This window comes from Macaca nemestrina, chromosome 16, assembly GCF_043159975.1.
Source record: "Macaca nemestrina isolate mMacNem1 chromosome 16, mMacNem.hap1, whole genome shotgun sequence".
NCBI lineage: Eukaryota > Metazoa > Chordata > Mammalia > Primates > Cercopithecidae > Macaca > Macaca nemestrina.
This window is the reverse complement of record NC_092140.1, coordinates 71,957,116-72,029,204: the sequence shown is the minus strand read 5'-3', so window position 1 is coordinate 72,029,204 and position 72,089 is coordinate 71,957,116. Positions and strand designations below refer to the sequence as shown.

General features: G+C 36.8%; 1 long non-coding RNA gene across 3 annotated transcripts; it reads left to right on the top strand.

Annotated features, from left to right (window-relative positions):
- Positions 1-39,917: 39,917 nt before the first annotated feature.
- LOC105485595 (uncharacterized) lies at positions 39,918-47,168 on the top strand. 3 transcript variants are annotated; one of them, XR_989711.2, is made up of 4 exons: positions 39,918-40,055; positions 41,851-42,013; positions 44,418-44,512; positions 46,471-47,168. It is a non-coding gene; the product is annotated as an uncharacterized lncRNA (long non-coding RNA). The 3 variants fall into 3 exon arrangements; XR_011615158.1 differs by having other exon boundaries at positions 41,117-42,013; XR_011615157.1 differs by lacking the exon at positions 44,418-44,512.
- Positions 47,169-72,089: the final 24,921 nt, after the last annotated feature.

Below are 72,089 nucleotides of genomic sequence, written 5' to 3'. Positions count from 1 at the left end.
TACCTATTTTCAGTGAGAACACTGGGTTACCATAAAGTACTCAGTCATACCTAGAAGTGAAATATTTATTTTAAAAATATGTACATGCATATTTTCCTGATTAATGACAATGTTGAGTACATGTTGAAAGATCATTTGGTTATCTTCTTCAGTGAAATGCTTCTTAAAGTCTTTTCTACTGTGCTGCCATCCTTTTTTTAATTGATTTCCATTAGTTCATTATAGAATCTCTCGTTCTGTGGAGTTTTATAAATAGGTGTTCTAATTTTAATGTCATCAAATTATTTAACTTTTAAGATTAAAATTGTTGTGTTCTCTTCAATAAATGTTTGACTAACACAAAATTATTAGATATCCTCTTGTTTTCTTATAAAAGATTTATTCTTTTCTGTTTCGTATTTATATCTGCAATCTATTTGGAATTGGTTTTGGTATGTAGTGTGAAGTAGGGATTCAAATTTATTTTGTTCCATGTACACCTTTGTGTTTATAATATCTTTCACATGAGATGATTAATAAGTTGAAATAAAAACTAGGCAGAAATATTTGAATAAGAATAGACTAGGACTTTTACTTTATTATTATTATTATTATTATTATTATTATTATTATTATTAGAAACAGAGTCTCACTCTCTTGCCCAGGCTGAGTGCAGTGGTGCAATCATAGCTCACTGCAGCCTGGAACTTCTGAGCACACACTCCTGGACTGCCTGCCTCAGCCTCCCAAGTAGCTGGGACTATAGGCACATGTCACCACTATGGTCTCACTACATTGCCCAGGCTGGTCTTCAACTCCTGGCCTCAAAGGATCCTCCAACCTCAGCCTCTCAAAGTGCTGGGATTACAGGCATGAGCCACTGCACCTAACTAACATTTACATTTTAAAATATAGTTATTGAACTTAAAGTGCAGTGAATAATTTTAAATGTTCTAGAGAGAAATCACAATGGAAGCTAGATCTTAAGAAACTGCATGAATTGGCCAGGCACGGTGGCTCACGCCTGTAATCCCAGCACTTTGGGAGGCTGAGGCGGGTGGATCACAAGGTCAGGAATTTGAGACCAGCCTGACCGACATGGTGAAACCCCCTCTCTACTAAAAATACGAAAATTAGCCAGGCATGGTGGTGTGCACCTGTAATCCCAGCTACTCAGGAGGCTGAGGCAGGAGAATTGCTTGAAACCGGGAGGTGGGTTCTGGCTCTCTCCTGCTAGGACTTCTGCAGTGAGCCGAGATTGCACCACTGCACTCCCTCCTAGGCGACAGAGTGAGACTCCATTTAAAAAATAAATAAATAAATAAATAAAAGAAAAAAGAAATTTCGTGAATACAGCAAAGGAACAACAACAAAAGATACAAAAGAGTGGTTAAAGGACATGGATTAATGAATGAAAAGACCACCAATGTCTGTCATTTCTAAAGGAATCACAAAGAGGCTAATGAGTGAATCGGGAGGAGAAAATACAAAGTGAGGACAATGTTTCAGATCTGACAAAAATAATCAGATTCAGAAAACAAATTACTGCAAGAAGGATGATTGAAACAAGTTTTCACGTAGAGATATCCTAGAGAAACACACTACATAAAAATACAAAAAAATAGATCTTAAGGTAAGCCAGAAAAGAAAAAAAGATGGTAACTTGAAAAGAGAACAGACCTCTCTACAGTAACGATAAAAATCAAAGAAAATGAAACTATAAATTGCAATTATACCCATCATACTATTTATTATTTTCTAATTTGCCTAAACCATCAATATGGTATTGATCTTTAATAAGGTCTTCTTAAAATATTTACTGACATTGGACACCATTATTACATTATTTAAGTCCCATGTGTTTCCCTGTGCTTCTGCAAGAAGAGCGAATGGGGAGCTACAGGGATGGTAGCTGCCTCTGCCTCTAAAGGGATAACAATCACAATTCTTTGTTTTTTCGTTTGTTTGTTTGAGGGCGGACAGAGTCTCTCTGTCGCTCAGGCTGGAGTGCACTGGCGTGATCTCGGCTCACTGCAAGCTCCGCCTCCTGGGTTCAAGCCGTTCTCCTTCCTCAGCCTCCGGAGTAGCTGGGACTACAGGCGCCCGCCACCACGCCCGGCTATTTTTTTTTTTTTTTTTTTTTAGTAGAGACGGGGTTTCATGTGTAAGCCAGGATAGTCTCCATCTCCTGACCTCGTGATCCGCCTGCCTTGGCCTCTCAAAGTGCTGGGATTACAGGTGTGAGCCACCGCGCCGGGCCGACAATCACTATTCTAACAGAGACCACATACATCCATGACACACTAGGGCACAGCACCAAACCACAGTACAAAAGCTGAGACAGAATGGGTATCTTCTTTAAGACAAAATAAAATGGAAAGTTTAATGAAATGCAATGGAATTTAGCACCATGATGATTCTACAGTTATTATGTTTATGACAATAACCCTAAAAGACTAAGAAGTCTCACATATCTTCTAAATATTAAAAGACATTAGAAAACAATTTAATTATAATATTTAGTGCTTTGAAATATTTAAATGTTTTGTCTAGAAATGTTGTCATATAAAATATTTGACTCACAGCGTCCTATTTATTCTCTTACCAAGGTTGACAACAGAGTGGAAAAGGAAAAGGAAAAAAAAATGAGAATATGAGAGACATCAATTTGACTCTATTTTTCCAAGCTGGCTCTATGCTTCAGGATAATTTGCTGTAACTGTTTTTCTATTCTCATGAACCGTACTAGTGTTACAACTACATATAGTCAAGTTCATTTAAATTACTTGGTTAGGAAAACTTTTGTTCCTTTACTTATTTTTCCACCTGGTAAAATCATTTTGGAAACATGCTTAAAATTTCTTTCTAAATGTTTTTGTTTACACCTTTTACTGCACAAACACACACACACGTACACACACACACACGTGTGTCTTCAACGATGATAAGAAAGTACTCTGCTCTGCGGGTAAATTTTTAAGACTTGTATTTTGTTTAGAGTGGCTCAACAGACTTGAACACGTTCCACTCTTCCTTTGACAACGAAATGGCACACTAATTAGAAATACAGAATAAAAAAGGCATTCACTCTTTATATTGCTCTTTTCTATTGAAACAAGCAAGATGTGCTTTTTCCAGCACACTCTTCGATGTGGCATCTGGGTGGTTAAGTAATCAGTGGTCTTCGTTTTGTATTTTTTGACAGCAAAGCATTATATGGAGAGATATACTAAGTTCTAATTACTTACCCTTTTTCCAAGTTTTATAACTAAATAACCTTTTTAAATAAAATATTGCAACAGTCCTGCATTTGAGGATGAAAGTGCTGTTTTCTAAAAGGTCAATTCAATCTGGGAAATGTTTTCGGTTTAGACAATACATTATAAACTGTAGAAACCCATGGCAATTTTCAGCACCACTAACAATGTGAAGTAAATTTCAGTCATTCGCAGTAAGATGGCAATGTGGTGACATTTGAAGCCTGGACGTGAGCTCTTACATTCATTGTAGGTGACTGTTGTGCAGCAGGGGCCTGCTTCCAACTGCCAGATGAATTTTAGATATAAATGAAAGAGATGATGAGAATGCTTTACAAAATGAGTGAGACCCCATCATTTGAGTGACAATAGTCTTCTTTTACGGCAGGCAAGGATTAAAATACGTCAAATTAATAAATCCCTAGGAAACCAATAATCTCACATTTGCTGAACAATTGTATCTTCTGGTAGTTATTATCTTTGAATTACAGTGAGCCACTATCGTTGTTTCATTTTCCAGATATATGTCCTTGTCCATCAAAAACTATGGCAGTTGCACTACACAGTCAAGCAATAAATTTACAAAACATCTCTCTGAAGTGTATGCTTGTTTCATAATCCTGATTCCATATCTTTATTTACTTCAAAATATATGGTACTGTCAGCCCGGGGGTCAGAAGATTACAGTACCTTCTTTGTTTCTTTGCTAGTGTTTTTATTTAACTTGAAAAATAAACTGCAGCACCAAGGGAGTGATGAAATAAAAGATATATGGAGTCACAATGACATAAAAATGGTAAACACGCAACTACAGCTCTACCATAAGAAAGACTGTCATATCAAAGCATAAAAAAGTTTACTTCAGTAACTCACATAGATAACTCACATACCATCTTTATTAAGACTACTAAAAAATACAAAAAAAATTATAAGAGTTTCAAAATGAACAGAGAAATCTCTGAAATTTTTATGCTATCATCTGGCTTTGACCTTAAGACACTGTTTACTGTGAGTGTGATTCTCTGTTACTGTTGGTAATGGACTCATTAAGCATTTTTAATCTACTTGTGCTGAAAAACAGTAAACTTCATAGAATAGCATATCCTGTAGAAGGCTGATATTTAGCTGGAAAAGCTATAAATAAATAACTTGAGTGTATTAAATTTAAGAGAAACATCTCATGAAAACCAACACAAGGAATATAAAAGTGAGTATCAGAAATACTTTAAAGTGTTCCGACTTGGAACTACTTACAGTTTTAGAGTTCAAAATATCCTTTAATTGCATTTACTAAGGTAGTAGTAATTTTAAAAATGTCCTCTCTATTAAACATGAATTAAATATGTTGAAATTATTTTATATTACATAATTAATTAAATATGTTGAAATTATTTTAATTACATATTAGATTTCAAAAGATTATGGAAATATCAACTCCCTGTTTCTATGATTAATTTTTATGATTATGTCCTGTAAAAACTTTTGGGAAGCATTGGGAGAGAATTGGGAGTATTTGTTTATTTGTTTAATTGGGAGTATTTGTTTATTATTTGATTTTTGAAATATTTCTGTCATTATTCACATTTTACAAATGTAGAATTATAGCATCTGATATTTTGTTACAGGTATAAATCACTATAATAGTTCTGCCAATCTTTTACTCATCTCTACACTTTTTAAAAGATGGCTTTAAAGATTTACCAAGGATTTCCATAACAACAATTAATAAGTATACTAGGCACAGTTCAGTGGCTCACGCCTGTAATCCCAGTACTTTGGAAAGTCACGGCAGGCAGATTGCTTGAGTCTGTGAGTTTGAGAATAAAAATACAAGAACATTAGCCAGCTATTGTGGTACATGCTTGTAGTCCCAGCTCCTTGGGAGGCTGGAGTGGGAGGATCACCTGAGTCTGCAAAGTTGAAGTTGCAGTGAGATGTGGTCGTGCCACTGAACTCCAGCCTGGATGAGGAGAGTGAGACCTCGTCTCAAAAGAAAGAAAGAAAGAAAAATAATAGATATAGTAATATGTTCCTTTGGTAATTTAATCAACATTTCTCTAAGACGCAGGAGACTTATTCAATTTCTTGAAGCCTGGTTCACAACCTTATTATCCGGTTACACCACTTATATTGTGTTTCACATCTTTGGAAATGCTATGTTGGTCATTCAATATATCTAGAGTTGAGTACAATTTTCATTCACAAGCAGAGTACAAATATGAAATGCCTTGAGGCTTTTTGTTCTTCATGCTTAGAACTAAGTAAAATGTTCAGAGTCTCATAGGACTTTCAGGTCAAAGCTTCACTGATAAGACTTGCTTAGCAAAATTAAATAGGTGTGGGGCAGCTATCAGCTATCACTGCTCCTAATTAATTACTATCTCTTGCTCCATTTTTATTAACCAGTTATATTGTTCTTTCTTAGGCCTATCATTTTAACACTTCCCGTTGGATAACTAGGCATTGGAGACTTAATATGCATAAAGAAGTAATAACTTATTTCCCCTCTACCACTTCCCATCTTCTATCTCCTGTGAGCTTTGAATATTTCAGTAAGTGGCATCATCATTTTCTCATCAGGCCATCTTTTATTCTGCTTTTCCCCTCCTACTACATATCCAATGCATCATGCTGTCCTACAAAATTTACTTCCAAAATATACCTTGAATTTTATTCTTATCACTGCCTGGCTCAAAACATTACTGTCTCTCTTCTGAATTTCTACCATGGTCAGTTACCTGCTTTCCCTCAGTCCATTCTTGTCCCCAGCTATTCCACATGCCATTTCAAAACATTAAATCCTATCATATCACTACACAGTTAAAAACTCTTCAGCAGATCCTCCTTATATTAAAAATAAAACCCAAAGTTATCCTGTTATATCTATATTTGTTTATATAATATGTATAATTATATTTTTCCTTTGGAAGTATTTTTTCAGTAGCAATATTCTCATTTTCAAAATCTGAGCAAGTTTTAAATAGATAATTGTTTATATAACACTTTTAGGAGTCTACAGTTTATTCTGCTATTGACAATATCTGTTATTTAAATATATATATTGCTACTGAAGGAAATATTTCCAAAGTAAAGTATGATTATTATATAAAGAATACATATTAGATAAAATGTGTTGATGATTTTGTGCCTAAAATCCTTTGGCCTTTCTAATATTATTATAAAACTTTCTTTTTAAATACTGCTGTTTTACTCATGCTGTCGGTCTACATGAAATTGTCATGTGACTCTAAAGCTAATCATATTATTCTGAGGCTTTTATATGATGTAATATGTGAAAATACTTAATATTGATAACACTGTATGTGCACCCTATGTTTATTGCATGTAAATGGTATGTCTATCATGCATTGATCATTACTATGTAGGTAAATAATATGTATAAAATCTTACTACATAGAATAACTAAAAGGAAACATTTTTAAATCTCTATAGTGAAATGAAGCAAGTATTTTAACTTTAACAAAAAGATACTTTAAATTCACAAGTGTTATCTAGAGTTGAGCCTAAAGCATTTTCAGTAGATAACATGTTGAAGAAAATTTTGTATTCTATGCAAGTGCTTGTTGGTATTTGTTCGTCTAAGAGGAGGTAACATATATTAGTGCTCTTTATAAAGTTATCACCATCAACTAAACAATTAAATTCAATAGTATTTTTGTTGTTAAAGATAAATTTCTACTATACAGCATGTTATTATTTAATAGCCATACAAGAAATAGTAATCATAAGCAGTATTTTTTTCACTTTATCTATATTGTTTTTCCTAACCAACCAAACCTAAACTTTTCCTATAAGGTCATTTACAAAATAGAAAAGTTCTTAAATTGTTCAAACTTTGATATGCACTCTGATGTTGGAATTTGAGGCGATGGTGGTCTAGTAGACACAACTATAACACTCATATAGTTCCTAATCATTCATATTCATCAACATGCTAAATCTTGCCATCTGTCTGTCTTCTTCAGAAGCAAAATTCTCAGGGCAGAGGTGTGCCAAGATTTAATTTAGGTGCATGCTGGGAGATCATTTGATGCCATTTACTTTCTTTTGATGTAGTATCAGAAAGGTAGGGATTGAGGGGCAGAACGGATGGAGAGCTAATTTCTCCACACTCCCTTCTGAAAAAATTTCTTCTGCTTGTCATCCCTAAAATTTTTCTCAAATTGCTACCATGAAGTTAACATCTGCTTTAACATATCTGACTTTTGTTCTTATTCAAAAATTGAGTTTTATTTTTTCAACTTTTTACAATATATACATATTTCAAATTCCTAAATTTATCTCAAAACATACGAAATAATATTGATAAGATTCCTTCCACGTCACCTTTCTTTCTAAGTATGTTGATTTAGTTCCAGAAGTGCTAGAATTAGTGCAGTTACTGCAGGTAAACAATGATGATAGATACTTGTAGTATGCACAGAAGACATAATTGCTACCCCTACAAACTATTTTAGCTATCGGTATTTAGCATAGATTTTTCCCCTAAGGAAGCACTGTACCACATTTCCAGAGGGTACCTTGGGACAATCTCAGAGGGCAAGTGATTTAAATATAAGCAAATTATATACAATTGATACATAATTATCTCTATAAGAGCTGAATGTATGACTATTCAGGTCTCTGTATTTCGAGATTCTCTGAACTTCCTTAATTTAAACTTTCTTCTCATGTGAAAACATACGAAGAATAACATGTCACTGGAGAATTACCCATCCTCATGTTTAATTTCTATCATTTTGCTCTGCTATTTGAGAAGTTTCGGCTGCTCCTGATTCTTGATCACATCAGATCCACACATTTTTATTTGGGTTTTAAGATATTTATGGATCTGATCTCAAGCTATCTGTACAACCTGTTTTTCTATTACTCTCCAATATGACTAATATCTTTTCTCTAAAATAATATTTTCATTATCTTTGAATGTACTGTATATATTCTATAATGTTTTTATTCAAGGATATATTAATTATTATACGTTTCCATGCAGTGATAGAAACCTGAAACATATAAAATATAGATGTTTATTTCTTTTTCATGCTGGATTCATCTGTTGGCTTTGTAAATCATGGTATTTCACCACCATATCTACATTCCTGCCAGCACAAAGGGGAAAAAGAGAAGTAAGGGGCATGCATCTTCTCTTTTCGGGCATAATCCAGCAACTACACACATCACCTGTGCTTGCTTCTACCTGGCTAAAGCATAGTAAGATTATAAACGTATATGTAATTTTAAAATGAATTTCCAAACATTATTTTTCAACTTTTGGTTTCACTTGGTAGTCCACCTCTCCAAAGTTCTATAGCGCAAAGCACCTAATTAGCATTGAATTTTCTGTCCCCGCTCACTCCTCAGCTTCAGGGTTCAAATTTTTCCCTCTGCTAGTTATCATGTAACCATTTATTTCTCCAGCTTTTGATATTTTGTAGGAACCTTGAAATCATGTTTTTTCATTTCTCATTTTTCTAATTATCGAAGGTTTAAAATCTTTTAAATCCTTCTAAATTTATTTTGTGGTATTTTGTGAGGTAAAAGGCCATGTATATTAATTGGATTATTAACTAGATAAGAAATCAAATATTCACTGAGCGGTTACTACAGGCAAACTATGTCGACAGATCCTTGCAGTATGCACAGTAGACATAATGGCTGCCCACTACCAGCAAACTATTTTAGATATTGGTATTTAGCACAGATTTTTCCCCTGAGGAAAGACTGTACTACACTTTCAGAGAGAACTTTGGGACAATCTCAGAGGTCAAGTGATTTAAATATAAGCAATGTATAGACTGTACATTTTTAGTTGCAAGTTTTGAGCATTCTGAAATAGAGAAAGAGCCTGCTATTTGGGAAAGTAAATCTCGTTTTTCTTATTTTGTAGAGACATCTTAGTCAAAATAATGAAGGGACTATCAAAACATTGGCACAAAAAATGACATAAACAGGAAAAAAACCCAAAACATCAATTGAATGCATATGCTTTTCTCCTGTGTTCCTAGATTCCTTGTCATGAGTGACTCTCAGTGGTTACTATTTTATTTATTTATTTAGTCTCTTTAAATAAAGGCAAGCAGTGAGGAATATGAAGATGGAGGCCAAGTGTGCATATATTTATTATGCCCTCTGCTTCTCCATAGTCATGTGAGACAATCTGGTATCACCTTTATTAAATAGGTGCTTTATTCATTTTAAAAAAAAATCCTAAAACAAAAAGCTTTTCTAGATATTACCTTTACCTTTCAAAAAAAAAAAAAAAGAGTACTGTAGAGACTGAAGGTCATCTTTCAAATGGAAGGATTTTGTAGTCCCAGTGGAAAGCAAGTCTTCCAGAGAGGCCATTTAAACAAGTAATGGGAAGGACACACTTTCAATTGCATTTCAGAATGGTATTGTTTTTGACCTTTAAGTGATTTTCTTAAGCATTTAACACTTATGAAAAGACATCAAATTGGTAGTTGATTGACAACATAAAAGGGATTAACTGTACCCTAGCCCCTTGGAGTCTGAAGCCAATCAATCAAAAAAAAAAAAAAATTCAGAGTGGGAGGTCATAAATGGAGTGTACTCAGAGTGATAAAAATGAGGTTCATTTTTGTCAAGTTCTGTAATGCTCTCCTGGAAATCAGGATAAATGACAACCAAAGTTTTTACTTAGGCAATCCTAAAACTTCATAAAAACTGTGGAAGTTTCTTACATGCCTATTATAAGAATTCACATCTAAAATTTTATCAGGAATATTGCTGGTATTTGCCTTATAAAATATGAATGGTTCTATGCCCTGTTTGGAGCAAAGTATGCTTGATGCTTGTACTTTTTCTAAACCCTGACACTACAGAAAATAACTTATTTCAGTATAACATGTGCTACACTGTATTAAATTGGGCAATTTTTATTTAAGTGGGTTAACCTTCAGATACCCATTATGAACAAAAATAAATAGAATGTTAAGGCTTCTGTGTTCCTGTATTTTCATATTTTATATGTATTACTAAAATCTTGAAGTGGTGAGGCTCAAATTGCAGTTGTACATATGCATTAAAGGGAAGCAGACATATAGCAAAGAAATCTTTGAGAAATAAATGTGGCTGTCTTTTGTGTCTTGGTTAGCTTTCCCGGAAAATGCATATTTGGTCCAATGTGCCACAATTATGCCTAATGTATTCTATGGCTGGGGTGGCAAATGTTCGACAAGAGTAAGATCAATCAAAATTGTGGCAATGTACTTTACCTCATCTAAATAAACACCATTCACAGAAGCAAGTTTTCCTATAGATCTAAACAATTCACTTCTGCTTGAATTTTCATGCACCACGCTTTCCTACCCTTCTGTTATTTTATATCAAACTCCTGCACATTTGTTTTTTCGGTTTGCCACTCCCTTCTTGCCTGTGAATACCCACTAGAAGTGACCTGATTCCACAGATCTTGTTAAATAAAATTTATAAGAGGCTATGTTTCAGACCTCCTGGACTAGACTCCCATAGACCAGACTAAACTAGAATAACGTCACTCGTGCTAGATGTTTCATAATCAAACTGAACATAAAAACTGGTCAGTTTTCCAAAAAACAAGATATTTACAGTACTCAGTCTAAAGGAGTCCAGTCAACATTAGCTAGCATGGTAAAGAAGTCCCTCTGCTCTGAGTCACATGAGGAAGTAATCTGATGTTAGCCAATCTGCTCTTTGCACTATTCTGTTTTCTTATCACTGCTTAAGCTACCTTACAAAAACTGACAATTCTGTCACACCCATAGGAATTTCTTCTATTTTGTACAGTGGATGCTGTCGGGTCTGTGAATTGCCAATAAAAGTCAATTCAATGTCTAAAATTCAATTTATTAAAGTATTCTTCTTTGACAATGTCAACATGTTTTTGTTTTCAGACATTTCTTCTGTGATTTGGAAACATAAGAATATTGTTGCCCCAATAATCTCATTTCTACACTCCATGATGAACTCAAAATCAGTCATTTGTTTTAGAAAAAATTTAATAAACAAATTTCTGCTGGTTATGAATGCGTTAGAAAAATTAGGATAATGTAAATGAAATAAAGCTGTCAGTGAGGTGAAGTGATATTTATTTTTATATCTCTTCTACTCACATTACTTTTAAGAATCTCAGAACCTGTGTTTTAATTGAAGCATAAATTAATTTCCTTCCATTTAACAGTTAAGATCTCTTCTCAGTATGGCAAAAAGTAAATACTATGAAGATTTTTTGTTGTTGTTACTTTTTTGGATGGAGTCTCACTTTGTCGCCCAGGCTGGATTGCAGTAGCATGATCTTGGCTCACTGCAACCTCCGCCTCCAGGGTTCAAGCGATTCTCCTGCCTAAGCCTCCCATGTATCTAGGAGTACAGGTGCACACCACCATGCTAGGCTAATTTTTGTATTTTTAGTAGAGACGGGGTTTCACCATGTTGGCCAGGCAGGTTTTGAACTCCTAGCCTCAGGTGATTCACCCGCCTCAGCCTCCCAAAGTGCTGGAATTACAGGTGTGAGCCACTGCTCCCGGTCCAATGAAGAGTTTTAATTTCTTGAAATGGCAGAGTCCAAAGGGCAGTAGATTGTCTCCTCCCCCCACCAAAAAAAATAAATAAAACTGGTCAAAATTATCTAAAATAATCATTTTTCAGTTCTAGAAATTCAACAAAAGTAAACAAATTTTGGAAGGTTTATTTTAAAAAATTCAAGTAAGGATAACTGTGGTCTATGGATTTCTTTCCTGAGTCTCCTGAAACTCTACCCCTCACCCACCCCCATCCCCACTCCTGCAATTCTTCAGGTGAATTTGTGAGAACAGCATTTTTTTATCATTCAAGGTTGACTGGGAAAACTAGCAACTTTTCATTCAGAGAAGACAGGCTTGATTTCGGGTAGAGTATAGAAACCTGCTGTCATTGCCATTGTAAGTAGTGAACTTGGTAGCAAACGAACAACAGAACCCCTCAGCTCAGAAAACATATTATTTTGGTCTCAGTTGGGGCAAGCAGTAGACAATGTGAACAATGAATAGGGAGATCATCAATGTGAGATAACAATAGAAGAGCAGAGTAAGCTTCCACATATCCCTATCACACTGGAAAACTATGCACATATGAGGGAAGACCTGAAAAAGCACAGAGAAAAATCAAAGCTGAGATAGACATGTGATGTGGTTTGGGGCCGGGTCCCCACCCACATTTCATCTTGAATTCCTGCATATTGTGGGAGGGACCCAGGGGGAGGTAATTGAATCATGGGGGCAGGTCTTTCCCATGCTGTTCTTGTGGTAGTGAATAAGTCTCACCAGATCTGATGGTTTTGAAAAGAGGAGTTCCCCTGCAGAAGCTCTTTCTTCTCTTGTCTGCCACCATGTGAGACATGCCTTTCACCTTCTGCCATGATTGTGAGGCCTCCCCAGCCACATGAAACAGTAAGTCTATTAAATCTCTTTCTTTTGTAAATTGCCCAGTCTTGGGTATGTCTTTATCAGCAGCATGAAAGTGGATCAGTACAACATGAGAACTGGCAGAACTCTGAATGTGTTCCCCAAACCACACAAGAGATCAGCAGAGAGTGGAGGCCTACCTGGCCTGAGGTATTTGAGTATATAGTCTATGCAAGTCAAGGGGCGACCACCAAGCCATGCAGTATCTGTGGCAACCCTTAGGAAACTAACCTTAAAATAAAAGATAGTTTAAAAAAATTTTAATAAGAAAAATAATTTAAAAAATCAGCAGAATAAACAGCAGCTGTACACCACTGAGAGACAAATTTTATATTTTAAATCTAGGTGTGTTACAAAACATGAGACATCACCTACTGAAAATCTCTAAGTGAAGGGATTAGAATTTGAAGTTGCCATAAAATATTAAAGCCTTACACTTTTTAGAAGATATCAAAAGGCATAAAAATAAAAAAGAATGTGTCAAAGTTACCTTTCACAATGCTTCACCTACCACTTGCAATTCGTCATAATTAACATCAGGCAAAAAACATAGTAATTATGATGCTATTGCAGTTAGACTCAGCACAACATCACTGACCACCAGCAAGTAAGTCTTTACTGCCATCAGATTAGTGGGCAATCTGGACCCACTCTTGTCTTGTGCTAAGTGGGGTCTCTCCTTATAAGTAATAGGTAAGCTTAATAATGGAAGACACAGAATGAGAGCATAATGTGATGAAATGCCAGTTTGTTCTTGTATGTTCATCAGAGCCCTTACAAATGTGACACGTGGATAGTTGAGGCAGAAGAGATGCAAAAGGGGAGCTTGACCCAGTTACCATTTTGAAAACAATATTATCTCATAAGTGAATTTAATGTGACAACTTGAGGGATATTTTATGTACTATAATGCCAACTGAGTAAAAACACATAGAATTTTACATACATGTTATACTTACTGAACACATTAACCACTTTTTTGTTTCCAAAATTACATAATTGTGGCATCATTATCAACACCTTTTTGTAGCCTTATTCTATCATCGAATTAGAAGCATTCTATGACTTAAAATATAATGTAAAATAATTTTTACAGACATAGCAGGGTCAATCAGCTTTTGAAAACTGAGATTTACTGAATTGCTATTGCAAATATTTTGAAACTGAATATAGCTAAAACTTGGAGAAAACCAAATGTAAATTTTATGAAATCATCAATAATATTGGAAGAACTCTACTTCCTCATCTCCAACTTGATCAACTCTTCTTGAGCATGAAAAGAAAAACCACTGCTAGGATGGAGTGAAATTGTGATTTGGTTTGGTTCTGTGTCCCCACCCAAATCTCATCTCTAACTGTGATCCCCATGTGTCAAGGGTGGGACCTGTTGGGAGGTGGTTGGATCATGGCGACAGTTTCCCTCATGCTTTTCTCATAATTGTGAGTGAATTCCCATGAGGTCTAATGGTTTTGTGTCTGGAATTCGTGGGTTCTTGGTCTGGCTGACTTCAAGAATGAAGCCGTGGACCTCGTGGTGAATGTTACAGTTCTTAAAGATGGTGTGTCCGGAGTGTGTTCCTTCAGATGTTCAGATGTGTCCACAGTTTCTTCCTTCTGGTGGTTCGTGGTCTCACTGACTTCAGGAGTGAAGCTGCAGACCTTCACGGTGAGTGTTACAGCTCATAAAGGCAGTGGGGACCCAAAGAGTGAGCACCAGCAAGATTTATTGTAAAGAGCAAAAGGACAAAGCTTCCACAATGTTGAAGGCGACCCTAGCGGGTTGCCACTGCTGGCTCCGCAGCCAGCTTTTATTCCGTTATCTGACCCCACCCACATCCTGCTGATTGGTGCTTTTACAAATCTTTAGCTAGACACAGAGTGCTTATTGGTGTGTTTACAATCCTATAGCTAGACACAGAGTGCTAGACAGAACAGTTCTCCAAGTCCCCACTAGATTAGCTTGACACAGAGTGCTGACCTGTGCATTTACAAACCTTTAGCTAGACACAGAGTGCTGATTGGTCCATTTACAAACCTTGAGCTAGACACAGGGTGCTGATTGGTGTGTTTACAATCCTTTAGCTAGACAGAGTGCTAGACAGAAAAGTTCTCCAAGTCCCCACTACATTAGCTAGATACAGAGTACTGATTGGTATGTTTACAAACCTTGAGCTAGACACAAAGCACTGATTGGTGCATTTACAATCCTTTAGCTAGACATAAAAGTTCTCCAAGTCCCCACCAGATTAGCTAGATACAGAGTGCTGATTGGTGCATATAGAATCCTCCAGCTAGACAAAAAATTCTCCAAGTCCCCACTCGACTCAGGAGCCCAGCTGGCTTTGCCTACTGGATGGGGGCTGGGGCCACAGGTGGAGCTGCCTGCCAATCCCAGGCCACAGGCCTGCACTCCTCAGCCCTTAGGCAGTTGATGGGACCAGGCTCCACGGAGCAGGGGCAGAGCCCGCTGGAGGCTCCGGCCATGCAGAGCTTATGGTGGGGGTGGGGAGGGGGGCTCGGGCATGGCGGGCTGCAGGTCCCAAGCCTGTCCCATGGGGAGGCAGCTGGGGCCTGGCGAGAATTCGAGAGCTGCACAGGGGGGCCTACAGTGCTGGGGGACCTGCGCACCCTCTGCAGCTGCTGGTCTGGGTGTTAAGCCCCTCAGTGCCCAGGACTGTGATGCCAGCCCATGGCTCCGAGTGTGGAGCCGGCTGAGCCGGAGCCCACCCGGAACTCACGCTGGCCCAGGAGCACTGTGTGCAGCCCTAGTTGCCACCCAGGCCTCTCCCTCCACACCTCCCTACAAGCAGTGGGAGCCTGCTCCAGCCTCAGTCAACCCAGAGAGGGGCTCCCACAGTGCAGCGGCAGGCTGAAGGGCTCCTCAAGTGCGGCCAGAGTGGACACCGAGGGCGAGGAGGTGCTGAGACAAGCAAGGGCTGCTAGTACGTTGTCACCTCTCAGTTTTATAAGAAGCTCTTCCCCCTTTGCTCTCTTCTCTCTCTCTCCCACCACCTTGTGAAGAAGGTGCCTGCTTTGCCTTCGCCTCCACCTTCTGCCATGATTGTATGTTTCCTGAGGTCTCCGCAACCATGCGGAAGTGTGAGTCAATTAAACCTCTTTCATTTATAAATTACCCAGTCTCAGGTAGTATCTTTATAGTGGTGTGAAAATGGACTAATACATCATGAGACTATTCAAAGAAGATATGTAGCTAGAATCATCAACATGATTCCACAAGAAAGACATCTAATCAAAGTGGAAAGGCCAAATTTTTAACTTTTATGATAAAAAAGTAGAAGATAGCTGGCTATTGAATCTAGAACTCTAGGGGGCAGAATACCTGAGGATATTGTCTATATGTAGCATGTTCCAGCTGGAGTTAAAAGAGGACATCAATTTCTAGCAACATCTCCAGATTACCAAAATAAGGCGGAAAACAGTTGACAGAGCTTAATAGGGTACCACTTTTTATGTATCTGGGGCCATCTCATGGAGAGTCCTTTCAACTGGAAGTGAGAAACAATGTGTTGTTTTTCCTATTAAATTTAAAATGGCATGAGTCTAGTTGTTCAGAAACTGCAAACTTAAATGAGTGTTTGCCATGAAACAAGACCTGAGATGAAAGGATTTAAATCTTATTAATTGCCAAGAGAGGTCATGAACCACTCACCTGTTCCCACCAATGCCAAGGTAGAGGGTCAGGAAAAGTTATATGGTAGCCTATTGAGAGAGAAAGAACCTTAAATTGACTCAGCTTACCCCAAAAGGTCTAAATGTAAGGCTGAAATATCTACATCAAATCTTCTGTCATCAGGCAGAATAGAAGCTAGAGTTAGAAGCGAAAGTCTATTATAAAGAAACAAAGAAAGCTGAAACTATTTCACACTTGAGTTCATATGAATGTAAAATTTATATTCACTACATTTAGTAAAATGCCAATTATGAAAAAATATGCATATTAAGATATAGGATAAATTACAATTAAAATCAAGAAGTTGTATTTATTTTCCAAAATTTCTAATGCAAATATATTAGTTTCGTTATCAGAGAAAAAGACTTTATAAAGAACTTTCAATGTGATTTTATTATCTTCCTCTGAAATGTTAAAATGCCTGAGGAATTCAAAATGGTTATAGACTTTGTGCTAGTTATTTTGGTGCTCCACAAAATATCTAACATTTGAGGGCACAAATAAGTTTAACCTTACACAATTTCAGAGCATAAAAGTCATGTAAAATTTACTAAGCAAGGCCATGGAAGTCCCCATTAGCATGATGAATTTTATAATGATATAATCCTTAATGAATTATACTTCCATTTAACAAAGTTTTAATAAGAAATTTCTTGTGCCTGCATTGTTATTAATTCTCTCATCTGAATTGCCTTGGGCATGTCTGCCATAAAATTGTTCAACATAATATTTCTTTCTGTGTCAATCTTATAGTACATGCAAATCTCCCGACCATGACTAAGACAAACTTCCTTTTCTTTAAAACCCATAACCAGCTTACAGAAAATATTTAGGTTCAAAATTAGGATGTGGTGAAAGAAAGCTATGACTCATGTTTAGTGGAATAATAGAGCTCTTACCATACTGAACCACACACTTCCTTAATTACACATGTGTTGTGATTTACTTCCACTGTTGTCTTTTTTCTAAATTGCTCTCTTTTTCCTTCTCTGCCCAGCTAACTTGTTGATAACCCAAATGTTCCTTCTACAAATACTTTGGCGCTTATTAAGGGTATTCTTCTAACACCTTTAGTTGCTGTCTTCATCACAGTTATTAAGAAATAAATAGCACCTGGAACCTGCAGGGCAGTTGATAAATAATTTTAAATGAATGATCAGAAATGCAATAGTAGTAACAACAATGGGTATCAGTGAAGAGTTTCTTGGAAAAGTGACCTCTACATTGAGACCTGAGGGTTGAATAGGAATTCATCGGTGGAAAGGAGTGGGACACACAGGAAAAAATTTCAATGAAGAAGCATATTTGAAGGCTTAGGAAAAGACAATAACAACAAATATATGTTCAATAAATTAAAAGAAGATCGATGAGGCCATAACAAAGGAAGCAGGAGGAACACAGACACCAGATAAATCCAGAGATGTAGCAATGCATCAGCTCACACAAAATTAGTTGTCCATGAAATATATCTAATACTTCAACCTAAAAACAATGAAAAGTCATTAAAAGTGTTTAAGCAGGAAAACTTACTTGATCAAGTTTGATCTTTTAAACAAGTTTTACTTAACTATTAGTAAAATAAGACCTATAAGCCAACTATTATAGAGAATTAATAACAATGCAGGCACAAGATATTTCTTATTAAACTTTAGATAGAATTGAGGATCTAGAAAAAAGTGTTGGGAGTGAAGGAGTGAGTTAGGCAGAATCAATAGTTGTTTTAGGAAATAAACAAGTGCTATTTTTAGCCAGGCATAGTGGCGGACAATTTTAGTCCTAGCTACATTGGAGGCTGAGGTTGGAGGATCCCTTGAGACTAGGAGTTTGAGACTAGCCAAGACAACACAGCAAGACCCTGTCCCCACAAAGCTGAAGAAGCTATCTTTGCTTGGATGTTGTGAGTGAGAAGAGGGAGAAATCAAACTGATTTTGAGACAGAGAAACTATTAATTCAGTTTTGAACATTCTCAGTTTGTAGGAGACATACATTGGACATGTAGAAGAGGGAAGTACAGTTACTAGCCTAAAGCTCTGAAAAGAAAAATGCCTGAGCTACTGATAGAAATTAGAACCCATAAGCTTATCCTCAGGAGAAAGAAGCTTGCCATAATGATAAAATCAAAGATTTTATTTTTTTGAAAGATGTGTAGTATATAAGATGGAGGAGAGGAAGGAGGAAAATTCTACTAGTCTTTCACAACCTCTTTTATCAATGAAAGGATAATTATCCTCATAGATAGTATGAGATGTTTTTGCTTTATCCAGACAGAATTTGAGGGTTGTTTGTACCAATAGAGTTATGGAGAAAGATAATGTTGGGCTAAAGTTGAAACTTTGAAAACTTTTTATGTAATTATTATTGAGAATACCTATATTTATATGTTGTTATAACTCCTGCACATCATACTCAAGAGTTTTAAACTTTATATTTTTTAATCATAAGCGATGAAGAAGTCAAACAAGAAAGCACTGTGCTAGCAGGATTAGATATATGGATATCGAAGTTGTTTATTAAAAGATTGGACTCATACACCATTTATAAAAGGAATTCTCTACAATTCCCAAACTTAAATAGGTATCTTTCCCATAGGCACCATTATTATCCTCTGCTGGCTAGTACCACAGTATTAGTTACTCTTTGTTCTAATTAGCCCTTATTGATGTTGAATGCTAGAAAACTCTGTGAGGCAGGGCTTTTTTCTTTGTAAACCTAGCATCCGGCCAAATGCCTGGCACATGGTAAACACTTATTAAACTAATTAATTTTAGCCTGTGATGTCTTGTATATTCTCAGTACAAATAGAATCATGTAGCCATTACCATTCATGTGTCTTAAGATATTCATTTCTTTGTTCTCTGAAGTTTTTCCTTTTCATCTTATATTTAACTTATACCAGTATCACCATTTCCTAACTTCCATGTAATCTTTAGGTTCTTTGATTTCTTAACCCTACACTTTTTCTCAGTTAATATAAATCATTCCAGGAAGAAACATAATATATATTAGTACAATGAGGCTGGTGAAATCAAATTTTTATGATCAAGATGAGGTAGCATCAGAATAAGGAAGAACAAGTAAGAGAAAGGGAAAACTCCAAGGCAGAAGGGACATCTCTCCTCAATCTTACCGGGAGAATAAAAACACTCAATCTAACAGGATAAGGCAAACTTTTCAGCCTATTTTACACAGGAGTTCCAATCAGAGGAAGCCTTTATGGAGGGCGGAATATACCCAAATAACTGGGTTGGTGGTATAAAGCACTAGAGAATAGTCACGTGGAAATAACAAAAATCTCCAAAGTCAAAATGATCTCAACGGAAGGAAACCAGATAAACGAAATCCCTCTGCCCCAGAGAAGGCAGTGGCAGGAGGAGAGGATTAAAGTGTAGGCTCTGTAGCTCAAACCCCTCTATGTTGAATTGTGAGTATCACATCTACCAGACTGTGACATTAGTAAATTACTTAATCTCTCTAAACCTCACTGTTCACTTTTGTAAAATGGTGTTGACAACATAAAGCATTGTTATGAGGCATAAATAAGATAATGCATTAAAAATCACCAGGATATACTAAGCACTCAATAAATGTTAGCTACTGTTTGCATTATGAATATCATTACTATCATTTACAAAATGGCAACAGAGTGTTGTTTTCTACCTTTTATTTCAGCCACCAAGGTTAAAATCATGACGAAATAATTTTAAATTCCATTTGCTAATATGGAGAGAAGTTACTCTACTGAACTCAGTTCCCATAGAATTTTGCATGGTGAAGGGCCCTTTGCAGGTGCCAGTATAGTTATCAGTAGGGGCTGCCAAAAGGTCAGGATTGACAAAATAACTGAGATTGAAAGGCATTACCTTCACTCTCCCACTGCAAATGCCCTAGTTTTTTTGTTTTGTTTTGTTGTTTGTTTGTTTGTTTGTTTTGAGAAGGAGTCTCGCTCTGTCGCCCAGGCTGGAGTGCATTGGCACGATCTCAGCTCACCGCAACCTCCACCTCTCAGGTTCAAGCAATTCTTCTGCCTCAGCCTCCCCAGTAGCTGGGACTACAGGCATGCGCCACCACACCCAGCTAATTTTTATATTTTTAGTAGACACAGGGTTTCACCATATTGGCCAGGCTGGTCTTGAACTCCTGACCTCATGACCCACCCACCTCAGCCTCCCAAAGTACTGGGATTACAGGTGTGAGATTACACTGCACCTGGTCAATGCCCTTGTTGATATGCAAAATGTCTGCACACAATTTTAAAGCATCCTCATTATATTAGTGGCAGTTTGAAAGAGTTTTTTCCTGCTATAATGGCACTTGCAACTAATCATATTCCATTTTCAGTTTATTTTACTTGTTTTTATTTCTTCGTCAGCAAACACTGTTTTATCCTGTTTGTTTACGGCTACTTTTCCAAATTTTTGAAGTATTTTGAATTCTAACATGATACTGTCATCCAAGGTGTTACCCATTTCACCCAACTTGATGTAATCAACACTTTGAAAGCGTATGCTTTTTATGAAAGCTTGTTACATTGAAGAAGGAAGTGAGAAAACTGAAAAAGGTTCCTGAATCTCAGAAAGATCTATGATCATAAAGTGTACTAAAATTCTGCAACACTGTCTTGAAAAATATCCCTTTATTTTAGACTACTGAAACATTAAACACCCCTGTGGCATTGTGAGATATCCAGTTGTGTCCAAGCAAAACAGTGTATATCATCAAGAAAGCATCTGCACTCAGCTGTAAATATTTTAACAATTGGTTCAGTGTAACTTCTCAATATTTACAAATGCACCTTTTTATATGTATTTATACACAAACTTTTTATATATAAATGTATAAATATATATACTTAAGCTTTATCCTCTAAGTATCCCCAAAGCCAAAGTGTTCCTCTCCTTCATATCCTCTTCCTATCTCTCTGGATTAGTTTCACTAGACAGAGATAAGAAAATATAATTGAAGACTGTACCAACTTTAGGAAAAGCATACCTATCTTCAGATACTGGCTCTGGCACTTGTTAGCTGAGTGACCTTTATCAAATTACTTAACTTCTTTTATCTTTACTTTTCTTATCTGCAATGTAGGGATAGTAATACATTCTCATGGGGTTATCAGAAAAATAATTAAATAGTCTATTCACAGTGCTGCCATATAACAGGTAGTTAGTACATAGAAACTATAATAATCATTAGAAAAAATATTTTTGGAGAATTTGCATAGGCGTGCCATTTGGCAACAATACAGTATCATGGTTACAGCATTTACCAATTAAGACAAAAACAATGTCCAAGCCTGTCAGCCAATTTCCTGAGATTACACTTTATTCAAAATGAAGAAAATAGAGAAAAAAGTCTAAAAGTATAATATAATATTTTTGTTTACTTTTTACCCATAAATAATCATCATTTCGATTATCTACTACATACAGTTGGTGATTTTCAGGTATAAAATCCTTTCTACACAATGAGATTTTCTTCTTCTACCTAAAATTTTTTTCCATGGTATCACTGGGATTGAGCATTACCTCAAATGAAAGTTAATATGTGAAATAAATAAAACAGTAGGCTGGGATACACAATAATACTAGCATTGGAATTAGTTTAACAGATTATTTGAAAATGTTTTCTAAGGCAGACAAATCATGGTGGTGGGGAGGTAAAGACTTTTAATTTCATTGGGAGGAGAGGGAGAGTCATTGGTATTAGCACTCAGTAACCATGCTGGGAGAGGATGGTTGACTATGTTCCAAAATGAAGAACTAGCCATGTGGTTTATAGAAAAGCACTAACGATGCAGATTATATCCTTCATCTCACGTATGTAAAACCTCCAGCTCACCTTGTTAATTATAATGAGATACGGATAAGACATACAGAGGTTTTCAATTACACCAACAAACTAGGGCCATGTATTACGTTGACAGAACAATGGATTAGGTACATTTAGCCACGTAAATCTTCAAAACAAATGGAGTAAAACATCAGATGTTAAAATATTAAAATAAGATGTATATAAAAGGCAGCAAATCCTGTGTAAGATGTAAAAATATTGACCTAATGACCAAGGAACTCAGCTTGAGTAGTTCATGAGTAAATGTAATTAAAATGCACTGTCCTAATAAAAAGTAAATTGGTAGAAAACTTAGATCCTGCAACCTGGATGGATATTATATGGCAGTTTTTTAAGTCTGTTAAGATTATTGAATCCCTAGGATAAAGATAAATTAATAACTTATTATTGCATTGTTAGGACAAGCTTGGAAAGCCATAATAATTAATTAATATTAGAGTGATAATTAGAAGAAGAATAAAAATGTTAAAAGACCTACTTTAAATCCAGGGTGACAGCCCCTTTAAAAATTGATTTTCACATAAATGCAGAAATCAGTATTAAATTAGAATACTATTACATTTCTGTTGAAAGTAAAATTGATTAAAGTTCCAAAATGTTGATTGTTCAGTATTACTTAATATTAACAAATTGTCCATTAACAATTTTTTTTTTTTTTAAAAAGAGTATTCCTCTTTGTAGCAAAAAGACACTTGGAAATTGTTATAAATAACAGTGTGATTTGACTACAGTTTATTTGATTATAACTTTGTCAATAGAAAAATCTCTATTCTTTGGGTTAGTTTCTATTAACAAAAATAGAGTTATTGGTCAGAGATATAATCAATATTGAGGTTCTTGTTTTATACTGCCAAGTAGCTCTCTGAAGATATGATTGATGTATACTCACTAGGAATGAGTTTACTTACCACTTACATTCAACGCATTCTTGACCCTTACAAAGAGCTTGCAATATTTATTGATTTGCTTTCTACATTTTTAATTTCTTCCCTCTTCTCGACACTTTTTCTGTTAATATCCATCCTTGAATTATTTCATCTTTAAAAGAAGCCCTCTTTGAGAACTTCTTTCATGCTCTGGTTTGACAGCCCCCAAAGTTCTCATGTTGGAACTTAATCCCCACTGCACCTGTGTGGGACCTTTGAAAGGTAATCCTCTTTAGCTGAAATGTGATCTCACCTGGGTCTATGATGTCTATTTTCTTCTAGTTTAATAAGTGAGGAGTGAGGCCTATGTTTGTCAAAACTTTGAAAAGTTGTACTTTTCAAAGTTAGTATTCTGAGCTTCACTTGCAGATAATTAACACCAATTACCTTGTCAATTAAAATATTAAAATATTGAACTGTTTATATGTAGGTAATTTGCAAACAATATATGCTGGAAAGTTGCAATATCAAGGTTCCTCAAACTGTGAGCTGCAGAAACTAATAATCCATGTTATATGCTATATTAAATAATGTTTTATAAAGGCATCTGTTATCAAACAAGTTTATGAAATGCTGAGTTTAAAAAAGTATAAGCAGATTTATTTTTTTTTTCCAGGATTGAGCTATGCCTTTAATATGCAAACACCCAATTTACTATTTGGCCTTTTTCTCCCAAACTAATTTGAAAGTATAGCCCTTATTGCATGAAACTCATTGCAATTATTTAGTTAGTAATCACTCAGGAAACCAAGTTTTGCAAACCTTGATCTAGAATAAAGAAGAAAATGTTTATTATATTTTAATCTAATCTGTTTTTCTGGTTTTGTGATCTTTGGAAATTATACATAACTGCTTAAATTTCAAGTTAGTTATCTCTAAAAGAAAGCTAATAAGGGGCAGCTTAGAAGACTGTTGTGAGGGTTAAATTTGTTAATATAATGAGAAGTGAATACAGTACAAAATATTAGTGTCTTGTCCTCTTTCTCCCATACAGTCTATGAAATGGAAAATATTTTACAATGAAGTTAACATTTGACAAATTTCATAAGGAAATAAGTCAACATTTTCCTTTATTTTTACCTCTTTCTCAGATGCTTCATCTGCCCCTTAAAGGAAGGATAATAAATATATAGTAATTTATTGGTCAGGATGAAATTTTAATAATATAATAATCATCCTTTTTCTGGGATCATGAACAATTTAACTTTGTTTAATTTATTAAAACATCTCTTTTGTGAAAGATTTTGTGTAGACACTTTGATAGACACCAAGATACATTAAAAAAAAATTAGGAATAAGTGAGCCCCCCACAAGTGTTAGGCATAATCAAACGCATAAATTAAAATATCAATTCTATGGGAAAGAATAATAAATAGTGTCATAGGGTCACAGAGAACATGTGATTCCATTTTCTGCCTGGTTTAGTAAAGGATGTTAGATCAAGCAAAGAAAGAAGGAGAGAAATGGGGAAATGCATAGATTGCTACCACTCTCGCATTTATGCCATGCTGGCTATTTTCCTCCTCATTATCAAGGTAATAGTTTTCAAAGCTGCTTTTTAAACTGCATAATTTCTTATTGAAAACAATCTTTTCACTACATATACAGACAGTGTTGAACTAATTAAAACAAGGATGGAATTCCTATATAGCTATGCCCTTTTGCCTTCCCAGTTTAAAATACAATGGCCTAAAGAATAAAGTTAACACTACAGCATTCAAGGTGCTTGCTCAATCTTTCTGCAATCTATGCATTTAAGTTTATGTCCACACACCCACACCAGTCTCTTCTCCTTTATAGTTTTTTTTTTTTTAAAAAAAAAAAAAACAGCTGCCTGGGCTTGGTGGCTCACACCCGTAATTCCATCGCTTTGAGAGATTGCGGTGAGGAGATAGCTTGAGTTCAGAAGTTCAAGACCCGCCTGGGGCTTGAACCAAAATTGGGAGACCCTGTCTCTACAAAAATAAAAGAGAAATAGCCAGGCATGGTAGCATGTGCCTCTAATCCCAGCTACCCTAGAAGCTGAGGTAAGAGGATGGCTTGAGTCCAAGAATTCGGAGCAGCAGTAAGGTAGGATACTGCCAATGCATTCCAGCCTGGGTGACAAAGGGAAACCCTGTCTCGAACAACAGCAGCAACAAAAACCAACCAAAACCCGAAACACCCACAGGTGTACCGAAATATAAACAGCATCCAGCAAACTACATGTTTCGTGAAAGAGGGTCTCCATTATCAAGTTACAATTTTTCAGCTTTACAATGATACTGAATGATACTCATTCAGTAGAAACTGTACTTTGAACTTAGCATTTTGATCATTTCCCCAGATAATTATATGCAGTACCATACTCTCCTGCGATGCTGAGCAGTGGCAGCGAGCCACAACTCCCAGACAACCATGTGATCACAAAAGTGATTGCATGTTCAATCTTTCTGCTAGCTTCTAGAAAATGTGAAATAGCTGCAATAAATGAGTTAATGCCCTTGTTACTAATCCTATCATCTATGTCAATTCTGGATTAGTATCGATTGATTTTGTCTACTCATAGATAATATTTTTCTTCTTAGTATGCCTTCTATTTTTATTGGATGCAAGTCATTTTGATTTTACCTCATCGTGCACTGGATATTGATATTATTCTGTATATATAGATATTATATATCTGTATATATACACACACATACAAAAGTATATGTATATATCTTTTTCTGGTATGTGATCAAATTACTTAGAAACAGTTTGATCATTAAGAGTCTTTCTTTTAAACTTTGACAATCAGAAGAAGAATAGGCTTTGGTATATGACTGATTTCCTCCACAGCTTAAAGTATGTGATCCTGATTATTTTACCCATCACCACAAGAATTATGAGGCTTCCACTGTGCCTGGAGAGATCAGACCCTATTCCCAGTCCTGTGTGAGTGCCAGAGACTATGACTTTTAAACCTTTCAGGCATTTTTTTTTGCCCCCAGCCTCAGACCATTTTCTCATAGTCATATGGCGATAAGTGCTATGCTGAATACTTGAAAAGGTCTCTATGGGTTTCAGAATTTCTCTAAACATGCAGCTCTTTGGTCTTACCTGACTTTCAGCTCCATTCCTTCTATTCATAGTGTCAGAAGTGTACTGCCTGGGTTCCTCTTACCTGCAGTGCAGCCTCGCATTATATATTACAAATTGGGGCCATCACAGGGCTCACCACATTTTTTATGTTTCTGAGGCATCTGTGTTTGTTGCCTCATTTCTGGTGCCCCCAAAATTTATTTTTCAGTCGGGTGCGGTGGCTCACGCCTGTAATCTCAGCACTTTGGGAGGCCAAGGGGGTCTGTTCAGGAGGTCAGGAAATCGTGAAACCAAGTCTCTATTAAAAATACAAAAAATTAGGCGGGCGTGGTGGCGGGCGCCTGTAGTCCCAGCTACTCGGGAAGCTGAGGCAGGGGAATCGCTTGAACCCGGGAGGTGGAGGTTGCAGAGAGCTGAGATCGCACCACTGCACTCCAGCCTGGGTGACAGAGCCAGACTCCGTCTCAAAAAAAAAAAAAAAAAAAAAAAAAATTTTTTTCTTTACATACTTTGTTCTGTATGTTTTATCCGGCTATGTCTGTTCTCTATGTTTTATCAGGCTAGAGGATAATTTCTATCTCCGTAAATCCATTTTGTCCAGAAGCCAGGTCTCCCTGAAAACCTAAGATCTAGTCAAAAGAAACTCCTTCCCCTGTTTTCAAGTACATCATCAAGTACACCATGTTCTTGTATACACTTGTGCCTCTTGCGGCTCCTGCTGTTTTGTATATGTCCTTCCTCCCTTTTCTACCTGATCAATTTCAACTTCATTTCTTTTTTTTTTTTTTTTTTGAGATGGAGTCTCACTCTGTCGCCCAGACTGGAGTGCAGTGGCACGATCTAGCTCACTGCAACCTTCGCCTCCTGGGTTCAAGCGATTCTCCTGCCTCAGTCTCATAGTAGCTGGGACTACAGCTTTGTGCCCCCACGCCCAGCTATGTTTTGTTTTGTTTTTTGTATTTTCAGGAGAGACGTAGTTTCACTGTGTTAGCCAGGATGGTCTCAATCTCCTGACCTTGTGATCCTCCCGCCTCGTCTTCCCAAAGTGCTGGCATTACAGGCGTGAGCCACGGCACCTGGCTTCCAACTTCATTTCTAACCCACATTCTCTGATTAGTTCTTTTAGTGCTCTCAAGCACAGTTGTGCTCTCAATCACAGTTGTTCTTTTTGTTGTTACTGTTCTTGTCCACACAGCACTTCAATTATTGCTTTATTATAGGCTCCAGAACAGTTTTATAATTATTTAGTTTTTTTTTTTAATTCAACTAAATTGTGCCCTACCATCTTGCATATTCAGAATATGGTACAATCTCTGGCTCATTACAGAAACCCAGTAAAATTTGTTTACTAAATAATACATCCAAAGCATTGTGTCTCTCTCTTCTGTGATCAGGAGCATACACTGCTAGCATAATAAGTGGCAACAGAATTGAGATAGATTTGATATAGTGAATAGCTTTTTTCAAAAACTCTTTTAATTTTCAATTTGTAATAAAGTATTAACTTGATAAATCCTGGTCAAATACATTTGCCTATTGTTTAGAAAAACAATAATTGCTTACTCAGATTTAGGAAAAAAAAAAAAAAAAAGCTTTGTCCTGTTTGCATAAATTTTCAGATTTCTGGTATAGAGAAAATTTCCATAAGTTATAGAACTATGACTATAATATATTCTTATGATTTGTTAAAGCTATCTTAGACTCAAATATAAATGTACTATTAATATGCTATATCATACTAGACAACAGAAAATGTCTGATTAACAAATAAGAAGGGATTAGAGAAATATGTTGGCTGGTAGACAAAAATAAAAGTATTATAGTTTTTAAGGATATATCTACCATGATAACAAAATAAAGAGGGAGGGGACATTTGATAGGAAGCACTCATTACAAACAATAAGTGCACCCTGGCCCACTTTTCTACTTTGTTCAATACTGCAACACTGAACAAATTATGTCACATTATTCAGATTACGATTTATATTTGTATATTTAATTATAAACTATAAGCTATCTATAGATTTTTTTACTATTTATCAAACATTTATTCTGTGATTTACATCTACTTTGCTAGTATTTTCAGATTTCAAAAGTAGAATCATTTGGTCCTTCCCCACCCTACCCCTATTCAAATTTAGTAGGTCTACCTTGAGATCCAAGAAACTGTTTTCAAAATCATTATGGCATTTCTGATGTAGCCATGCTGGAAATTGGCATAGGGAAACTGGCTAAGGTTACAAGGTACTTTTGTGCCATCAGATACTTTTGTGTGCAAGTAGTATATAAGGCCATACAGCAATACTGTGGGGATCTACCAATGGGGTCTTGGTTTCCTTATCAAATCAAAATTAAGCTATTTCTCATTCTGCATGCCTTGTTACCTATGTCTCTGTCATTGTATACTTAGTTCTTTATGGGGTGGATTGACATTTATAGTAATGGAGTAGTTCAGTTCCAGGGCTTCTAGATGCAAGGGAGATAACATGCATATGTGAGAAAACATATCTCATGTTTAGAAAGTATATTCCTGTGAATTTTGAATCTAAATTACGGATACAAATTTAAGATTGGCAAAGGAGAATTCATGAAAAAATAAAACGTACACAATGTAATCACTGATATCAAGTTGCTACAATTACTTGCTCAAATTTGACTAATCCTTGTTTTTATAATTCAAGGATAAACCTTAATGAAGTGATAGGGTGAGCAGCTTTTATGCTGGCAGATCTACAGTTTTACTAGTTTTACTATAGATTTCTTTTCCTCAAAGAAGACTTTATATCTCTCTGATATGAAGTCATATTCTGAAATCATATTCTGACCTTGAGATGCTTCCTGTCCATGTCTGTCATCTAAAATGGTTTAGATAGCAGGGCAGATTTTGCTACCTTCATCACTCTCAAATCCTCTAATATTAGTCAAGTATGTGGCAACTTGAATTCCCACCAGCCCTTCGATAGATTTTGACCACAAGACTTATTTCTGGTGAAGCAGAAATATTGTGTAAGTTTCATGTAAATTCCGTGAGGATATAGTGGTTGGAGCTCCAGCAGGTATTTTGAACATAGCAGAAAATGATCATGGCAGGAATAGTGGAACTAAATGTTAGAATGAGAAAGGTTTCTAATAACTGTGAAATTTATAAAAGCTCTGGATTGCTGATCTCTGACCATCTTAGGTAACATAAAATCTTGTGTATTTTGGCCACTTCTCACTTGAGTTTACTCTTGCAGATAACAAGAGTAACTGATACCCCAGATTACCACACCAATTTTTTTTTAATCCATTATTAGGCCCTTTTAAAGACTATGATGCCAGACATGGTGGCTCACACTTGTAATTCCAGCATTTTGGGAGGCTGAGCTGAGAGGATTTCTTGAGTCCAGGAGTTTGAGACAGCCTGGGCAAGTAGTGAGACCTCCATTCTCCAAAAATTAAAATGTTAACTGGCTGTGGTGGTGCATGCCTGTGGTCCCACCTACTCAGGATGCTGAGGTGGGAGGATGGCTTGAGCCCAGGAGATTGAGGATGCAGGGAGATGTGATTGCACCACTGCACTCCAGCCTAGACAACAGAGTAAGACTCTTGTCTAAAAAAAAAAAAAAAAAAAAAAATGGTAGTTTAGCATACAAACTTTGACTATTACAATTACTATTACTATTATTAGCACTACTGAGGTTGACTTGAGCTACTTTCACAAATCAAATATGTATTTTCATGTAGAAATTACTATGTACTGTATTTTCAGGCAGAACTGTGCTGGGTAGGAATGAGATTTTAGATAAGCAAATAAAAGGGGAAGAATATGAGCTCAGCCAAAATATTCTCAGAACACAAGGGCAGAAGGCAGGGGAGGGTAAATTGTCATTCCCATTTGCTAAGAGAAAATAGAGGCCCCAAATGGGCAATGCGATAGTTCTAGGGCACAAAGTTTGTCTGATAATTCACCTGATTTCTGATATCTTATCTGTCCTCATAGACTACAAGCTAATTCTAGGCATAAGGATTGGGATGGAGGCTTCTAACATGTTTTTTGACAAAGAGGCTAGAGCTGGAAGTAGGTAGGTGGTGTCAGGTCTTGTAGAAGTTTTGTCTGGAATCTCAAAGCCTTGCACACTGTAAACCTGCTAGCTGGTCTTACATTTATATCTGGAGTTGCTATAGATGTGGCTAAGGAAACAGCATTCAATACTGCAGCAGCTGGACATGACGTGTGGCTTAGGATACGGATGTTGCATGCCAGTGAAGAGGCAAGACCTTGGAGCCCTAGACAGTCTTTGTGCACATGTTGAGCCTGCGGTGCTCAGTGGTCATATATAGATGCCCTGACCATAGTTGTGATCTATAGGACAATGTATGACCAATGAAAAGAACTTTGTGCTCTAAAGCAAGATATTATACTCTTGGTTTTTGTCTTGTTTTGTTTTTGTCATTACCCCTTGGCTTTAAAATTACTTAACATCTCCAGGCATTGCTTCCTCATCTGCAGGTTGAATGTCTTACACTAGGTTATAACTAAGACCCGTGTTCTCTCTAAAACAACACTTCTTGTACGGTGAATTTAGATAAGGATTTAGTTTCTGCCTCTGTGTCCACATAGGAAAACGCAAGTAGTTAATTCAGTACAAACAGCCAAGTCTTGTATTGAAGCTGAAATGTGATGTTTAGTCCAGAAATATGTTTTGATGGGATTGGTATGACCGTTCTATATAATAAGATAGTTCAAGGTTTCAAATTAAAGCATTCAGGTTGGAAGATGCAAGTATCATAAATCACATACATTTTGACCTTATGATAGGAAGATTAAAAATTAAACTAAACTAACAGGTCAGGAGGCATTACTGAGCCATTTTCTACAATGGCCATCAAAAATTAGTACTGTGGTTCTTAAATACAGTTTGTATCATAACGTCCAGAGATTTAAAATGGAAATTTACCAGTCATTATAAATGAGTAGCAACTATGTCAAAATCATTAATGACATATTTTTCTTAAGCTCTCGGTAGGAACAGTCATCAACATTGATTTTATTTGTTTTCAAGATATTTTTACCTTACTAAATTGTCATTATTAGCTAGTGAACTACTAACAATATAGGTTCAATACCATAGGCAACTGGAAGCCCTTTATATCTATTGTGTATCTCAATGACAGACATGTTAACGTCCTTGATTTCTTCCCAGTGCCAATGAAACAACAATCTATTGGATTCATTTAAAGGAACTTGGAGATTTTCCCTTTCCTAAGCAACCTAAAAACAGCAGGTAGCTCTCATCATCTATTCCCAACCTTCTTTTGCATTTTATCCCCTAACTCAGCTCAGGCCTTGGAAAATATGTTCATATAATAGATACTAAAAATTAGATAAATATTCTTAAAATATAGGTCTCGCTTCCCAGTAGGCTGAAGGTAATATATGGTTGTCATGGGCCAGCTATTGGTGTGAAGACTTATGGCATGAGGCTTTAGCTATTAGTTTTAGGATGTGCTAAAGGATTTTATATTTCCAGGTAAAAGCTTATTTCTCTAGTGGTATTTGTTTCTCTATTTGTTTGTTTTCTCATGTGTTTATTTATTTTAGTTCTGCTCCAAAAAGTGCCATGATATAAGATTTTCAGTCTGGTTTTCCAAAACGAGAGTAGAATTATTTAGTCTTTTTCATCAGAACATTTTATGTTATCTATACTTAATATAATCATCAAGGTAGAGCAGAATTTCTATTTTATTTTAAGTTTCTAGTATTTTGGGAGGCTTTTCTTGAGATTTGGTCAGCTCACATTTTGAGAATCCAAAGCAAGATGGTGAAAAATCAAAGCAATAGACATACTTTCTTTCCTCAAACACTTTGCAAATATACATACATATGTATGTGTGTAAATGTATTTTTTGTCTGTAATACATCATAATAATATCACAAATATGCTGGCAAAAATAGACATATTAATAAAATTTGTATTTCAGAATTCTAGTTCCATCATTTAGTAGTTTTTTTTTTGTGAGATATTTACTCTATTTCTAAATTTCTTCTGTAAAGGATGCTGTCAGTATCTCATGGGATGGTTGGGAAGATTAAATAAAATAGGGTATATGAATATGACATATGTTCTATGTCATTTACAGTTATAATACATAAGGTATATTTCAGATAAGAGGAATATGAGTTAAAAGTGTGACATTAATTAGCTTAGATTAGCCATGGAAGGATTCATGAAGGAAACATATTCAGATTTTGATTCAAAACATGAAAGATTAGGATAGATACTGTATTAGTGAGTATAAGTGACAAGAATGAAAAAAGAAAAATAAAAAGCAAAGGAGCCATTATCAAATCACTATACCTTGCATTGAGAATATCCACCTAAGGCAAATGATATTGTATTGGGGTCAACACTATAAAAGAACCCTTGGGTAAGAAGCATACCCCAAACACTGATCGCATCTCCAGATTGTCTCAGGATCAGTAGGACTCAAACAATTTATTCACAAATTACATCCCTCTCAGCTTAACGGGAATTAACATGATCCAAAAGCACATTTCTAACTTCCAAGATATCCTCTCTTGGAGGAAGCCTGAACAGGCCTTTTCCCACCCTCTCTGACTTAAGCCAACTCCTCTTATGATAAGTGTTTATTATGTGTTTCTGTACCAACCTGGTTTCTCCTGTGTGATAGTGTTTATCACAGTATGCTAAATTTTTCAACTTACATTTTTTTCCCAATAAACTATAATCTCTTTGAAGTCAAGAATAATATTTTCTCACCATAGGGCAATACTTAGCACATGGTTGATTATATTTGTGTAAAACAATAAATGACATATCTGCTTCCTCATCATTTAAGTCAAGATTATATTACCATGTGAATGTCAAGATCTCTTTGTTTCAACATTCTAATGAGGTATCAGTCACAGAGATAATATACCTTGAAATTAATATAGACATTGTTTTGGTTTTGCTTTTCAAAAATGCTATCACAGCCAAAAATCTGTATCTCACAACAGGGCTTAATATAATGAAAAGTAGGCGAAAAGACAATAGAAGACTTAAGAAGATGAGGACAATTGGAAACTTTTAAATTGCCTTTGGGCTGAGATTCTAAGAACACATATTTTATTTCTTTAAAAGTTCTGATATTTGAAGCTAATTTCACAGATATGAATCATATACATGTCATCATTTTCTATATTACCATTCTAAAACACTAAATGTCTCATAGCATCCAGAAGCAGTATAAAAGAAATTACACTAATTATCCTAAAGGGTAAGCACTTGCTTCTCATTTGTTGAGTTTGTTTTATCTTAAATATGTTATATTTGGCATAAAAGTGTGGATCTTAACTTGGAGTCATGCCTATGATTTATATAAAAATAAAAGTTAACATTAGACGTTAGAAAATGTTTGTAATTGTATAGAGAATAAAGTCATGTCTTGCCTATGTATGTAATAAGTACAGTCTAATATTTTGGAATTATGATGTGCTCAGTGAATTTTAAAGTGTATTTCAACTCAGTGAGCAGTGCTGTCCAACAGAAATATAATATGGGCCACAAATAATTTTAAATTTTCTAGTAGTCACATTTTAAAAAGTAAAAAGATTCAGGTAAAATTAATTTCAGTAATATGTTTTATTACTAAAACCTGTATTTCCAATACATTATCAATCTAACGTTCAATCAATAAAAATTGAGATGGTGTCCATTCCTTTTATCATACTCATTGGAATCCAGTGTGTAGTTTATTTGTACAGTATCTCTCAATTCAGACATGACACATGTGATGGTTAATACTGAGTGTCAACTTTATTGGGTTGAAGGATGCACAGTATTGATCCTGGGTGTGTCTATGAAGGTGTTGCCAAAGGAGATTACCATTTGAGTCAGTGGAGTGGGAAAGGCAGACCCACCCTTAACCCCGGTAGGTACAATCTAATCAGGTGCCAGTGAATATAAAGCAGGCAGAAAAACATGAAAAGGCGAGACTGGCCTAACTTCCCAGCCTGCATCTTTCTCCTCTACTGGATGCTTCCTGCCTTCGAACATCGGACTCCAAGTTCTTCAGTTTTGAGACTTGGACTGGCTCTCCTTGTTCCTCGAGCTTGCAGACAGCCCATTGTGGGACCTTGTGATCGTGAAAGTTAATAATAAACTGCCCTTTGTATATGTATAGGTAAGTTAATAAACTCCCCTTCATATGTGTATATATGTGTGTGTGTATATATATATATAAAGCCTATATATACATACACACACACACATATATATATAATATAGCCTATTAGTTCTGTCCCTCTAAGGAACCCTGACTACTGCACCACATTTCAAGTGTTCAATAGCTACCAGTGGTGAGTGGCTAGCATACTGAACCATATAGTTCTAAAGCACACTACTGATACATTTATGTATTAGCAGTTATCTATCTCTAGTCTGGAAGTAGTGGAAGCATTAAAAGTGACATCAGAGAACTACACTTTCAAAAGGGAGGGTTATTAATAACATTCAAAATTTTAATTATTCTAAATGTATTTTCCCTTTATAATATCATACAAGTTAAATGACTGCACACTCATTATTATGTCTTAATAATACTTATAATGCTTTTGTTATTGTTTTTAGAAATGGGTTCTCACTGTGTTGACCAGTCTGTTCTCTAACTCCTGGCCCCAAGCAATCCTTCCACCTCAGCCTCCACAGTAGCTGGCATTATAGGCAGGAGCCACCACACCACATACAAACACAATTTATAATTAAGGTCATAAGGTAATAAAATTTATTATCTAAGCCCTTTACTAAGACATCATTTTTTAACCAAACAATCAGACACTTCTAGAATTTATGAAATTCTCACTGGATGAGTTTTTAGAAAATGTGGTATCCACATCCAATGATCACATGTCACCACATTGACAGGTGTGGCTGAATTAATTCTTATCTACTTGGAAAAGTTTTCATTCCGTTCCTCTCTTCTTTGCTAAAGGGAAAATGAACCTGCTTCAGGAGAAAACTTTCCCAGAAAAAATAGGAGATATTTTTATTTAAGGACATTATATCAAATGCCAACGACAAATACAATGTGTTTCTTAAAGTATTTAAATATACTAAGAAATTAGGGACTGTACTGGCTCCATGCCAATGACAGTAGTTTGCTCAAATGCCATTAAATACACTGATATAATCTATAAACACTAAAATTATCTTTTAAGTTGTGTCATTGATCTGTGCTGCTCAGTTCAGTAGCCATTAGATATGTATGGGCAATGTGATTGAGAATTGACCTTTTAAATTTAATTTAATTCATATGAATTTAAATTTTAAAACAAATCCTCCACTCAGTTCGGTTGCTGGAAAATTTTTAAATACCTGTAGAGCACCTTCAGCATATAAATCTACTTTTTCAATTGTAAACTTTGTGAAATAGAAGTGCAGATCAAGTATTTCCAACGAAGACATGTTCAAATTGAGAAGTGTTATAAGATACAGAGCAATAAAAAAGAATTTAATGGTTTATTAATAGTTTTTGTTTTAATTGCATATTGAAATGACAATATTTTAGATATATTGGGTTAATTAAAATGTATTGCTAAAATTAATTTCCTTTATTTACTTTGTGTGATATGGCTTCTAGAATATTTAAAATTACATAATTTTAAATTGTATAATGGCTCACATTTTACTTCTATTGGATAGTATCTGTATAAAGACTTACCATTCTTTTCATATATATTCCTTTTCTCAACAAACTTGGATCAACTTTATGGGGGAAGGTTGGTTTTTCCAAGAGAAAATTATCTTCAAAGGGTGATAATTCAGTGAAATATTATGTGATAAATTTGTCAGTGAAATGGAAATATTGAAGAAACCAATACACATAGTGCCATATACATAAAGCAATATAATATAATTAAAATATAGAAAAATCAGATTGCTATTAATGGTTGAAAATTATAACACAGTTAAGCAATAAAATCAGAACACACTGCTTATCATTGAAGCCTGATTAGAAGAGAAAATAGTGCATAATATATCATTTTTCCACAGATATAATTGTTAAAATGCTGGATGCCTATTTATTTGTCTATTTCCAAGGGAAAAAAAGAAACAAAAATTGTACCGTTTTGTACTATTTTAAAGGTAACATATAGTTTATAATAGGTAAACATTTAGTATGAAAATAATACCTTGATGCAAAATATAATGTAAGATATATCAATGTTAAGTGTTAATTTAAAGCTACCAAGATCCTATTATGTACATTGCTTTGTACTAGGTACTTTGGAAAATAAAAAAGAAAAGTAGCTGGTTCTTACTCTTAACAAAAACATACCCTGTATCTGTAAGATAACTGGTATAAATTAAACACATTGTCATAGTTAATATGTGAGATGTATTTAACGCTTTAATCAGTTCTTCTTAAAGTGTGCATGGAGGCCCCCAAAGACTCTTTCAGGGATCCCTAAGGTCTTCCTTTTCTTAAGTTACAAATTTGTGTGAGCCTGATCTTCTTCAATTACCAAACCTCAACTGGCATTTCACAACAGATTGTATGCAAAAGCTGATATGAAAATCTAGCTGTCTACAATCAGATGTGACATAAGAAACTTTTTAAAGTAAAACATTATTATGCTGATTATTTTTTAGTCTGGAAAATATTTTTTTATAAAAACATATTATTTATGTTAATGGATTACATTTATTATTGTTATTTTATAATCAGTAAACACGCTGTTTTTAAATTAAAGCTTTAATTTCTAACGATGCATATTGATACATACAATCTATGTAAACAAAAACTCTTTAAGTTTCTTAATCATTTTATAAGTGTAGAGAGATCCTGGGACCAAAGTGTTTCAGTGTCACTCCTTTACATAATCCTGTCTTTATTACATGATTTCCAGAGTGAAGAAGCCAGAGAAGTGCACTACTTAGCTCTCCAATGAAGAGAATTCCATGAGAGGATGGGTAGTAGACAGCCTCCAGCCACTGCAACTTTGGGTCTTTCACAGCATTCACGCTAAGGTGAAATTTCTGTGGGCTCAGACAATGAATGTCCAATGAGAGGCTCCATTAACAGACATTATTTACTCTGTTTCTTGGCTGAGATTTTTACAAAATTGAACAGAAGTCTGAACTGTCAAGCATCCTTCTTTTCTACTCTTCTTTAACAGGTATCTGCCTGGCATCATGGTCTGAAGACTGTTTCACCTACTCCTTCCCCCGTCTACTCTCCTGTCCATAGGCATTTCTCCCAAAAAGTCTTTTGCACATTTAATTCCATCTTGGTGTCTGTCTCTTGAAGAACCTAAACTGTCATATAAGGTTAGGAAGGAAAATTATTTGCATCATACCTAATGATTTTACTTTTTTTTTTTTTTGAGATGGAGTCCTGTTCTGTCACCTAGGCTGGTGTGCAGTGGTACGATCTCAGATCATTACAACCTCTGCCTCCTGGGTTCAAGCGATTCTCATGCCTCAGCCTCCTGAGTAGCAGGGATTACAGGCACATGCCACCAGCCCTGGCTAATTTTTGTGTTTTTAGTGGAGACGGGGTTTCACCATGCTGGCCAGGCTTGTCTCAAACTCCTGACCTCAAATGATCCTCCCACATTGGCCTCCAAAAGTGCCAGGATTACAGGCATGAGCCATCATGCTCAGTCGACTTTACAGTATGTTTATGTCCTCCTTTGTGTAATATAAAGTCATTGTCAACCTTTGCTGTTTAGAGTGTCATAAATATTGATATGGAATACATGTTTGAAAGCAGGAATTATTTAATTTCTGGTAAAATGTATTTACTTTTATATCCAACCTCTGTCCAAGCATTACCGCATCACCTATGCCTTAATGCAGTAGTTTTCATATTGTTTTATTTTTATTTATCTTTTATCTTACATTTAGGGTTTTTTGGCAATGAATCTTCAGGAGTGGCCACTGTAGAATGAACAGATGATTGAAGAGCAAAAGGATCAATAGTTTCCAGGCTCCCATTTCTAATTCAACCAATGTTGCTCTTATTTGTAGAATTCATACATTTAAATTTGATGTAAAATTCCATTTGAAGGTGTGCCAGTGCCAAAAAGTCAATTAATAAAACCACTTTCAAATTGATCAGAATTTTGTATATTTAATAAATGCCTAATATTGGTCTTTCTTCCTTAATCAACAATAGCAAGATGTCAAACCTACAAATATAAAGTTTAACTCCATTGTGATTTGATTCATGGGAGGATGTATATTTATTTATTGCATATTTATTATTTTATGACCTGAAAATAAAATGTTCTTATCATTGCCATGGAAGTATGCTCTTAAGTGATATATAATGTAAAATCAGAAAAAAAAAAAAAACCCTTCATGATGTTTAAAACAAGTGAAATAAATCATTTCAGTGTTGATAAATTTTAAAAGTCATTTGCTATTTTTGTAGATGGCAGTATCACTAAAACAATGCCAAAAATCATAATTAAAGATACGAAAAAGTGACAATTCATTGAACCAAATTAAAACTAATCATAGGGCCGGGTGCTGTGGCTAACGTCTATAATCTCAGCACTTTGGAAGGCCAAGGAGGACTGATCTCTTGAGGTCAGGAGTTTGAGACCAGCCTGGCCAACATGGTGAAACCCTGTCTTTACTAAAAAATACAAAATTTAGGAAAGCGTGGTGGTGTGTGCCTGTAATCTCAGCTACTCGTGAGGCTGAGGCAGAAGAATCACTTGAACCAGGGAGGCAGAGGTTGCAGTGAACCGATATCATGCCACTGCACTCCAGCCTGAGCAACAGAGTGAGACTCCATCTCAATAATAATAATAATAATAATAATAATAGTAATAATAATGAAAAAATTCAATATGCTAACTGAATTTAAACACGCCTAAAGCAGTTGAAGATTTCAATACTTTCTTCTTTTCTCTGCCGTCTTTGATGAATGCATCTAAAATTTACTTTTGGACTTAAAAGTTTTATGGAAAAAAAGTTTTATGGGAATTTTGATCCATTTAGAAACTTGTGCAGTCAATTAACTGGAAACATAATGAGCACAGGACCCCAGAGTAATGACTTCAAACGAGGATAAAATGCATGTACAACTTCTAGTTGTATTATTAGGAAAATATCACCAGTCATACAATAGCACTTGATATTATGGAGAGTTCAACCAGCAGTGACCATACTAAGTAGAACAATAAGAAAAACTCAAAGAAAGACAAAGGTGTTAGGGTCACGCTGACTAGACTGTTCCTTCTCCCTTCCCATGGATCTTACAATGCTGTCCTTTGTGACCTCCTCACAGCTTCCCAAGGGCTAAAGACAAACGCCCCTTCACTGACCTCTCCAGTAACTTTGTCCAGGCAGTTACAGGATGCGGTTAACATGTCTATTCACCTCGCATAACAAAGCTGGCAAAAAACATCTCCAGGATGCGGTCAAGAAACCTGCACCTCCAAATAAGCTCCCCCACCCCGACTCAGCCCTCCCGCACACCCAACTCAGCTCCCCACCCTGACCCAGTTCCTCGTCCTGCAGTAGTGTGTAAGCGGGGTTGCCTCCTCTGCTTTTGTCAAGAGGTAGCCCGGCAGGACCAACAATAAACCAGCTTGCCTGAACTTGGGTCTATTGGCCTCATTCCTTTCTGGGCTGTCCTTCTAGTTATCCCTTACATATTGGTGCCGAAACCTGGGAACGCGGTAGAGTTCGGCCCCCCTTTCTCCTTTTCTTCTTCCCTCCCTCCTTCACCCGGCCAAACTTCTCCTTCCAGAAACTGCCAGAGACCCAGAGGATTTCCTACTCCTTTCCATTGCTGGCAAACACATCCAACACCAGGGCCACCTCAGGGGTGAGTAAAGGAGACTTTTGTCTTCCCTCCAGAACCCTTCCCTCCAGAAGGAAAGCTGCTCTTTCCTTCCCGAAAGACCCAGCGCTGGGCCAAGGGTTTCCTCCTCCCGGCCTGCAGGCCCTCAGTATCTCCCTTTCAGGGTCGCCTGAAGATTATCGCACTTCTCCGACTTGAACCGTGGGACAAGGGACGCCTTCTCTCACAGTTCTAGTCTCTGGCTAAGTCTCCCGTCTCTACCCCTCCCTTTCTCATTCCACTATGGGAGCCTCCCAATCCACTCCCTCAAAGACATCCCCCTGCTCGGGTATTTCCTCCGTAACCTTAACGCCCTTAGCCTCCGTTTCGAAATTCGGCAAAAAACAAACAAACAAACAAAAAACACCCTCATCTTTTACTGTAACACTCCCTGGCCACAATGTAAACTAAAACATGGCTCCCAATGGCCTGAAAACGGAACTTTCAGTTTCAACATCCTCAGGGACCGAGACAACTTTTGCCATCGCAATGGAAAGTGGTCTGAAACCCATTATGTTCAGGCCTTTTTTGCCCTCTGTAGCTGCCCCTCCCTTTGTCAGTCCTGTTCTGCTTTCCAAATCCTCCTGGCCCGCTCCAAGCCAGACTCATCCTCACCTCCCCTTCCTCCTGACAATTCCTCCTCCTTTAACCCTGCCGACTTTTCTTCTCCCCAACACCACCATAATCTTCCCCCAAGTCATCACAATCCTCCACCATGCACTCCCACTCCTGCCTTACCTCTTTCCCCTCCTCTCTCCAACCACTCAGGTTTTGATTCTAATTCCTCCCCATCTCCACCTCGACCCAGCACGCCCAACAGTCGGTCTCCTTACTTCCCCTCCGAGAGGTGACCGAGGCTAAAAGAATCGTTCACGTCCACCTTCTCTTCTCCCTCTCCAACCTTTCCCAAATTAAGAAATATCTCAGGTCCTTTTCCTCCAATCCTGACAACTTATATCAAAAAGCTCAAATACCTTACCCAATCTTACAAACTCACTTGGCATGATCTCTGTGTTATCCTGTCTTCTACTCTCCTCCCAGAAAAGAAAAAAAAAAAAAAAAAAAAAAACAAAGAAGTGCGGCTTGCAGCTCAGGCGCCTGCCAACGATCTTCATCGACAAGTCCCTAGTACGCCAGTAGGGGCCGCTGCAGTTCCCCGGGAAAAGCCCTACTGGGAGTACCAACCTACAGACCCCGGCCGGCATCTCTTAAACACATGGTCCCTTGCCTTATCACAGTCCTTAACAAAGCTTCCCATAAGGCTGTACACTTTGAAAAAGTCAAAGCAATCTCCCAAAGGGCCGACAAAAATCCCACCGAATTTCTTTCCCGCCTTAGAGAGGCCCTCCAAAAATATACCCGTGTTGACCCCACCTCCCGGGAAGGAACTGTTGTTCTTAATACCCATATCATCTCTCAGTCTGCTCCTAACATACGGTGCGAACTCAAAAAGGCTGAAGATGGCTGTCAAACCCCTCAGCAAGACCTTCTCAACCTGGCCTTCAAAGTCTTTAATAATATGGATGAACAAGAAAAAATAAATAAAGCTCAACAAGATCGTGCCAAATGCCAGCTACTAGCCGTGACTATTTGCCACCCTGGCAATAGTACCCAAGGGCACAAAAAACCCAATAGCAGTCTCCCCTCTGGGGTCTGTTTTAAATGCGACAAAGAAGGACATTGGATGTGGGCATGTCCCAACCCAAGGACACCAAAAACTCCTTGCCCAGACTGCCAACAAACTGGTCACTGGTAGTCTAACTGTCCTCTTAACAACCAGGCTAACAGACCAGCTCCTCAAAGCCCTGGCAAGGCAAGGAGTGAAAGATTGCTCACCCTACCGCAGCTCCTTGGCCTGGCCGCTGAAGACTGACGGAGCCCAGGGCCCCGGGCCCCATCTGCCATTACTACATCAGAGCTCAGGATAACTCTGCTAGTAGCAGGTAAGCCAATCTCCTTTTTAATCTATGCTGGGGCCACTTATTTGGCTTTGCCTGAATTTTCAGGACCACTCATCCCTCCCAAGTCTCTGTCATGGGGGTTGATGCACTCGTCTCACATCGGCATGCCACTGAGTCCCTTATTTGTTCCTTGTTTAATATCATTTTTTCACACTCCTTCCTTATCACACCTGGTTGTCACACCCCCATTCTTGATGGAGATCTTTTAGCTCAATTCAAAGCTTCCATCACTTTTTCCTGCCTCTCTCAACCAGAATCCCTTCTCCTCTCCGCTAGCCCAGCCCCTGACTCTTCTCCCTCTTACCCACTTCCCTCCGCTCTCATTAACCCAGTGGTGTGGAATACCACCATCCCTTCCATAGCTGCACACCATAGCCCTATCAAAATCCAGTTAAAGGACCCCTCCAAATTTCCTAATGTTCCCCAATAGCCTATCTCCCTAACACACCAAAACGGCCTCCAACCTATTATAAACAAACTTTACTCAAGTGGCCTTCTCAGAACAACACATTCTCCATATAACACCCCCATTCTCCCCGTTAGAAAATCTGACGGCTCATACTGACTCGTTCAGGACCTCCGAGCCATCAATCAGGCTGTTCTCCCTATTCACCCCATGGTCCCTAACCCCTATACACTTCTCTCCCTCATCCCCTCCAACACCACCCACTATACAGCAATCAACCTAAAGGATGCTTTCTTTACCCTTCCCTTACATCCTATTCCCAAGACCTCTTTGCCTTCACCTGGGCTGACCCTGACACTCTTCAGTCACGGCAACTCACATTGATTGTCCTCCCCCAAGACTTCAGAGATAGCTGTCACTTCTTTGGAAAAGCTCTAGCCCAAGACCTCACCTCCTTAGACCTCTCCCCCAGACGCCTCCTCCAATATGTTGATGATCTCCTTCTTTGCAGCCCAACCCTAGAGGACTCCCAAATTCACACCATCACCCTAATAAACTTTCTTGCTAGCAAAGGATATAGGGTCTCCCCCTCCAAAGCCCAACTATCTACCCCAACAGTAACAAACTTAGCAGTTGAACTCTCCCCCAGGGCCCGAGCTATGACCCCAGCATGAGCAACCTTAAAAAACAGCTTGCCTCTGCCTTCCTCAAAAAGTGAAATTCTGTCTTTCTTAGGACTGGCAGGTTTCTTTAGGATATGGATTCCCAACTTTGCCCTCCTGGCTGAGCACCTCTACAAAGCAGCCAAAGGCCCTCTCAATAAACCCCTAAACTCCTCACCCAACATACTTCCCAGTTTCTGTAGACTCCAAACCGCTCTTGTACTGCACCTGCCCTGTCCTTACTCACATCTCCCAAACCTTCATTTTCTATACCGTCGAAAACCAAGGAATAGCTCTCGGGATCTTAGGGCAAAAAAAGGGAAGTCCTCCTTCCTTTGCCCCTGTGACATGCCTCTCTAAACAATTAGACAAGACTGTCAAGAGGTGATCAACCTGTCTTAGAGCATTAACAGCAGGAGCCGTTTTAGCTCTGAAAACTCGAGACGGGCGGATCATGAGGTCAGGAGATCGAGACCATCCTGGCTAACACGGTGAAACCCCGTCTCTACTAAAAAATACAAAAAACTAGCCGGGCGAGGTGGCGGGTGCCTGTAGTCCCAGCTACTCGGGAGGCTGAGGCAGGAGAATGGCGTAAACCCGGGAGGCGGAGCTTGCAGTGAGCTGAGATCCGGCCACTGCACTCCAGCCTGGGTGACAGAGCGAGACTCCATCTCAAAAAAAAACAGAAAAACAAAAAAACAAAAAAAAAAAAAACAAAAAAAACCCTAACATTTGTCCAAAGCACCACTGTCCACAGCTCTCACAACTTACAGGATCTCCTCTCTTCCTGGGCATTAAGTTCCCTCTTTTCTTCCCAAATTCAGTCACTCCATGCCCTCTTTATCAAAAATCCTGAATTCAGCCTCACCAAAAGTGCCCCCTTCAACTCAGCATCCCTACTCCCCATATCCTCTTCCCCTTTTACTCATTCTTGCACTGACATTCTGGATCATCTGCAGCCACAGTTTCCTAACATCTTCTCCGAGTCTCTCACTAACCCAGATGACCAACTATCCATAGATAGCTCCTCTTCCAGAGCTCCCAGCTCTCCCAAAATTGCTGGGTCTGTAGTAGTTACCTTAAACCATGTAGTCGAGTCTAAACCCCTACCCCCAGGAACCTCCTCCCAGAAGGCAGAACTCACAGCACTCACCAGAGCCCTAACCCTCTCCAAAAACAAACGGGTCAATATATACACAGACTCCAAGTATGCCTATCACATTCTTCATTTCCATGCTGCCATGTGGCAAGAGAAAGGATTCCTTACCGCCAACAAAACCCCATTACTAATGGCTCCCTTATTTACTAACTCCTTCAGGCCGCACACTTCCCAAATGAAGCAGGAATCATACACTGTCGAGGACATCAAGCAGGATCAGATAAAATCTCAAAAAGAAATAGAATGGCGACGAGGTAGCAAAACGGGCATCCCTTTCTCCTCTCCCTGCCCCCATCCTCTTGTCACCCCAGCGGTCCAACCCAAATACTCTCCCAGCAAAAAGGCTTTGCCACTACAGCAAGGAGCCTCCCTACAAGGGGACTGGTTAATCAAAAATCAAAAGCTTGTTCTTCCCCAAGAGCAAACCAAGGAAATTATAACATCTCTTCACCAATCCTTCCCTATCAGTGCATGCCCCCTACTCCTTTGCCCTTATTTTTCCTCCCCCAATCTATTCACCTCACTAAAGGATGTAAACCCAAACTGCTCCATTACTTCCTCCCAAGGGACCCTCCGTCCTCTCCTCATCCCTACACATCAGCTCAGAGGAACACTCCCAGGGGAGGCCTGACAAGTAGACTTCACACACATGCCTCCCATCAAAACAACTAAATATCCTCTTACCCTTGTAGACACTTTTTCATGTTGGGTTGAAGCATTTCCTACCCCTTCAGAAAAAGCTGCAGAAGTCTCTAAAATTCTGGTAACAGAAATCATCCCTAAATTTGGTCTCCCTCACTCCATACAATCAGATAATGGGCCTAGCTTCATCTCCCAAATGACCCAACAAGTCTCCCAATCCCTTGGCATTCAGTGGCGCCTCCATATCCCACACCAGCCCCAGTCATCCGGAAAAGTCGAGAGGGCAAATGGAATTCTCAAAACTCAGTTAACCAAACTCACAGTAGAGGTCAAAAAACCTTGGACCTCCCTTTTACACGTAGCTCCGATATGAGCCAGTCCAAAGGCCTCCTCCTTCCTCACTCCATTTGAGTTACTGTATAGGACACCCTTTCCTCTTACAAAACAGACACTCCCCTGACTCTCAATTAGGAGAGTACCTCCCGACTCTCTCCCTCATCTGTCATCTTCCCTGCAAACAAGCTGACCAAGCCCTCCCAAAACCCTACACAAATCATCACAATTTCTAACCCCCTCAGACCCAAGTCACAGGAAAAACATCAGGATTCTGCAATAACCGACACAGGCCCTGCATAGACATCACAGGGTGGAGCACTTGTCTAAACCCCGTCCCCACTTCCGAATGCATGCAAATCCCACTGTCTAACACAGCCTCAAACGAACTGTTTATTGACACAAAATGCGTCTTTCTACACTTAGAAAACTCAACGGTGGGAGCTAGCCAGTTCACCTCAACTCACCCACTCCAACTCCTAACCGGAACAGCTGTAGCCTCCCCCTCCACGCCTGGCACTCAGAAAACAACATTTTTTACCCCCTTTTCGCCATACATTTCCAATTCTACCTCCCTAGCCAAGGTGTGGTGTTTCTATGTGTCACCTCCACCTACCTCTGTCTACCCACCAACTGGACAGGAACCTGTACACTAGTCTTCCTCAGCCCTAAACTAGACATAGCTCCAGGAGAAAACCTGCCCTTCTAAACCTTAAATACTCAACTCTCACACTACAGGCACCAGGCCATACAGCTTATCCCACTACCTGTAAGCCTAGGCATCACAGCGGCTGCAGGCACAGGAGTAGCAGGAATCGCAACCTCTTACTGCCACAAAACCTTATCAGTGGACCTTTCATGTGGTATAGACAACCTTGCAACTCCCATATACACCTTACAAGCTCTACTAGACTCCCCAGCGTCAGTCGTCTTACAAAATCACAGAGGTCTCAACCTACTGACCGCCGACAAAGGAGGACTCTGCACTTTCCTAGATGAAGAATGCTGCTTCTATTTTAACCAGTCAGGTTTAGTTCAAGATGCAGAAACAAAAACAAAAACAAAAAACAGACAAACAAAAAAACCCTCAAAGATGGAGCCCAAAAGATCAGGGAAAGCAGCTCCTCCACCAGGCCCTCTTGGCCCTCTTGGTCTCTCAGCACCTGGGCCCCCTGGCTACTCCCTCTCCTTGGACCCGTTATAATCTTATAATCCTTTCTCTCCTCCTAATCTTCAGGCCTTGCTTAATACGCCTCTTCACCCAGTTTTTGCAGAATCGTATCCAAGCCTTTGCCCACGGAACCATACAGGACATGGTGCTACTACAGAAGAATCCACAATTTTAAAACCAAAGCCAACCCCCACCTTCCAGCCTTTCCCTAACCACCGCCCACTCTCAGTCTGAAGTAGCTAGACCAAAAATGGTGCCCCCTTTCCTATCATCTATTAAAAGGCTGGAATATTAGGGTCACTCTAACCAGACTGTCCCCCTCCCTTCCCATGGGTCTTACAATGCAGTCCTTTGTGACCTCTGCACAGCTCCCCCAGGGCTAAAGACAAACGTCTCTTCACTGACCCCTCTAGTAACTGTTTGTCCAGGCATACACGATGCAGTTAATATGTCTGTTCACCTCGCATAACATAGCTGGCAAAAATAACATCTCCAGGATGCGGTCAAGGCACCTGTACCCCTGACTCAGCTCCCCACCCCGACTCAGCCCTTTTGCACACTTAGCTCAGCTCCCCCACCCCTACGTAGCCCTCCTGCAGACTCAGCTCAGCTCCCCCACCCCGACTCAGCCCTCCTGCACCCCCAACTCAGCTCCCCCACCCTGACCCAGTTCCTCCTCCTGCAGTAGTCTGTAAGAGGGGCTGCCTCCTCTGCTTTTGTCAAGAGGTAGCCTGGCAGGACTGACAATAAATTAGCTTGCCTGAACTTGGGTCTTTTGGCCTCATTCTTTTCTCGGCTGTCCTTCCAATTATCCCTTACTAAAGGAAAAATAAAATATTGCATTACGTAGGAAAATAAGACAAAGCAAAGTTAGGAGTGGTTCTTTACTTTGTGGTGTATGTGGATCAAGTGGCTAATTCCTTGATGTAAAAACTTTATATTCTTTCATTCAAGACATAATTTGTCAATCTTTGTCTGATCCACTGTTTACTGTTCAAAGTCAATGCTTGATAATATAGCCATTTATTTCTAGTTATCAGCAACAGAAAATCAAACTCCATAAAACAAAATAAAACAGAGCAAATGGAATGCTACAAGTCCCCGGAGTTGGAACATCTGATCATTGGACACCAAGTGAGCCGTGAACATGTGGCCAGGCTGGCTGACACGAGGTGAGTTCTGTCAGGCTCACCAAGTCATGACAAGGTTGGATGGGTCTGCAGCAATTGTCATTAAAAAGAGTTAATAGTAATAGTTTAAAAATAGCAAATTAAAAAGAGCAAATATGGCATATAAATGTAGGAAAAATATTCAGCCATAGTACTAATTAAATAAATGCAATTTAAAGGAATATTGCAATAGCATTACATTCTTTCAGATTATAGAAATTGACAACAATAAAAATGCCAAGTATTAGCATGGGTATGAACAGTAGGCAATCTGAATACACTGTTGTTGATTATTTAAAATTTGTAATAATTTCTGAAGGACATCTGACAGTTCATATTAAAATAAATAAAGACAAAACTACAATTTCCCTTCTTGGATTACACACTAAAGAAATTCTGAAAAAAATGGCTCAAATACATAAGTACAAAAATGTTCACTGTGGCAACTATTAAATAGGAAAATACCATATACAACTTCAAGTTAAAAAAAAAAAGGAGGTTAGAATTTAGAACGTTTAATTTGTTTTTGCTTTTAGTATAAATATTCTTCCTAAATGTCCTAGGATTATCTATATTACTTCAGCAGTTGTCTTCTCTTTACTTCCCACTCACCATTCAACCCACTGTAAAACAAGTTCTGGTTTCACAACAATTTCCCAAAAGCAGTCCCACCAATATCTCCATTGATAACCAGTATTTGTCATTTACAGCATTATACCAGCATGACTTACATATTCTGACCCTTACTTTTCTCTCTAGCGTCATCTCAGACATCACAAAGAACCTTATTGCAGTTTGACCCTTCTTTCCACTCTTCACTTCAGCTATGTTTTTTAAGTCTCTTTTACATTCATACATGCTTGTGTTTAAATTTGGCTTACATGGCTCCAACACTCCTAAAATTTTCCCACAGTTTCTCACTGGGCTTTAGATAAAGAACGAGATCCTTAAACTAACTGGCCAGGTGCTACACACTGTGGTCCTTCAGCATCTCCAGTTTCATCTACTTGTTCTTCTCTCTCCCGTACTGGCCTTCCTTCATTTCTTGGAAGATGCCTTTTTCATCACCATGGGGGTCTGGCACATGCTAGTTTCTTCTTGAGCAGAAATTTTAGTACATCCACTTGTCTAATTAAGTCATTACTTGATTTGAGGTAGTAGTTAAATTCTAATATATGTTGAACACCTTCCTTAATCTAAACTGGGTCACTTTTCCCAGTTATATTTTTAGTAGAATCATGTTTCCTACTGCTCTATGCCACACGTTTTGTAGAAAGTAGCTCAGTTGATCATTATACAAGAAGTCATGCCATCATTTGATTAACATCTCTCTAAAGTCTGTATTTAAATGTTTGTCTAAATTACATTTTTATTTGTATTATTTGATTAATATCCACATGAACTGTAATCCTCATGAGAGTTGATGCTTTGTTTTATTATCATTTTTTGAATTTGTAGATATGAGGTTTTACCATGTTGCCCAGACTGGTCTGGAACTGGAATTCCTAAATGATCTGCCTGCCTTGACCTCACAAAGAGTTGGGATTACAGGCACGAGTCACTGCCTGCCACCAAATGCTTTTTTTTTTTTTTTTTTTTTTTTCAGTATTTTGTTTCTTGGTGTCAAACACATAGTAGGGGCTCCAAAATTATTTTTGCTCACCTCTGATATCATTAAAAGGTATGAACTTATGCCCACTGAGTAGGAGACCAGCAGGACTTGTTTTCTGGTCACAACTCTGCTGATCAAAACAGTATCTGGTCCAGAGGATGAAGTAAAGAAATTGGCAGGAACCAGTGGGTGATATGGAAAGCAATCCTTAGCTCCCCTTATTGCTCATTAGCATAGCACATTCCAACCAACACCATGACAGTTTACAAATGCCATGGCAATGACCCTCCTTTCCATAGCATTGACCCAGAAGTTACCACCCCTTTCCTAGCAAGCTCTAAATAACCCACCCTTCTATTTGCACTGATGGACTCTTTAATTTGCATGTAATTGAAAGTGGCTTTATGTGAGTAGAAAAGCAATTGTCAAAAGTCCATTGGTTAATCTACTCTGGGTGCATGGCAAGTTACAGTACAGTGCAATAAAAGGTTGCTGTCTAACAGCAGTGGCTCATCCTTGAATTATTTTTTGGGCTAAGCCCCAATTCTTGGGCACCTCTGTTTTGCAATGTCACAAGCTAATTACAGCTAACTACTCAAAATGCTTTCTTTTGGTAAATTGGAAATATGCTTAATTATAGATATAGGGATTATCGTAATTTGATGTCACGATTATAGCTTGTGCATTAGAAAAAAACCAAAGAACTGATAAAAGGATTGATCATTCTATGATTTTCCTCCAATTTTCTAAGTCCTAACCAAATCTAGGTTAGGTATGTTGGAATCTAGTTTCAACATTTCTTGACTAGGAAGAGATAAACTTTACCAAACCTTGATAGTATTATACCATACCAATGTTATTAAGATTTCCTAAAGGAACAAGAAGCTAATAATTTTAAATATATACCCTAAATGCTCACTAGTGTCAGTGTGTGAATATGTGTTTAAAAGAGCATGTGCATACGTTTTACTTCATCTAATTTCTTTTTGTCTTAACATTGCTTTCTGGAATAAGAACTATTTGTAAAAGTCATTCATTTCCTCCTCTTTTTTGCTGTTATTGTTGTTATATTTCACTTCCAAGATACAATTAAGCCATGTATATAAGCAGGAAGAAAACATGTTAGGGCTATAAAGAAGTACTTAAAAAGAGTGATACAAACAGAAAACTGATTTGTTTTCATGAGTTTCAAATAGTTGAAGGATATGATAAAAGTGCAGACTTGATAATTTAAAAGTATGTTCCCATTAACAGCCTTAGCTTTTATCAGAGCTTTAGTGCTTAGGGCTTGCTTTGATTTTCTGAATTTTAACAAGCATAAATTATATTTCCATTTGATCACTATCATGGACACTGGGTTTTTAAAACAAGGCTTTGTGGACAACATCATTTTCAGAAATTTTGTATCTGCTGTTGTGTAAAACCGATTATGTGATCTATAATCTCCACATGAAATTCTTGATTATTACTCAATGTGTCAGAAATATTTAATGAAATCTTTTAGAAATAGTTAACCGTATATGTAAGGAGAATCTGAACATGTTTAGCACTTGTAACATCTGAATGTCTATCTATGTCCTAGGAAATATTTCCTATCTCCTAGGAAATATGTTGCTTAGATAGGGAGGTTTTAACTTCAGCAAGAAGAGTTTATAAACAGATGGCATCACAGCCATTTCTGTTTCAGGACACCATTTCATTCTGTATGTGCCACCATGCTACAGCAGTTTCTTCCCACCAGCCTAGTCACGTCAGTCATTCACCTTCTGGTACATCAGAGTTTCGTTAGCTCATAGCTGCCTGACCTTGTGATGGGTGCAAGTCGACAGGTAGTTCATAACCCTTTGCTGTCAGAATTAGCATTCATGATACTATTTAAACTGTGCTGCCAATTTAGAGTTCATTATTAAATGGGGCATATGTTACTACACTTATATCTGATTCAGTCTAGTTATTTTTAGTTTGACCTTTTCTTTATTCATCAAATCAGTTTTGAAATAGACATTGAAGTACCCTTTACAGTTCATTATAAAAATTTCTGTGGCTGATATTTTATATGGAGTTTTCCAGATTCTCAGTTGCTCTATGCTAAATGTTAGATTTCAATGTTAGTTTAAACCAAAGTGAAGTAAGCATGGGTCCCCAGGATATTGATGAATGCTTTTTTTCAACTCCGCAACAGCTTTATGCTCCAAGTATAACTGAATTTGAAAGCACACACCTTCCTTTCAGTATCAAAAGTGACAAAAATAGAACTAGGAATAACAATGTATATTATGAATTATGTTACATCATTAATTCTTTTCTGACTCTCTCTACCCTTCCCACATTAATCTAGCATTGAAAAATATCAAACCCAAAAATATAGAAAATATTCAGTACAAGGTACTGTATTTTTTCTTAAATATAACTAAAATACATTTTACTATTTCAATTAGAAATTTCAAAAACACGATTCTTAGAAATTACGATTGAAGCAAGAAAACAGTACTGAAAGGAACATTGTTTCATAGACAGTGAAGTCTAAAAACCATAGGAATAAAAGCCAATGGAAAGGGTGAAGAGGGCACATAAAGACATACTATAGGAGAGAAACACTTCAATTTAATAAAGGCAAAAGCAGTAGATGCAAATCTTAAAGGGTGCTTTTGTTCTTCTCTCACTTAGCAAAATTCATTGCTGGTGTTATGGGAAAGAGTAGAATTCTGCAATGATTCCTTACTTTACAAATTGTATAGATTTATACATGTTAAATGACAGATGATGTGTGATAGAAGTTTCATGCATATAACTATCTTATTACTTTTTTTCATTTACTATTATTTTACAGCTATTTTAATATAATAATGTGGATACTACGCCATATTCATTACCAAATGAACCCAAGGACGATGTTTGTAGCACAGGGAAATTCAATATGAAAGGTTTTTTTTTTTTTTTTTTTTTTTTAGAAGCTATAGGTGATTTAAAGAAATAAAGCTACTTTAAAAGGTAGCTTTTCCTGCAACATCATAATGACCCTATGTCAATGCGGGCTTATTGAAGTCGGATCATAATAGAAATGTTACTATATATAAAAGGTCAATAGCATGCCTTTGCTGTTTTCTTTACCTGAAAAGTCACCAGTCAGTGACATATTATCTGATTCCAAATTTTCAAGATTTTCTTGAATTTCTGATAATGTGTTAGCCATTAGGTTGGCCGTATATAGAGAGGAAGAATTTATTAATTCCAAGCATATCATTGAAGGGATAACTTGAATTCAGAATTTTACTTTTGCTAATTCTCTCTTTTAATTATTTTTGTGGGCCTGATTAAATCTTTAAAATACCTGTTATGCTTCTAACTGTTTACAAGAAATTGACAATTTTTGGTATTTTTTCACACTGGATCTTGGAGCATCTGCAACATTGGAGTATCTTTAAATGAAGGAACGAATAATTATAATACCAAAAACTGCAACTGGATTGGTAACTAGATTCCAAAAGTTATCATACATACAGTGAGCTGGTCTTGCCATATATAGCTGTAAGTGTAAAACTTAACTGTATGCTTTAAAACATGAGTGTCCAACCTTTCAGCTTCCCTTGGCCATGTTGGAAGAATTGTCTTGGGCCACACATAAAATACACTAACACTAACTATAGCTGATGAGCTTAAAAAAAAAAAAAGAAAAGAAAGCCCATGCATCATTTTCATGATATCCTCCATCACAAATAAGCAAAAATGTCCTCACGTTTAAAGGGCTGGACACAGCTGCTTTAAAAGATACTGAGATCGGAAAAAGTAGCGCGAAACAATTAAATAGTAGTAACTAAACTGCTCCTTTGACCTTGATTTGAGAGGGTTAAAGGGTAATCATATAAATGATTTCAACGCTTAAGCTTTTAAGGGCATTTTTATTTTTTCACTGGTCAGTTCTCCATTTTCTCCTTGTAGTGTTTACTGTCTGATATTTCTTTCTGTATTATCCTTCCTCTTCATTTATACTGTGAGCTTCCATAGCCTCACAAAAACTAAAATCTAACTGGCACAAGTCCACTCCTCAGAACGCTGCACATTTGCAATTGCTGTATTTACTTACTCTCTTGGGAACCCTATGTTCACTCCAGGCTCTTAGTTCCTTTAACATCCATCTGAACGACAACTACAAAATGATGTTTTGATATACCACAAGAATTTAAGCGAGTGCCCTAAGAATCGGGTTACCTTTATCTTAGCCCTTTTACTCTAACTTCAGGAGAGATTCAAAATCAAAGCCTTTAGTCTCACTTAGACACAATGTTGGCAGAAATAGAGTAAATCAAGTACCAAGAAGGGTGAAGTGCATCATATAGTTGTCATACTGCAATCTAAAGTCATACTTTCAGAGATTATTATTTAAGGAAGTAATGTTTTAGTAATTTCACCAGGAGTGGAAATATTTCTAAGCTGGTATTAAACTTACCTGTGCCTTATCTCTACTTGTAGTCCATGATGACATTGCAGAAATATGCTTCCTACAGATGTATAAATACAGTAAGAACATTTCATGCCAAAATTACACACATATATACACACACATATATATATATACATTTTTTACTCTTCCAAACATTTTTGTTTCCATCATCAATTAGAAATTTTATTCTGAGTCCCACTATCTTCGATTCTCTCAGTTCATCCAATTTCGATCACCAAAATGTTAAATCTAGGAGACTACTTTTTTACAGATTGTTTTTAATGTTGTATTATTATAAAATAAGACAAATTTTAGATACAAAATAAACAAAACTTAATAGTGGCTAAATTTGCACATGTACAATGATTATTCCAGCTTGCATGACCCCAATGACAATAATAATTAAATATATAGATATATATTTTTAAATAGAGACAGAGTCTTGCTCTGTTATCCAGGCTGGAGTGCAGTGGCACAATCATAGCTTGCTGCAGCCTTGAAATCCGAAATTCAAGCAATCTTCCTGCTTCAGCCTCCTAAGAAGTTGGAACTACAGGTGTGCACCACCATGCCAAACTAATATTTAAAGTTTTTTTGTAGAGACTACTATTTTACACCGGCTGTTCTCAAACTCCCAGTCTGAAGTGATCCTCTCACCTCAGTCTCTCAAAGTGCTAGGATTATGGGGATGAGCCACTGCACCCAGCCAGTAGCAAGTTGATATTCTTGTAAAAAAAAAGGCAGCATAATTAATCTGTATATTTGTTGTAGAAAATGAATACCTTTAAATAAAAATATAGAAGGGGTTTTTGATTCAGGGAGCAATTTTGAATGATGTATATTTTTGACCACGGCCAAGTTACAACAGTTATGACTACCTCTCCCAAATTAAAAATGGGCAATATTTTAATATTTAACAATAAATTAATGGGCTTTTATAAGGCTTAAATAAGATAACAATGCTGCATCAGATATAAAATTTGTGTTTGTTTCTCTCTTTCCTTTCCATAAGTGAATATCTAATTTGTAAATGTGAAACTCAGGAAATGGTTGTTTATATAAAATGCATAATAAATGTTGCCTGTTTTCATTTCAGATCATACTGTCTTCGCATAGGTAAAAGACGATAAAAATGATTAGTATTTCACAGGGGACAGTGGCTCATGTCTGTAATCCTAACACTTTGGGAGGCTGAGGCAGGTGAATCATTTGAGCCCAGGATTTTGAGAGCAGCCTGGGCAACATGGCAAAACCCCATCTATACAAAAAATACAAAAGTTAGCTGGGCATGGTGGCATGAACCCATAATCCCAGCTACTTGAGAGGCCAAGGTGGGAGGATCACTTGAGCCCAGGAGGTTGAGGCTGCAGTTTGCTATGATCACACCACTGCACTCCAGCCAGTGTGACAGAGTAAGACCCTGTTTAAAAAAAAAAAAAAAAAAAAAAAAATAGATGACATCTAAATACCATTCTTCTAGTTACTTCATCCAAGTACCACTTTCTGCAAAGTGTCATTTCTGTCTTCTGTTTGATCTTGCATCTATATTCTGTTACTTCCATGCCCACATCAGCAAATTCTGTCATTTTTTCTTTAAAAACATATTCAGAATTTACCACATCTCACCATCTCCACTTTAAACATCTTGCTCCAAGTCATCATCATATTTTACATAGATTATTTCCATTTGTTTTCTGGTCTCAGTGCTTCCACCCTTTCCCCTAAACTCTGCTATTAAAACAGAAACAAAAACCAAAGTGGATATACATTTGAATAGTGTATCCCACACTAACACTGTTCTCCTCAAGCCTTTAAATGTCTTTGCAGCTCACTTAAAATTAAATCTTTTCATTGCACTACAAATTTCTATACGGACTCCCTCCCTCTAGTTTGATAACATCCTTTGCCATCACTCTCCCCTTCACTCACTCAGTCTCACTCACACTGGCACCTTGTTGCTCAAAACATGCTATCATGAAAAGGCCTGAAATGTTTTTCCTCACATATCTATATGATTCAATCATTCATTTCATTTAAATATTTGTTCAAAGATGAAATCCTCATTGATACATTTCCTCATCACAACTTTAAAATGCTATGCATCACTACCATATCACTAGTAATTTTCTCATACAGCACACAAACACATATGCATATATGTGTATCTGTATGTGTGTGTCATATCCGTCTGATCCTACTAGAATATATTTTGCTTCTATTGGAATATATTTTATTTATTGAGGTATTCCAGTGTCTAGAAATTACTTGAACATAATATAGGAATTTAGAGAAACTTTGTTGAAGAAGTAAAAACAATAATAACTTAACACTTATTGATCATTACCTATGTTCAAACACAGTGACACGTTATAATTATGGTATCTCATATGAATTTCACAAACAAAGAAACTAAGGCACAGGACTGGGACTTAATTTTAGCTCTGACCACCTACTGGCAAGCATGTAATAAGATGTGGTCCTTGGCCTTTCATAACACTTAATGTTAGCTTATTCCCCAGTCATGTATAATTTTTTTCTTTATGCATATGTGTGTATGACTGTTTTCTTGTATATTCTACAAACATTTCAAATAAATGGTTTTCTTTTCTGGGCTTAATCAGCCAGGATACTAAATTAAATTGTCAAGTGGCTTAATCAATTTTATCGACTGTAATATGTTTTCAAAAAATTTCCCAGAATAAAGCAAGATTACGCTCTATTTTGGACTTTGTGACCCAGAAAATTTAATATTTCAACACCAAAACATTGTTTGGAATCACCCGTCCAAACCCAAAGAATGGACTCAGGGTCAAGAAGAACAGTGGAAGCAAGACTTTTCATGACGGTCTTGCAAGATGTGGTGTCTGGTTGGCAGGCACACCCATGCCTGTACAGACAGTAATTTATCCCCTAGCATGCACGGCCCTCCCCCAGTTCTTCATTGGTTGAGTACTGTGGGGTTACAATCTTCCAGGACATCATCTGAGTTGCATTATCCCCCTTATAAGGTTATATCCCATCCTCGCTTAAGTTTCAATTTCCCAATAATGCAACTTTCTTCCCTTTTATGAGTGACCCCTCCTCTACATTCTGTTCACTTATCGTGACTTTCTAGGTGCATGAGCTGTGCATTTTGCCACATCCGCAGGCTGGCTAGATTTATCATGCCTTGAAAATGGACCATTTAAAATGTTTTCTCACAAGATCAGGGTGATGTTTGACTAAACTTTACATCTTCTAATTCAGAAGCCTCTTCTAGACATCCTTCAATTCAAAGATCAGAAAGTTCTGTAATTGTCCAAGTCCATCGTTGCATGATTTCTTTCTGAGAGGATTGTGAATCAGGAGATAATTTTTATTTTCATTTATTTCTATTTGGCAGATATCTGAGAGATTGATCTTGTTTTCATTAGCTTCTTGGTACAAATGTTGGAGGAGGAGCATGTTGAGAGGAGATAATGTTTAAGTTTGGAATTCCTACAGCTACACAGAAAGAGCATATCTTATGATCTAGCATTGTTTAAAAGCTGTGGTTCCTTGAATACAAGGTTAAACAAAGTTTAATGGAAAATATAGATTACTGTTATTTTCATGGTTCAAAAGTTATTGTTTTTAATTATAATTATTTCTACTATTGGAGAAAAATATGATTTAATAAAAAGCCATCATTTTGTTCTGTTTGTTTTTTAACCACACAACTTCTAGGAGCCTATGTTACTCTCTTGAAGCTAAATAGGTCCTTAGAGAAGTGAATTGATTATTTCAGGCTACTAAGATACAACTTTATAACACTGTTGAGCATGCTATTTAACAGGCCAGATGGGGACACTGATATACCGAAACAGGGAAAATAAGTTAATGTGGAGGAGAATTTAGACACCAGAGGGGAATATGTGAATGTAAGAAAAGAAATTGTGAATGATATACAGGACCAAAGGAATGTGCTCTTTGCAACATATTTCTTTCTAGCCTACTTTTTGACTCTTTCTTTTTTTTCTTTTTTCTATACATAGATTGTGGCCATAATAGGATGGTACAAAATATGTTTCTAGAGAAACTGGCATTAACTAAACCATACTCTGCAAAACCCAAGCAAAAGATAAGGACAACAACATATGGACTTTTACAACAAATGAGTTCACATGATTTTTTTTTTTTTACATTCTGCAGCTATGAATAGATGAAAACAGCAGAATTCATGGACAATGGGGATATAAAAGGTGGCAATACAAAGTGGAATAGATAATAAATGAGGTGACTAGAAGAAAATGGAGTAAATTGAATGTGAGTTCACAGGTAACAACACAGAAGAGAAAAGAATGACTTATTGGAATCTTGCAATTTGTCAAAGGTTATTTAGCCTATAAGTCAACATTTTGTATAAATTTGAAAATTAAACTAGCTCTTACCTCCTAATGCACTATGATGTAAATTCATTTTAATTGTATTTGATTGATTTATTGACTCATCCTCCATACAAACATTCATTCATTATTAATTATTTCAAAGCATATTTATTTAAAAAATAAAACCTATCATAAGCCAGGTAGTTTGCTAAGTATGCAGAGGCATCAACAGACAAAGCAGAATAGGTCCTTGTCCTGATTTCAGATAGCCATAAAAGTTGTGATGAAATGAAATTATGTGATAGAGATAAACGGAAGAGGAAGTCATCGGTGTTAGTTTTTGTTGTTGTTGTTGTTTACATGTCCTATGAATGTTTGTGTGCCACGAAAATTTGTGTGTTGAAATCCTAACGCCCAAATTGATGGTATTATGTTGGTGCAAAAGTAATTGCAGTTAATTATTTTTAATGGCAAAAACCACAATTACTTTTGCGCCAATGTAATATTAGGAGGTAGGATTCTCGAGAGGTTATTAGATTGTGAGTGTGGATCCCTCATGGATGGGATGAGCACCTTTATAAAACAGGTTTCAGGGAGCGTGTTTGCTCAGTCCCACATGTCAAGATGCACAAGGGAATTTGCCTTCACCAGACTATGTATCTGCTAGCTCCTTGATCTTTCACTTCCCAACCTCTGGAACTGTGAGAAGTATTAATAAATTTCTGTTGTTACAAGTTACTCAGACTAAGGTGACTTGTTATAGCAGCCTGAATGGACTAAGACAACCTGCTTAAGTCAGGCCCTGGGTCTTTTTTTTCATACTAGTTAGAGTTATCCAACTAAGGAATCTGGATAAACCAGAGTGAAACACAATCCATTATTCTCTAAATGTTGCCATGGTTAGACACAGTAGAAGATAGAGGCATAGGAGCCTGGATAATTATAGCTTGAGATGGTAGCTACACAGTAGCTATATCTGCCCATAGACTTCACCATAAGTTTGCCTTCCCAGTCCCACCGTAACAGTTTCATGTGCTCCGCATTTTAATTTCCCTGCAAGCTCTGATTTTTCAGTCATGAGCAACACTTTAGAGAAAACAATTAGTGACTATTTCTCTGATCCTCTGAGCCCTCCTTCCAGTTTACTTTCTCAGCTGCTCCTACATGTCTGTAAAATATAACTTTTATAATTAAATTATTTATTTCCATATTACCCCATAGTGTTTCAATTTCCAGACTGATAGACTATCTCTAAGAAGATGCCATTCAAACTGAGCCTGTAGGAAGAAATAAAAATCCAGGTATAAAGAAAATTAAATGAAGGCAGGGCACATTTAATTTTCAGATAAATTAAACACTTGTGAAGAAGACTTTTTGAAGGAGGAATGAGGAGAATGGGTTAGGAGAGAGATTATTCAACAAAACCCCGTGTATGATAAGAAAATATGGTGGATATGATTTTCTTCTTTCTATAATTGATTTGATTGGAAGGTATTTGGCATTATGTCTAAGCACTGTGAAATAAGTAATAAAGTTTGAAACTTTCTTGAACATAATAAACAGACTAAGCAAGCATACTGGACTTTCCACTTTCTGCTTCCTGCTCTATGCCCCAGATGGCTGACCTGTGTGGACCACATCAGTGGGCTTTCTTGTTCTCTAGCTCCTAGTTGAGTTTGACCAGTAATAAGCAACGACAATAGCTCTGAGGGGAGGAGGAGAGTGAAGTCTGGGTCCTTCCTTGTAGGATGGCTGTGTTCTGATACTAAAAGTCACAATTCCTATTAGATGCATCTCACAACACTGACCTCCTGTCATCTTTGAGTGGTACAGGCAACTGGTTGTTACTTGCTTGGGAATTACATTTTCCTAATGTGGCTTTCCTTTCACCTTTATGTCAAAAGAGCTATCTATTAAGTTTTCCTTAAATTACCCAATGTGAGTAGTTGCTGGGATGCTAACTGATAGGGTCAGAGATACTGAATGAATTTTGTAACAGAAGCACAGATGTGTACAGTTCAAATAATCTTGACAATTGTTACATGTCCAAATTAATGCACAGAACTTCCTTATTTTTTGAAATTAAATCTCATGTTATATATACAATATGATTTAGCTTCTATGTTGATAAAGTTCAGTATTCATCAGTATGAAATTATTTTTGTAAGACCAAAATACACACATATCAAAAAATTCAAGAACAAAGTAAATGTACAATATCTAGTGCCAGTGAACAAGTCAATATCCATGACAGTAGAAATATAGAGGATAGGTGTAAAATGAGCCAAAAAAGATAAAAATAAGAAAACAAAGTCAACCAATATTAATTCAATATAACAATTTTTTCATCCACCACTAGAAGTTGGATGGAGAGAATTGACCACCTATATTCAAACTACCTGTGACAATTATTAAAAAAGAGTTTAGAACAATGAAAAAGAGATATAATATTACCTTGAATATATTACTTCAATAAATTTTATACAGTATGAATTCACTGTGTAAAATATATATAAGAAAATATATATAAATTATTAAGATTTTATACTGTATCATGTCTGTTAATTTCACTTAGAAAAAAAGTGGGTCTTTTGTTTTGCTTGGATTCTAGTATGTTCATAATACTATATGTTTTCAAGTCTTAGAAATTACCAAAAGATAAAATTGATAAGGACAAGTATAATTTCTGAAGTATGAAGACATTTAAACATGACGTTAAAAAATTGAGCTGAAGAAGAGACAAAAAGAGGGAGGCATCTTTAGATTCATATGTTTTAGGTAAATAAGATAAATCAACTATATAACACAGTGATAATTTAAAATCAAGCTTTGGTATACATTTATAATGCAACCCAGGCCTTAGTCAGAATTGAACAATCAGTCTAGCTACCACAATGCACAGTTTCCAAGTCTACCCAGCTTAAAGCATACCAGATAATAATAATGATGATGATGAAGATGATGATCATGATGATTACTACTTTAATCTACTTCTTTTAAAACCTACTTAAGAATCACTTTGTCAAACGCGTTCTTTGAATTAATACCGGGGTCTTGCCTTCCTATTCATAGTTATATTTCCCATTTCAATTCACATACATGTTATCTTTTTGCTCTCTGATTTTAAACTTGCTGAGCCTTTGGATTACTTACTATACCCCTATGTTAAAGCATTAAGTTGTCTCTGTTGTTTGTACCTAACATTTTGTTAACATTTTTGATAGTGCTGATGATGAAAATGAAATTCCACACATGTGTGCGAAACCATGACCAAGGGAAGAAATAAGAGAGATGCTCTTTATGATTCTAGAGTGTCTGTTGTTGAAATAGGCCATACGTGTTTCTGTGACTCATTTATTAGGATGTATTCATTAGAATGAGTGTGTCCTTTTGTCATGCATAGAAGTTGAAAGAAAGAGAGAAGGAACCCGTTGCAAAAAGTACCTTTGACTTGCTACAGATGATTCTTTTCTGAATTGGAAAAGATTTGGTAAAAGGTAGAGATGCAGCAACATATTTTTTCTTCTTATAATATTTTTACATATTTTTAATTAAAAATATTTTTGGAACATTTGGATGCATTGTGAGTAATTGGCTATTGCTAGAGATGGGCAACAGATGGTCAGAAGTATCTACAAGCCAGAGGAGCTGGTTTGTGGTGAGATCAAACTTTTACTTAAAAAGGAAGAAATGAATAAAAATCCAAAGTTAAACTTTGGAGAGGAGAGGGATACTAGTGTTAACAGTGAGAGATTCTCAAATAAAACTTTTTACATAAGTGAGATGTGAATTCTTTTGATTTTTTTAGGGCTACAATAGACAGTATTTATTGAGTGAGAGGCTGTGACCATCATTTTACATGCATTGTTGTATTTTTGTAACCTTGACATTCCTATGAGATAGACATTGTATTGTTCCCATTGTTCAGGTTAGGAAATAAAGGCTGACATAATATGTCTATAGTTCTGCATCTAACGAATGACAAAGCTGGAATTGAAAGTTTTGTCTTCTCTGGTTTAAAGCTGGTGCTTGGGTTTTTTTTGTTTTTTGTTTTTTGTTTTTTTAGACAGAGTCTCGCTCTGTCGCCCAGCCTGGAGTGCCGTGGGGCGATCTCGGGTTCACTCCATTCTCCCGCCTCAGCCTCTGGAGTACCTGGGACTACAGGCACTTGCCTCCATGCCCAGCTAATTTTTTGTATTTTTAGTGGAGACGAGGTTTCACCGTGTTAGCCAGGTGCTTTTTTTTTTTTTTTTTTTTTTTTTCCTTTTTTAAGCAAAGAAAAAATTTACTATCATTAGGAATCCAAGAAATGGTCCAACTACCAATACTCAGGAAGGGCAAGGAGGCTACTGGGTCTTAGAGACTTCTACAAATAGGTTCAAAACCAGGGCTTGTTCACCTCTCATTTCTGCTTCTTTTCATACGCTAACTTTTAAAACATTGTGGGTACATAGTATGTGTGTATATTTATGGGATATATGAGATATTTCAGTACCCAGATACCTAGACAAATTTTTATAGGTTGCTGGATAACTTTACATATTTTTTTCTCTCCCCCTTTTCCTCCTCCCTTTTTTCCTCTCACTTTTTCATCTCTTCCTTCATGAGGCTGGTAATGCAGAACCATAACGGACTGCATAAATTCCTGGACATTGTTTAAGTTACAATAAAAATACTGGCTTTTCTATCACTGGTTTTGTTTTCTGCAGAAGGAGAAAACCAGTAAAATTGAGACACTGAGGTTATGTTTCATAGGAGGAACACAACTTAAATCAATATTGATAGTTTGTGTAGTGGCATTCGGTGCTTTAAATTCTAGTTTTATATCCTGTCTTTGCAAGTCTAACTTTACTTTTAAGAAATGACTAGATCTAAGGCAGTCCTGTATCCATTTGGAGATAGATCTATATGTATCCCTGAGGGCTGAACTGAGGTCTATAGAAATCACACCTTCAACCCAAGGTATGATACCTTTTGTGACAGGTTCTTTGAAGTCTTCCTTCAATCTTTCTTTAAAGAGAAAAAAAAGTTCAAACACACATTCTTTTTTCTATTCAGAACTGAGATTAAAAGTTTCCCTGATCATAAGATGGGGAGAAGGAAGAAAATTATTTTTTTGTTCTAATGACATTGGTTTGTCTTTGAAGTCCAGTTTCTAGACAAGTCACATCAATATCAAAGAATCTGTAAGCAGATTCAGAAAGACTCCGATTAGATTCATAGGGATAAGTCAGTATTCTGTCTCTGAGCTTGTAAAACTTTATAAAATCGCAAAGGCACTTAGTATTTTAATTAACAATAGCTTAATCATATTTTTGGCATTAACATGCTTTAATAAATATTTTATAGATAAAAATATTTGGCTAAAAAGACAGATTATTACATACATTAAAGCCTTTGATCCTTGACTTTTTCTACTCTTACTCAAGCCTGATGGTGTGACTCAATATTTTCTACTTCCAGGAGACATGTAATCAACATGCAGAAATCTGCATTTCTTTAAGATTGTTCTATCATCCATTAGTATTAATTAGTTTACCGATATTTGAAAAGTCATAAACAAAAGTTCCATTTACTAAAATATATCATTTAAGATTTGCAAGAATCTTTTAGAATGTAATATTAGCCCAACTACACATGAGAAAACCTATGTGTATCAATGATGAAAAAGAACATTTCAAGGTCTTTCAGCGAATACCGGGAATTTATTAAAGAAGGTTTAACTGAAATGGTCATGCTGTTTCTTCAATACAATGACTTTCTCAAGTAAGTTTAGTTTAGTCACCATGGGTATTCTTCCAGTGTTTTCAACCTTACTGGAATTTTCCCCATATTGATATGATATAGCAGAAAGTCCTAAAGTTGGATTTAAAAAAATAAAAGTTAAAATATTGGCACTAAGCACTTCAAGAATGGTAAACTAAAGATCTGTGAATGTCTTCACTTCCATTAAAGCAATGGCAACACTCACAAGAAATGCCAAAAGTAACTTTTTCAGAACTCAACTATTAAAGCAAAAGCTTGCAACAATTCATGGAGCACCTATTCAAGAAAAACAGCTATATCTGGGTAAGAAAATTATCTTTTTGTTATTTTTGCTTGCCATATTCTCATCCTCTTAACATGCTCTGTAGTGGCCTGGAAAACCATTAGCTTAGTAAACGTCCTACCTGGTAAAACCAGAAGCCTAGCAGCCTATGGATGGGACAGAATGTTTTTGGAGTTCTCCACAAAGCATAATCTCTTGAAATCTGTCACTATTTGATCTGTCTGGCAGTTCCTCAGAAAATACTTTTCTTAGGGATTGTCTCTTTGATATGACGTAGAGCTCACCTAGCTCTATCTGTAGGGCATTTGTCAAAAATGATCAGTGGAAGTTGTTTAACATTGCAGTGGCTGAAGCAGCACTGCTTGTTAGGACAAACACAAGCTGGTTAGAAGTCATAAATGGAAAATCTTGATAATGAGACATCCATAGGGGGCTCTGAGAAACTTCCAACACAATCCAAGGACATAGAAGGCAAAGCATATGTGTAGGCCTGTGTAACTCCTTAGAAAATACCTGAGAATGCCTTAATCTATTACCTCTGACCAACCTGGGACCTGTGTAGGCAGGAAGTAAAGACTAAGGCAGAGTTGTAAAATGCCTACCTGAGCATTGAATATGACCTAACATATGCACCAAACACTGGCAGACTTACTGGTACCATCCTTTTTTTGTTTGTTCGTTTGAGACAGAGTCTCACTCTGTCACCCAGGCTGGAGTGCAGTGGCCTGATCTCAGCTCACTGCAAGCTCCACCTCCCAGGTTCACACCATTCTCCCGCCTCAGCCTCCCGAGTAGCTGGGACTACAGGCGCCCACCACCATGCTCAGCTAATTTTTTGTACTTTTAGTAGAGACGGGGTTTCACTGTGTTAGCCAGGATGGTCTCGATCGCCTGACCTTGTGATCCACCCACCTCGGCCTCCCAAAGTGCTGGGATTATGGGTGTGAGCCACCAAACCCGGTTGGTGCCACACATTTTTTAAAAAATCAGTCCAAAGTATTTATGAATCAGTAAACTAACCAAGCAGAGAATTCACTGGCTATACTCAAAAGATACTACACTTCACAGAATTAGACCCCATAAAACAAAAAACGAAATAATACTTGATAAAAACAACAAATAGAAAAAAACGGCTAGCCCTAGTATGTGGTAAAATGAGATTTCCTGAATCATCAAATTACAATATTTAAAACGTCCAATTTTCAACAAAAAGTTATGAGAACTTTTAAAAAGGGAGGGTAAATTAAGACACTTCTAGATAAATAAAGAAACAGAGAATTTATAACTAGCAGACCTGCCCTACAAAAATAACAAAGAAAATCCGTAAGAATGAATGGAATGAACATAAATCAATAGCTCAAATCTACAGGAAGAAACAAAAATTATGGGTAAAGATACAACATAGGCAACTATAAAAGAAACTTATTTTGTTTTACAATGCTTTTCTTCTTCCATTTGATTTAAAAGAGATATGTATAAAACAGTATTTATAAAACTGTTTTGATGGGCTTATAATATATAAAGATGTAATTTGTATGTCAATCACAGCAAAAAGAGAAGAAAACCAACAAATAGAAGCAAAGTTTTTGTATACTATTAAAAATAAGTTACTAGCCAGGTGTAATTCTAGCACTTTGAAAGGCCAAGGAGGGAAGATGGCTTGAGCTCAGGAGTTTGAGACCAGCCTGTGCAACATAGTGAGAACTTGTCTCTAAGAAAAGTTAAAAAAAAAAAATTAGCCAGTAGTGTCATGCGCCTGTGGTCCCAGCTACTTGAGAAGCTGAGGTGAAAGAATCATTCACACCTAGCAGGTCAAGGCTGTGGTGAGACATGATCATTTTACTGTACTCCAGCCTGGGCAACAGAGTGAGACCCTACCTCAAATAATAATAATAATAACAATAATAATAGTAAAGTTAGTAGTACTCTAACTGGATTGTTTTAAGGCATGACGTTATTTGTAATCCCAAGGCCAACTACTAAGTAAACAACAACAACAAAAACCTCCAAATAATAAGATACACAACAAGGATCCTAAAAGGATACACTGGAAAATATCTATTTAACACAAAATAGGGCGGTAATAGAGGAAAAGGAGAACAACAAGAAAATATATATTTAAAAAAAATAGCAAGATGATAGACTTTTTACCTATCAACAATTATATTAAAGAAAAAAGGGTTAAAATTTCAATCAAAAAACAAAAATAGGCAGAATGATAAAAAGAAAAATGTTTCAACAACTGTATATCTACAAAAGATACACTTTACATTCAGATAGACAAATAGGTTGAAAGTGAAAGGATGGAAAAATGTTAACCACACAAGCAGTAATAAAAAGAGAGCATAGGCCGGGCGCAATGTCACGCCTGTAATCCCAGCACTTTGAGAGGCCGAGGCGGGTAGATCACCTGAGGGCAGGAGTTCAAGACCAGCCTGGGCAACATGGTGAAACCCAGTCTCTACTGAAAATACAAAATTAGTTGGGCATGGTGGCACATGCCTGTAATCCCAGCTGCTCGGTAGGAATTAGGAGAATCACTTGCGCCCAGGAGGCGGAGCTTGCCGTGAGCCGAGATTATGCCATTGCACTCCAGCCTGGGCGACAGAGTGAGACTCCTTCTCAAATAAATAAATAAATAAATAAACAGCATGAATCACTGTGCCAATATCAGGAAAAAAACAGACTTTAATAGAAAAATTTTTACTAAAGATAAAGGACATTTTATAATAAAAATACAATCCATCATGAAGATTTAATAATTATAAACATAGTCACCAATCAACACAATACCAAGTTTAGGAAGCAAAACCTGGCAGAATTGAAAAGAGAAATAGACAACTAGAAGCAGTTGTAGTTGGAGAATTCAATACATCTATTTCAATAATGAATGCAATAACTAGAGAGAAGGTCAATAAGAAAACAGAAGACTTAAATGACGTTATCTACCAACTTGACATAATAAATATCTATGATACTACAACCAACAACAAAATACACATTTATCTGAAATGTATATGAAACGTTCTTTAGGCAAGAATTTATATTAGGCTATAAAACAAACTTTCTTAAATGTGCAAATATTGAAATTATAGAAAGTATGTTTTCTAACAAAAATATAATTAAAGGTGAAATGTATGACTTAGAAAAATTTGGAAAATTTAAAAATATGTTGAAATATTTAAAAACACAATTCTAAATTTAAAAAAGGTCAAAGAAGAAATCAAGGGATATCAGAAAATACTTTGAGATGAATGAAAATTAAGAAACAGCATACCAAAGATTATGTAATGCAAGTAACACAGATTTGGTAGAAATTTATAGTTGTAAACAACTACAATAAAAAACAAGAAAGATCTCAAATCACTAAACTAAACTCACACTTTAAGAAAGTATAGTCTGGGTGTGGTGGTGGCTCACACCTGTAATCCCAGCACTTTGGGATGCTGAGATGGACAGATCACTTGAACTCAGGAGTTTGAGACCAGCCTGGGCAACATAGTGAAACCCTGCCTCTACCAAAAGTACAAAAAAAAAAAAAAAAAAAAGCCATGCGTCGTGGTGTGTGCCTGCAGTCTCAGCTACTCAGGAGGCTGATGTCAGAGCGTCACTTGAGCTCAAGAGGCAGAGGTTGCAGTGAGCCGAGATCATATCACTGCACTCCAGATTGGGTGACAAGAGGCAGAGACTCCCTCTCAAAAAGAGAAAAGAAACTGCAACATACAAAATGAAGTGAAAACTCTATTAAAAGCAAGCAAACGAAAGGAAATAATAAATACTAGGTAAGATATAAATGAAATCAAGTATAGAATACAATAGAGAAAATCAACATAATCAAATGTTCCTATGAAATGATAAATACAATTGGAACACTTTTAGTGATACTCACCAAGAACAAAGGATAGTAGCTCAAATTATCTAAATCTATAATTAAAGAGGAAACTCACTATGAACCTTACAAAAAGATTGTAAAGAAATATGCATAACTGTTTATAAATGACTTTAGTAACTTGGATAAAATGAACAAATTTCAGGAAAGACATAAATGATCACAAGTGACTCAAGAACAAATAGAATATGTGCAAAGACTTAAAACAAGTTTGAAAAAAAAAATGACTAAGAATTTAAAAGCAAAACCAAAAATCTTACACATGGAAAAACACAAGTTTAGATGGTTATATTGGTAAATTCTATAAAACTTTTAAAGAAGAATTAGCACTAATCCTTAACAAACTTTCCACAAAATACAAGAGGAGAATATAAATTTTCCTGCCAATGTCTCAGGACAGTTTTATATTGCTTAGAACGCTATTTAATAACACCACATGGAAAAAATAAAATTAAAGACCAATATGTCTATGAATACAGATGCAAAGTTTTTCTACATATCAAATACTAGAGAATCAATCAGAAACTTATAACAAGAGTCAAATACTACTATCAAATGAGATTTATTGCAGAAGTGCAAGGTTAGTTTAACATCCAAAAATCAATGAGTAAACAATATTAATAGAATATAGGATAAAAACTATATGATTATCTCTGGAGAAGGGGAAAATATTTGATATAATCCAACAGTTCTTTTTTTTTTCCCTTTGGCAATTTTTAATATTACATAAAAATAATTTTATCCACACATTTATATGGGCTAAATTTTCTTTTTCTTTTTATTATTTTACTTTAAGTTCTAGGGTACATGTGCACAATGTACAGGTTTGTTACATATATATACTTGTGCCATAATGGTGTGCTGCACCCATCAACTTGTCAGCACCCATCAACTCGTCATTTACATCAGGTATAACTCCCAATGCCATCCTTATCCCCTCCCCCCTCCCCATAATAGGCCCCGGTGTGTGATGTTGCCCTTCCGTAGTCCAGGTGATCTCATTGTTCAATTACTACCTATGAGTGAGAACATGCAGTGTTTGGTTTTCTGTTCTTGTGATAGTTTGCTGAGAATGATGGTTTCCAGCTGCATCCATGTCCCTACAAAGGACACAAACTCATCCTTTTTTATGGCTACATAGTATTCCATGGTGTATATGTGCCACATTTTCTTAATCCAATCTGTCACTGATGGACATTTGGGTTGATTCCAAGTCTTTGCTATTGTAAATAGTGCCGCAATGAACATACGTGTGCATGTGTCTTTACAGCAGCATGATTTATAATCCTTTGAGTATATACCCAGTAGTGGGATGGCTGGGTCAAATGGTATTTCTAGTTCTAGATCCTTGAGGAATTGCGATACTGTTTTCCACAATGGTTGAACTAGTTTACAATCCCACCAACAGTGTAAAAGTGTTCCTGTTTCTCCACATCCTCTCCAGCACCTGTTGTTTCCTGACTTTTTAATGATTGCCATTCTAACTGGTATGAGATGGTATCTCATTATGGTTTTGATTTGCATTTCTCTGATGGCCAGTGATGAGAAGCATTTTTTCATGTGTCTGTTGGCTGTATGAATGTCTTCTTTTGAGAAATGTCTGTTCATATCCCTTGCCGAATTTTGCATGGGGTTGTTTTTTTCTTGTAAATTTGTTTGAGTTCTTTGTAGGCTCTGGATATTAGCCCTTTGTCAGATAAGTAGATTGCAAAAATTTTCTCCCATTCTGTAGGTTGCCTGTTCACTCTGATGGTAGTTTCTTTTGCTGTGCAGAAGCTCTTTAGTTTAGTTAGATCCCATTTGTCAATTTTGGCTTTTGTTGCCATTGCTTTTGGTGTTTTAGACATGAAGTCCTTGCCCATGCCTATGTCCTGAATAGTATTACCTAGGTTTTCTTCTAGGGTTTTTATGGTATTAGGTCTAACATTTAAGTCTCTAATCCATCTTGAATTAATTTTCGTATAAGGAGTAAGGAAAGGATCCAGTTTCAGCTTTCTACTTATGGCTAGCCAATTTTCCCAGCACCATTTATTAAATAGGGAATCCTTTCCCCATTTCTTGTTTTTCTCAGGTTTGTCAAAGATCAGATGGCTGTAGATGTGTGGTATTATTTCTGAGGACTCTGTTCTGTTCCATTGGTCTATATCCCTGTTTTGGTACCAGTACCATGCTGTTTTGGTTACTGTAGCCTTGTAGTATAGTTTGAAGTCAGGTAGCATGATGCCTCCAGCTTTGTTCTTTTGACTTAGGATTGTCTTGGCAATGTGGGGTCTTTTTGGTTCCATTTGAACTTTAAAGCAGTTTTTTCCAATTCTGTGAAGAAACTCATTGGTAGCTTGATGGAGATGGCATTGAATCTATAAATTACCTTGGGCAGTATGGCCATTTTCACGATATTGATTCTTCCTATCCATGAGCATGGTATGTTCTTCCATTTGTTTGTGTCCTCTTTTATTTCACTGAGCAGTGGTTTGTAGTTATCCTTGAAGAGGTCCCTTACATCCCTTGTAAGTTGAATTCCTAGGTATTTTATTCTCTTTGAAGCAATTGTGAATGGAAGTTCATTCATGATTTGGCTCTCTGTTTGTCTGTTATTGGTGTATAGGAATGCTTATGATTTTTGCACATTAATTTTGTATCCTGAGACTTTCCTGAAGTTGCTTATCAGCTTAAGGAGATTTTGGGCTGAGATGATGGGGTTTTCTAAATATACAATCATGTCATCTGCAAAGAGGGACAATTTGACTTCTTCTTTTCCTAACTGAATACCATTTATTTCTTTCTCTTGCCTGATTGCCCTAGCCAGAACTTCCAACACTATGTTGAATAGGAGTGGTGAGAGAGGGCATCCCTGTCTTGTGCCAGTTTTCAAAGGGAATGCTTCCAGTTTTTGTCCATTCAGTATGATATTGGCTGTGGATTTGTCATAAATAGCTCTTATGATTTTGAGATACGTTCCATCAATACCGAATTTATTGAGCGTTTTTAGCATGAAGGGCTGTTGAATTTTGTCACAGTCCTTTTCTGCATCTATTGAGATAATCATGTGGTTTTTGTCTTTGGTTCTGTTTATATGCTGGATTACATTTATTGATTTGCGTATGTTGAACCAGCCTTGCATCCCAGGGATGAAGCCCACTTGATCATGGTGGATAAGCTTTTTGATGTGCTGCTGGATTCAGTTTGCCAATATTTTATTGAGGATTTTCCCATCAATGTTCATCAGGGATATTGGTCTAAAATCCTCTTTTTTTGTTGTGTCTCTGCCGGGCTTTGGTATCAAGATGATATTGTCCTCATAAAATGAGTTAGGGAGGATTCGCTCTTTTTCTATTGATTGGAATAGTTTCAGAAGGAATGGTACCAGCTCCTCCTTGTACCTCTGATAGAATTCAGCTGTGAATCCGTCTGGTCCTGGACTTTTTTTGATTGGTAGGCTATTAGTTATTGCCTCAATTTCAGAGCCTGCTATTGGTCTATTCAGGGATTCAACTTCTTCCTGGTTTAGTCTTGGGAGAGTGTAAATGTCCAGGAAATTATCCATTTCTTCTAGGTTTTCTAGTTTTTTTGCGTAGAGGTGTGTATAGCATTCTCTGATGGTAGTTTGTATTTCTGTGGGGTCGGTGGTGATATCCCCTTTATCATTTTTTATTGCGTCTATTTGATTATTCTCTTTTTTCTTTATTAGTCTTGCTAGAGGTCTATCAATTTTGTTGATTTTTTCAAAAAAACAGCTCCTGGGGTCATTGATTTTTTGGAAGGTTTTTTTGTGTCTCTATCTCCTTCAGTTCTGCTCTGATCTTAGTTATATCTTGCCTTCTGCTAGCTTTCGAATGTGTTTGTTCTTGCTTCTCTAATTCTTTTAATTGTGATGTTAGACTGTCGATTTTAGATCTTTCCTACTTTCTCCTGTGGGCATTTAGTGCTATAAATTTCCCTCTACACACTGATTTAAATGTGTCCCAGAGATTCTGGTATGTTGTATCTTTGTTCTCATTGGTTTCAAAGAACGTCTTTATTTCTGCTTTCATTTCGTTATGTACCCAGTAGTCATTCAGGAGCAGGTTGTTCAATTTCCATGTAGTTGAGCAGTTTTGATTGAGTTTCTTAGTCCTGAGTTCTAGTTTGATTGCACTGTGGTCTGAGAGACAGTTTGTTATAATTTCTGTTCTTTTACAT